Source organism: Phacochoerus africanus, chromosome 9 (genome assembly GCF_016906955.1).
Source record: "Phacochoerus africanus isolate WHEZ1 chromosome 9, ROS_Pafr_v1, whole genome shotgun sequence".
Lineage (NCBI taxonomy): Eukaryota > Metazoa > Chordata > Mammalia > Artiodactyla > Suidae > Phacochoerus > Phacochoerus africanus.
The window spans coordinates 127,337,062-127,405,081 of record NC_062552.1 but is presented as its reverse complement, the minus strand read 5'-3'; the positions used below and the strand labels follow the sequence as shown (position 1 = coordinate 127,405,081).

General features: G+C 61.4%; 2 protein-coding genes across 4 annotated transcripts; one reads left to right on the top strand and one right to left on the bottom strand.

Moving 5' to 3' along the window:
• The first annotated feature begins 7,819 nt into the window (after positions 1-7,819).
• On the top strand, positions 7,820-18,195 carry TMEM179 (transmembrane protein 179). The gene is made up of 4 exons (XM_047796988.1): positions 7,820-8,157; positions 14,654-14,791; positions 16,076-16,154; positions 17,279-18,195. Exons 1-4 carry the CDS (start codon positions 7,853-7,855, stop codon positions 17,456-17,458), a joined length of 702 nt encoding a protein of 233 aa, XP_047652944.1. The 5' UTR covers positions 7,820-7,852; the 3' UTR covers positions 17,459-18,195.
• Positions 18,196-19,499: 1,304 nt separating this feature from the next.
• Positions 19,500-28,858, bottom strand: C9H14orf180 (chromosome 9 C14orf180 homolog). 3 transcript variants are annotated; one of them, XM_047796990.1, is made up of 5 exons: positions 28,408-28,858; positions 25,214-25,340; positions 23,645-23,774; positions 22,035-22,070; positions 19,500-21,601 (listed from the first exon to the last, which is right to left on the bottom strand). In XM_047796990.1, the coding sequence occupies exons 2-5, from the start codon at positions 25,322-25,324 to the stop codon at positions 21,396-21,398; spliced, it is 483 nt and encodes a 160-aa protein (XP_047652946.1). In that variant the 5' UTR covers positions 25,325-25,340; positions 28,408-28,858; the 3' UTR covers positions 19,500-21,395. The 3 variants fall into 3 exon arrangements, with proteins under 3 accessions (XP_047652946.1, XP_047652945.1, XP_047652947.1); XM_047796989.1 differs by having other exon boundaries at positions 28,412-28,858; XM_047796991.1 differs by having other exon boundaries at positions 28,462-28,858.
• Positions 28,859-68,020: the final 39,162 nt, after the last annotated feature.

The following is a 68,020-nucleotide window of genomic DNA, read 5'->3' as shown; positions in this document are numbered from 1 at the left end:
CAGGTGGGGCGTGAAGTAAGGGCGACGCGTGTTTTCCTCCCTCTGTCCCGCCACCCGTGGCAGCACCACTGTGACGTGAGCCCTCCATCCCCGCTCCGTGGCCACACCGCATCTTCCTCTACCAGCTTCCCGTGTCCTTGGCTGGCTTCTGGTTCCTCTCATCCATCCACTGGTCATATCCTACGCCCACCTCAGGCCTGTCGGTTAGCGGGGCTTCGGGGTAAACCTGAACATTTTGCAGAAAGTTCCAGCAATCCCTGCACACCGATTCTTTATAACTAAACTTCAGAGTGGAAAAGTGGGACCTGGGTGGAGTGACCAGCCTGCAGACTACCCCGAGGAGGGCTGGCCTTGGGCGGCAGAGGGCCAGCTCGTCCAGAGACTCGGCGTCTCCCCATGAGCCTCCACCTCGGGTCCTGTCCTTTTGTTGGGGTCAGGTCCCCTCCTGCCGCGTCTTCTTTGGTTCAGGGATGTCACAGCCGGGACGAGCGGGCTCTGTTCACAGCTGGCCTGCTGGTCGCCTAGACAGTGAGCCACACGGAGGCCCCGCAGGACCGAGGTGCCTGCCCCCTCACCTGGTGGCCGCCAGCAGCCTCCCCTCGGCCAGTTCGAGGGCTGCCTCTTCTGAGGTTTTGATGCCTCCAGGGGAGGAGACCACGTCCAGCGACTAACCAACAGGGGGTCCCCAGGTCCGGCCCCTGGCTCCAATTTGGGGCACTTGTGGGGCCATCGCTGTACAACTGGCCGGAGCCCCCGTGTCCCCTGAACGCTTCTCCCCGCCCAGTCATCCTGGGTTTGGTCACGCATAGCGCTGTTCCCAAGAGAACCCTCTCCTGCCTCCTAAATCCTTCTGTCCCAAACCTCCAAGCCCAGTGTATTTCCCAGAACCTTGGCCCAGGCGTGGTCCCAGGAAACAGAGGCTAAGATGGGATTCAAGGCGGGACCGACCATTGAGGCTGGTGCAGGTGGAGAGGTGATGAGCCCTGGGACAGGGGCACTTCCACCCCCGACCCCGGGTGTGACATCAGCGGAAGGACATGCAGTGGTTGGTGCCCCGTCTCGGGAGCCCGATGGCCAGAGGGAATGACGTGGTTGGAGCCCGTGGGGTCCGGTGGCTGGTGGTACCTGAGGCTGAGTGGGGGCTGAGCTCCACTTAAAGGCCAGGTGCAAACGCCTGTGATGGGACCCTGGAAGCAGCTGGGACCAGGTCTGGGACTTGCTTCTGAGGGGACGAGCTTCTCGGCCTCTGCCAGTCTGTCCCTTCTGTGTCTGGTTCCCCAGTGGAGTGTTTTGGGAGCCAGGACTCGCTCACCAACTGCGCTGAGTGCGGCCCTATTCCTGCTCCTTGCGAGGGACTCGCACCCCGCCCAGGGCGGCCGCCTCCCTCAACCCCGCAGCACTGGTCATGGAGGCCCCAGGCCCTCGGTCCACAGGGTCCGCTGAGGTCGTGCAGAGGCTGCGCCCGGCCCCTCGGCCTCATCCCCTGCCGGCCGCTGTCCCAGAGCCCCGCCCGAGGGCTCCGTGTGTTGGTCTGCGCTCGGAGCTGGCTTCCCGACTGGGGGGCCAGCTGGGACACCAGGCAGAAGCCCAGCTGCCCAGGGTCACGCAGCTGGCCACTCCCCGCTAAGGGCAGGTGCCTCCCCTGTGGGTCAATGTCCCCAGGTGGAAACAAAGCCCACAGGCCTGGCGGCTTGAGCACCGGGCGTTTTCATCTCGTGGTTCTGGAGGCTGGGGTGCGTGGTCGAGGACCGAGGGGCTGGCCCCTGCCGGGCTGTGCCAGGGAACACACTCCCTGTACCCCCTGATTTCCGGGGTGCCGGCGTCATGGGCCTTCTTGGCTCCTAGAAGCATCGCTCTGACCTCTGCCCCATCTTCATGTGGTCCCCTTGTGCCTGTCTCTCCCCCAGTCCCCCCTGCTTCTAAGGTCACGGTCCCGTAGCTTAGGGGCCCCCCAGTGACCTCACTTTAACTCGATGACCTGTGTAAAGATCCCATCTCCAAGTAAGGTCACGTTCCGAGTTCCCGTGGGTTACGATCCCAACAAATCTTTTTGGGGCTCAACTCCCAACACCCCACTTGGTGATGCAGCGGTCTCTGCCTTGCAGGAGAATCACCGCCCTCTCGGGAGGGGTCTGCTTCACCCCATCCCCCACCCCCGCCCATGGGACCCATGACCTGTCCGGTCACAGCACTGGCTGCTGCCAAGGGGGAGCCAGCCCTCCGGATGCTCTCGCGACCATCGTAAGGGGGACGGGGTCCGTCCTGGGGGCTGCCCCCCCCGCCCCCATGAGACGTCACGATCCCTGTCCGGTTTCCAAGCCTGAGCTCGATTTCAGCCTCAGCAGCCCCAGCTGAGGGGCAGCCCAAGGCAGAGGCAGGACTGGCCACCCCATACATACATTTGTGGAGCTGCCCTGTCTTTGCAGGGGGGTCTCAGCCAGTTACTCAGGCAACTTCAGCGGGGGGGGGGGGGATGCTATCCCCACTTTTCCACGACTGTTTGGCACAGGCTCAGAGCTGAGATTTATAGGGGTGTGGGGGTGTGTACAGAGTCATCCCAGCCTCCTTGCTTGCGCAGAGCTGCAGGTCACAGGCAGAGTTCCAGGCTCACAACGGGCTCTCACAGGGGCAAAAGGATGGATGTGCATAAATGCAGTTGGAAGAATCCAATTTTTGATTCCTTAGGGGGAGAGAGTAAGTCAGCCTCGGCAGTGACTGCCACCCCCAAGAGCAAGCTCAGCTCCTGGGAGGAAAGGCAGAGAGGAGACCCCCCCCCCCCGAAGACCTAGAAGATTCCGGGGGCGTGGTCCCCACCACCCTCACGGAATTCAGCCCCTGGATAAACCGGTGGGGTCTGGGGGACGACAGGGCACTTCCGCAGGCACAGTCACGTAGGAACCTGTGCCGCAGCCCCACCCGGGAGTGGCGGCTCTGCCGGAGAATAACTCACCCCCGTTCAGCGCATCGGCCGCGTTCTGGCGGAGAGGTTGTCTCCCGTTCCCGCCAGCGACCGTCCTGTCCTCGCGGGAGGAGCCGCCGTGCTCACCTCCGGTCCCCCCGGGGCTGTGCAAACCCTCCTCTCCGGTCACCCCGCCGCCGAGGGGGCCGAACCGTCTTGGATGGACCTCACCCTCTCGCACGGTCCGCCGTGTCAGGGATCACGTTAGCCTGACCTGATGGAACAAGTGGCGGCACATGTGCTGGGGCCTCAGAGAGGACGCCCGAGCCCGGCCGGCCTCGGGGCCAGCACACCGGCACATCCTTCTCAGGGGCTGAGCGGTCCGCTCCATGCTGGGGCCTCGTGAAGCCAAGAGCAGACGCCTGCCACCTGCACCTGCCACCACGGAGAGGGAGGAAGGGCAGCACTCTGGGGCCTCCTTGGTCTGAAGGTCGCACCTTCCACACGTGGGGGTCCAGCTCTGACTCGCTTCCTGGGGGACATGGGAGGCCGCCAGCTTTGACGGGTCCCAGAGCACGAAAGACGCGGTAGAAATTCTCAGCTGGCGTGCAAGCCGCCCTTGTGCCTGGGGCAGGCAGATGGGCAGGTCTCACGCCTACGGTGTTGGAGGTAGGATATGGTGGGGGTTTATCAGTCCCAGTAGGGTCATCACGCTGTAGACCCCAAGGTCGTGAAGCCTGCCTTCAACAGGAGACTCGGAGACCATTGACGCAGCAGCTCCGGACTTGACCTTGGTCCTGGTGTGGACAGAGGGCCTTGCTGTGGGGCATCCGCGGACCACATGGCCAGGACCGACCAGCAGGAGCTGGATCCTCTCTGACCGGCTGAGTCCTAAAGGGGTGCCTGTAGATCAGGAGGGGTCCACGGTGAAGGTCCCAAGCGAGCTGCACAGGCGGGACTCTGTTTGGCCCCTCCTGGGAACTCACAGAGGAAGGGACAGACTGGAGCCCCACGCTGGGTCTGGCCCCGAAGGAGGACTGAGGGGCAACTGCCCAACGAGCAGAGCCTTCAAGGAGCTCTGGACCTGCGTGTGGCACCCGGTCTGTGCTGCTCAAGGCGTGCCCTGCGGTTGGGGCTCTGGCGAGAGGCTCACCCCATTCACAGACCACAGCCATGGCTCTCTCGAGACACCGCCCTCTGCCAAGGGAGGCCGCCGCACCCAAGGTGGTTCGTCCCCACCAGGGCCACAGCCCTTGACTGGGACGTGTGATAAAACAGACTTGGTTTGCATGCTTCATGCCTGGGATACGTCCACCAGGGGACACGTCCACCAGGGGACAGGCCGAGGCCTCCGTTACAGCTGCATCACCAGCTAGCTTCCCGCCTCGTCCTGCTGCCTGGCTTCTGTGTTGTTGCCGTGTGTGAATTTCAGGGTCCATTTTCCAGGGAACCTGACCTAAGGCTCTAGTTTAGAGAAAGACTGTTGAGTATGTTTGTCTGGTGTCCAATCATTGTTCTAATACTCTTGTAAACACTAGTACTTTAATTTTTTATTTTTTCACAGCCACCTCCATGGCACATGGGAGTTCCCAGGCTAGGGGTTGAATTGAAGCTGCTGGCCTATACCACAGCCACAGTAACACCGGCTCTAAGCCACATCTGCTAACTACACCGCAGGTTATGGTGATGCCAGATCCTTAACCCACTGAGGGAGGCCAGGGATCGAACCTGCATCTGCATGGAATACTAGTCAGACGCTTAACTTGCTGAGCCACAACAAGAACTCCAATTCTAGTATTTTTTAACAGAGTATCTTGAGAGTTCTGGTGTATACGCATATCCTCCAATAAATGTAATTTCGCCTCTTTGTTTTCATAGATATAGTGCTTATTTTATTTTCTTGACTTATTTCTTCAGATGGAATTGCCAAATAATTCATCAGTAATAGTTGTGAGAGCGACTTTACATCTGGTTTCTGATTTGAATAGGTGCAGATTTTTAATGTTGTTTTAGGCAGTTTTTTTTTTTTTTAAAAAAATCATGTTTAGATAGTTTCTACATAGACTTAAAAAGGAATGGAGGAGTTCCCGCCGTGGCACAATCCGGCATTGTCTCTGTAGTGGCTTGGGTCGCTGCTGAGGTGAGGGTTTGATCCCTGGATCAGGAACTTCCACATGTCTTGGGTGCAGGAAAAGAAAAGGAATGGATATCGAATTATATTAATGGCTTTTAGGTATCCCCTGACAAACATTTTTGGTTTTTTTCCTTCTTTATTTATTGATGTAACATGTTACGGATAGATTCCCTAAAGCTAAGCCAGTCTCACATTTTTAATAAATTTTAATTGTTCATATATTTTCTTATTGCATTGAGTTGTATTCAGCACGATAATACTTTCTTTGAACTTACGTTTTTACTTGTAAATGAAATTTCTTGTTACTTTCTTTCCATTACTATTCTAATAGGGTTTGAGCATTCATGTAATGCTGACTTTCAAAACACTAGTTTTGGAACGTTCCATATTTTCTATAGATCAAAATTATTTTATTTTATTTTCATGTTTTTTTTATCTTTTTCTCCCCCCTGGGGCCTCTCCCACGGCATATGGAGGTTCCCAGGCTAGGGGTCTAATCCGAGTTGCAGCTGCCAGCCTACGCCAGAGCCAGAGCAACACGGGCTCTGAGCCGTGTCTGCAAACTACACCACAGTTCATGGCAACGCCGGATCCCTAACCCACTGAGCGAGGTCAGGGATCGAACCTGCAACCTCATGGTCCCTAATTGGATTCGTTAACCACTGAGCCACGACGGGAACTCCCCCCAAACTTATTTTAATAATAAGAGAATTCTGTGACCTTTGAAGGCTAAATAGAACTCATCTCTAGAAATACTGGAGCCCTGTGACTTTTAAAATAGTTGATATTTAATAACTTTTCCAGTTTGTTCTGTAGTTACCATTGGGTCACTTGCCTCTCAATGGTCGTGGTCTCTTTTGTTTTGGTCAAACTCTTAAAGTGTAAAGACCCCCCCCAGATGTGTTCAAACTAGTCAATCCACTGGATCACGAGTGGATGGGATTTCAACTCTTGTCCATGTTGGGGGGAGGCTGAATTTCCTGAGCAGGCTTCCTTTGGTAGGATTGGGGAGCACAGCAGCAGCAGAAAGGAACCCTGTGTGTATTCTCCTAGAGAAGGGGTGTCATCCCAGACCTGCGACTGGTCTTCAGCCTATGCTTTTAAGTGACTGCAAGGAGACAAATTACGAACGGCCATCAGCATAGGAAAAGCGGCTCAACCTCATGGTGAAAAGGGAAATCCAAGTTTACGCATCCATGAGATTTTTTTTTTTTTTCATGTAGGACTGACAGAATTTTGAAAGAACTACTTTTCTCAGTTTCAGAGAGGGTGTCTGAAATGCGCATGTGAAGGTAGGTTTGTACATTCTAAGAGGGCAGCCTGGCAATGTCTGCCAGCCCCTACAACATGCCTACCTTATGAACCAGCAAGTCCTCTTCTAAGAATTGCTTTCGTAAGGAGAACCTGTACCAGGGCACAAGCCTACATGTACAAGGAAGCTCACTCGACAGTATGTGAAATAGCAAATACTGAAGCCCTTTACTCAGCCACCCAAAGTGGGATAGTTATGCAAATTGTGCCATCATCATTGTTGCGGAGTACACGCAGTTTTTGAGAAGAATGGAGGACGACTCTATGTGTGGACCTCGAATAATGCCATGACCTACTGCTGAATAAGAGAATGTTATGTATAGTACGAGGCATTGGTGTAAATTGTGGGTATATGTGCCCATGTGCTTAGCAAGATGTCTAGAAAAGTCGACACCAGACTGCAAAGGGTGGTCACCTTGGCGGTGTGGTGGGGTGGGGTGGGGTGGGGGAACGGGAAAGAGAAGTGGCCTTTTTATTTTATGTGGCTCTATATCACTGGACTTTTGAAAGTGGGCCTATATTACTTTGGCAATAAAACAAAAAGATTTTCTAGTGCTTGCAACAAAAATGGGGATGCAATTTTAAGCCACTTGGCACTTTCATTTAGCAGGAAGCTTCGTCTCTCTGGGAATTGGACTAAGCATGACTTAATCTTAAAGGGAACTAGAAAAAGCATTAATTCTATTAATTAATGCATGAGCAGGTTCCATCTCAGCGAAGCCTGCCTTAATGAGGTGCCCAGGCATCCATTATTTATCTTACAAATACCAACTCAGCGCTCTCCTTGTGTCAGGCAGTGTAACAGACGTGCCTTCTGTGGATGCAGCGGGAGGGAGAAGCACAGACAGCTCCCTCTGCCCGGCACCCATCTCTCCCAGGACGACCTCTGTGTCATTTCACTGGCTGCAACTTCACACACTCCAGGACCCCCGAAAAAGTCATTCCCGCCTGCCCTATAAACCTCGCTCCACCCCCCACGCCCCCACTATGGCACCTTGGGCCCGTCCCTCTGAGCACCTCTCTCCTAGCCTCCTCTCCTTAACGCTCCCGTGGGAACTGGGGCCGCGGGAGCCATCCTTTGTGAGGCCCACACAGGTAGCGCTTGGTACCGTTAATGGCACGGAGGCGGGTCTCCATAAGGCAACACGGCAATCTGCCTGTTTCCTCGCCTGGTTTCCGTTCCGCTTCTGCCTGGAGCCCATCGTCCCCAGCGCGGCGGATGCCCGCCGCCCCCGTCCCCCTTCCGGCGCCCCCGGCCCGCCGGGAGCTGTCCGTGGTGCTGAGGGCAGGCGCGGCCAGCGCTCGGCCGACGCGCACGCGTCCCGGGCGGGGCGCGTAGGACCCGCCGGCACCGCCACTGCGCAGCCTCCCGCGCGGCCCCGGCCGGGCCTGTGCGCGGCGCCGGGCGATTCCCGCGGGCCCGACTCCTGGGCCGCCTCCCTCGCCCGGCAACGCCAGCCGGCCCCGCGGCTCCCTCCGGCCGCTTCCTCGGGCCGGCGCGCGCGGCCATGGCGCTCGACAATTTCCTCTTCGCTCAGTGCGTCTGCTACTTCTTGGCCTTCCTGTTCAGCTTCGTGGTGGTGGTGCCGCTGTCCGAGCACGGCCACGACTTCCGCGGCCGCTGCCTGCTCTTCACCGAGGGCATGTGGCTGAGCGCCAACCTGACGGTGCAGGAGCGCGAGCGCTTCACGGTGCAGGAGTGGGGCCCGCCAGCCGCCTGCCGCTTCAGCCTGCTCGCCAGCCTCCTGTCGCTGCTGCTCGCCGCCGCGCACGCCTGGCGCACGCTCTTCTTCCTCTGCAAGGGACACGAGGGGTAAGTGGGGGCCTCGCGGCTGCCGGGCACCAACAGACGCAGCCCTCCCCCCCGGGCACGGCCCTCCTTCCGTGCCCACCGCGCCCTAGGCTCTCCTCCCACAGGGAGGGGCGTGAGTCTCTGTCTCCCCGGGGGCTCAAGGCCCCCAAATCTCCACCATCGGCCTTCAGCACGTCCACGGAAACGGGCCTTTGTCTAGCGCAGGACCCAGGGACCATGACGTTCCCCGTACAAGGCCAGTGCTCCCCTCCCTAAGCGCGGGTCACCACCCCCGCTCCGGCATCAAATGCGGCACCGTCCCCTGAGCAGACTTGGGTCTCCCTCGCGGGTTCAGGCGGCCGCACCCGTCAGCACCGCGGACAGCTCTCAGCCGCGGCCGGGGCTGGGGCGCTGGGGGAGGGTGGCGGGGGCCACCAGACTGGGGCCAACCCGGGGAACTGCGGGTCCAATCCTCACCCCCATTTCTCGGGGAGGGGAGTCCCTCGGGGCGCACACCTTGGCTGGGGGATGCGGGCAAAGGACCGCAGGCGTGTGAGGCTCCGCCTTGTCCTTACAAGCCCCCCTCGTTCTGGCCTCCATTTCCCTCGTCACCTTTTCCTGCCCTGGCTCTGTTTTGTGTGAGTGGGATGCGGTTCACCATGGAGGGGTTCTCAGCCAGAACGGCGGGCCTCCACCCCTGTGGGACCCTCGGTGGCCCCACCCATGCCCAGGCCACAGATCACTGCGCTGGAGCAGCCGGGGCTCCTGCAGAGGTCCAGGGAGGCCACTCCTGTCTGTTGCCTGGCCTCACATCTGCATGGGAAGCCCAGGCCTCCTCCCAGACTCTGCCCCCGCCCTCACCCCATCTGTCACCCGCCGGCAGCTTTTGGTGGCTTTTCACCTCTTTGGGGAGGTGGGGGTTAGCGAGGGGTCTGAGGCCGAGTGGGCAGGAGGAGGCAGGAGAGGGGCAGGGGAAAGGGAAGGGGCAGCGCGTGGAAGAGAAGGAGCCGAGGCTGAGCCTGGCGGGAGGGGACAGCTGGGGGGGGGGCTTCCCGGCTGGTGAACAGCGCACCCCAGACTGGGGGCCAAAACAACCCCTTCCCTTACAGTTCTGGAGGCGTCAGCAGGGTTGGCTCCCTGTGGAGGCAGAATCCTCTCCAGGCCTCTCCTAGCTTCGGGGGGAGGGGGGAGGCTGCCTGTGACCCCCATGTCCCTTGACTAGGGCCTTTATCTCTCCCGTCTCTGTCTCTGTCTTCATGTGGCCTCGTCTCTGTCTCTTCCGTTCTCATGAGGACACTAGTCATCAGATTTGGGGCCCACCCTAAATCCAGGATGACCTTGTCCTGGGGTCTTCAGCTTAATGACACCTGCAAAAACTCTGCTTCCAAATAAGCTCTCACTCACAGGGCCTGGGTTAACAATTGGGTGCACATGGGAGTTCCTGCGGTGGCCAGTGGGTTAAGTGGGTCAAGCAACTCGGGTCGCTGTGGCGGCTCAGGCTCGGTCTCCAGCCTGGCGCAGTGGGTGAAAGGATCTGGCGTTGTCACAGCTGTCCATTTCACGCCGATTGGGCAGCACGCCTGGGGACCGCTTCCGTCCTGGGTCATCTCGGAGAAGGTGACCTCCAGCTCTGAAACCATCACTATTCCTGCCATAAAGACAGAAAACCGAGGCTTGGGAGCATTCCTGCCTCCCTGCTCTTTCATTGTGCCCCCACCCCCTGAGGGCAGAGGGAGCGCCCATGGAGGTGGCCAGGTTGGCGGGACACTCGTGGCTTCTGTCTACCACCAGTGGCCTCTGTCCAGCTTCGATCATGGCAGCCGTGGCTCGGCCAGCCTTCCTCTCCAGGGACATCTCTTGCAGAATGTCCCTCTCAGCCAGCGGGAGTTACTGGCCAAGGCCGTGTGAGTGCGCCGCCCTCTGCCCCCACCTTGCCCACCGCACAATCAGGTTGGCAGCCAGTCAGCTGCGATGACATCTGTCGAAAGCGTCATCCTTTCATCTTAGTTCTGGCCGTAGGACCAGGTCAGAGCGCTCACGGATGTCCAGGCCATGGCCGTCCATCTGAGGGGGCCCTGGGCTGGCTGAGCCCGGATGGGCACGTCCCACTCAGACTGAGCGTGGGTGCCTGGGAGCCGGCAGGTGAGTGACTGTTGGATGAGTGACAGGAAGTTCTTGCATCCTGAGGTCTGCCCTTCATCTGGCCCTGAGGCCTTGCAGGGTCACAATCTGGCCAAGGGTTCAGCCATCCGGGCTCGCTGTGTGGCCAGTTCTGTGCCCACAGGAGGACTGGGTCTGCCTTGTCCAGCCAGGGGCAGCCAAATCCCGTGCAGCTGTCGGTCAAGCTGCCCAGGCCAGGAGAGCAGGTGCAGGGTGGGGAGGGGCCTTGGCACCACCAGGAGGACAGGGAGGGCAGGGAGAGGGAGCTCTCGGGATGGACAGGACTCTCAGGGCCGTTGATGGCCCCTGGATGTCCCCTCCCATGGAGGATGTCACTTCCCACGTTAGACTCTGGTGTCAGGGCACCCTGCCTGTGTGATGTGCATCCTAATTCTTTTAAGAGTCCAGGTTCAGAGACCACCTAGGACTCCACTGAGACCCAGGCTGGAACCCTCCCCTTTGGTCCGTGTGAGGGGCTCACGGCCGGGTCTCAAGCTTGTGGTCAGACACTGTGTCTGTGGCGTCCACTCGCTTCTCAAGCAGGGTGGGTCTCTGGGCACAGCGGGGCCCTATGGCTTCTGCCCAGTGGGGTGAAGGGTAAGGGGGGGCAGCTTTGTGCACCGGGGCCTGCCTCCTGGTCACTGACCCGAGAGACCAGTGGCCGGAGCAGCGACACCTGTGGCTTCCTGGGGCATTGCAGTTTCAGGCCAGGGCTGAAAGGGGTGAGTCTCAGGCCGGGGGTGGGGGTGGGGGTGGGGCGCTGGGGCAGCTTTGCCCGTCCAGGTGGCAGCGGTTTGTGATTGACAGCTGGGGAGCACTGGGTTAAAACAACCCATCTGCCTGCCCACACGTGTCCCTCAGCCTGCAGATTGCTCCCAGGGCTTCCCAGGATAGCTGTCACCATGGAGACAGCACATCCAGGCAGGGCACCCTGAGAGATGCTGGGAGAGAGACAGAGTTAACCCTGCGCGTGCCGGGCTCCTGCTCCTTCCTGTCCACTGCCGGCTTGTCCTTGGGGAGGGGTGGGTGGGGGCCAGGGTTCGCTGAGATCTGGGAGGCCGGGGCCAAGCCAAGTTCTGCACACGCTCAGTTCTTCAAAATCTGTAATGCTGGGCAGGTGCTGAAGAAACGGAGCCGAAACCAATGAGAAAAGTGGGAGGGGGCTGTTGGCTGGTGGTGACCCCAGCATGGTGGCGGGGTGTGGGCTCTGGTTAACCTCCGTGTTCCTCAGAGCACCAGCTTCCGGGAAGGGAGGCTCCAGCGGTCTGGGCTGTCCCTAACCCCCCAGCCCCGCTTGGCCCCATGCTGCCCCATCGGGGCTCACCCGGCCCTGAGCCTGTCTCTAAGTCTGGTCCCTGGAGTTCCTGCTGTGGCTCAGCAGAACTTGCCTAGTATCCATGAGGATGCGGCTTCCATCCCTGGCCTCGCTCATTGGGTTAAGGATCCGGTGTCCCTGTGAGCTATGACGTAGGTCCCGCAGATGTGGCTCGGATCCCGCGTTGCCGTGGCCGTGGTGGCCAGCATCTATGGCTCTGACTTGACCCCTGGCCTGGGAATGCGCAGGTGCAGCTCTAAAAAGAAAAAAGAAATCTGGTTCCTGAGGGTGACTCAGTGCTTCTCTGACCCTCTTCCCGCACCCCGTCTCCTGGCAACACAGGCCCAGCCCAGGCTCCAGGCGTACCCGGCCCGGGGCTCAGAGGGCAGTGAGCAATGTCCTGCCTGGACATGGGCCGAGGTCCGTCCCCGGGCGAGGCGAGTCCATGAGCGGCCGGCAGCTACTCCACCCTTTGCCCACGCTCGCTCCCTCAGTTCCCACCGTAACCTGATGGGGCTGTCACCCCCCAGTTTACAGGGGGGGCCCCAGAGTGACTTGCAGAATGAAGGTCACATGGCTGGCACAGGGCAGGCCGGGCTTGACACCAGCTCTGCCTGGTGACGGCTGCAGATAGGGGGTGGCTTGTGATGGGCCCCTCTTTCTAACCACAACCCCCAACCCCCAGTTCCAGCTCCCAGGGCAGATGAATTTTGCAGCTCAGAACTGTGTCCATCAGAATCCCAGCCGGTGACAGCTGGCTGTCCAAGTGAGGACAGCCTGAGCATTGAGGCGTGGCCAGTGTGGGCCTTGAAGGCACCCTGGCAGAGGGACTGGCGGGGGTTTCAGGAGGAGGCCACTGGAGGGGCACGGCCCAGCCCTGGGGCAGCGCCCCAGAGGGCCTGGGGGTGAACACCCACCCCTATCCTCCCACCATCCTGTCCTCGGGGGGACCCCACAGGCTGACTCAACCAGGAGTCAGGGAGAGGGTGGCCCCTGCAGGCGGGCCCGGGGCGGAGGGTGGAGGGGACGTGGCTGAAGAGCTCCGGGAGCCAGCCACCCTTGAAGAAACGCTTCGGGCAGGGCCGGCTGCCAGCCCTGCACCAGGAAACACTGCAGGGCGTGGGCAGCTCAAGGCTCAAGCCCCTCGACCTAGCTGGGCAGGGACATGGCTGTCCCGTGAGAGCGGCGAAGTTGTGCAGCCTGGGCTGGTCTTCAGGGGGCGGTGCAGTGGCGTGGGGCTTCCTGGCACACGGCTCCCACCTTTGCCCCCTCTGCCTGGATGCCTGGGCACGGAGGCCCCTAGTGTGTGTGTGCGGGCGTGCGTGTAACCTGGGGCCAGACCCCGTCTCCCCGGCCTTGTGGGTGTGACTGCTGGGGTTTCAGGAGTGGCCTCACCCTCCTGGGAGGTGCTTGTAGGGCAGGTCCGAGCCCTCCCCGCCCTCGCGGGTGGCGGGTCCTGCCCTCTGCTCAGCGGTGTGGCCGTGGTACGCGGCCTGGCGATGACGGCCCTGGAGACGCAGATGCTACCAGCTGTTGCCAGTGGCTCAGTCCCTCGTCCTGCGAGTGGGGCCCTGGTGATGTTGGTTTATCCTCTGCCTGTTGGCTGAAGCGCCTCCTGGGTCAGGACGGCGACATCCTTGTTTCCTTGTCCTGGGGGCCCGGGGCGGGGTGGGTGCTGCTCAGAAAGCGCTTTCCCAGCGAGTGGACAAAGGAAAGAGAGGGGTGCAGACGGGCGCCCTCTCCACATGGCCTCGGCCTGCAGGGACCGTGTCTGATGACAGCACCTCTGAAGTTTTCTCGGCTGGGATCCCAGCGGACCCCTGTTGAGTGCAGGCTCACTCCGAAGCCATGACGGTCCTCAGGCTGGGTGTGCCGACAGCACTGAGGCTCACGCCTGCCCAGGTTGGGCACGAGCCTGGGCTGCCCTGGCTTCTGGGGGCGTTCCCCTCTGGGGTCCCCCACGGGTCAGTCCTGTGCCCCCCGCAGCCTCAGCACATACCCGGGCTCGGCTACCCAGTCTCTCGGACAGGACTCAGGATCTCGCGGGGTCATTCAGAGGTGGGGCCGGTGGGTTCTTGTGGGTGGGCCGGAGTCTGGTGGGGGTGTTTGTGTGTTCCCACCACGTGTCCCTCCCACCGGTGCCAATGGAGGGCAAATATTAGTGCCCCCTGAAAGCGTCCCAGTGGGGCCATGCCTGTATGGACCCAGAGGGGCCCTGGCCCCATGGGGCAGTGCAGCTTGGTGCCACCTCCCGGGCCCCCGAGGCCCCTATCCTGGTCACCCCTTGGCCTTTCAGCTTTCAGCGGAGAAATCAGAGCAGAATCACACAGCCCCTAAGGCAGGTCCAAGCCAGCTGCCTTGGTGACCGTGTGGGTAAACGGCCTTGGTGGGTGACCGTGAGGGCGGCCCACCTTGAAAGGCTGTCTAGGAAAAAAAAAAAAGGAGTTCCCATCGTGGCACAGTGGAAACGAATCCGACTAGGAACCATGCGGTTGCAGGTTCAATCCCTGGCCTTGCTCAGTGGGTTAAGCATCCGGTGTTGCTGTGAGCTCTGGTGTAGGTCACAGACATGGCTCAGATCCTGCATGGCTGTGGCTGTGGTGTAGACCGGCAGCTGTAGCTCCGATTAGACCCCTAGCCTGGGAGCCTCCACATGCCTCACTCAGGTGGGGCCCTAAACAAAACAAAACAAAACAAAAACAAACAAAAAAGAGAGAAAGGCTGTCTGGCCTTTTCCGCACGTGTGCTGGTCCCGATGCTTTGGACCCAAGTGGCCTTGGGTCCGAATGGCGACCCTGTCTGTGCCGTCCCCACCCCTGGACTCCAGGAGGATGGACGGGAAGCCCTGGTCGGCCCGCGGCACTGAGGGCTGCAGAACGAGGAGCGGCTCCGGGCGGCCCCGCTCGGCCCCACGCCCTCATCCGGGACCCAGACCCCGGCTGGGGACCCGAGGGTGGGGGCAGGCCTCCCACTGCCCGCTGGCCCTCAGGGGCGCTGTGGGGGCCGGGCTGGCGCAGTGACCGGCTCCCGTCCTCGCCGCAGCTCCTTCCTCCACGCCTTCCTGAGCCTGCTGGTCAGCGCCTTCGTGCTCTTCCTGGTCTTCATTGCCAGCACCATCGTGAGCGTGGGCTTCACCATGTGGTGCGACGCCATCACGGAGAAGGGCACCGTGCCCCACAGGTGGGCCCCCCCCCCCCCCCGCCCCACCCCGCCCCCACCCCGCCCCGCCCCGCCCCGCCTCGCCTTGCCTGTGCACCCTGGCCCCCCCTTCCTGGGACCGCCCCCTGATGACGCCAGTAGCCCCTCCCCCGTTCAGAGACCCTGCGCGCAGCTTGGCCCAAGAGCAGGGCCCCCGCACATCCTGGGGGGGATCCGGGGTGGGGGGCGCCGGCCCAGGAGGTCAGGGATTCCAGCTGCCCCGATATTGCCGGCTCAGGTGGGATGACAGGACCCTGGTCCCGGGAGGCCCCGGAGAGCCCGCCCTGCCTGCCATCGGAGGAGAGGCCTGGGCCTGGGGGTGCTACCCGCGGGCTTTGGTCAGAGGCCTATAGGGCCAGGACTGCTGCTCTGGGCCCCACCTCTGGTTTGGGGATGGCCCAGGCTGGAGCACGGCGACTGCCTGACCGCTGGCGGAGGGCTGTCCACTTCCCAGCCGCAAAGCCACGTCCAGTGTCCCTGCCAGGCCCCCCCGGAGAGGCAGGGGCCGTGGAGGTGTCCGCACCTGCCTTTTTGCAGCTTCTCTGTGGCAGGGGGAGATGTTGCTCATGCTGAGCTGCGCTCCCCCGGCTGGGCCCCCGGACCACCTGTTTCCTCCTCCCCCAAGAGGCCTCGGAGTGTGGGCAGGCTCTGGGCTTCCTGCCCAGGCTCCAAAAAGCTGCCCAGGGTTTCGTTATCCTCACGAATACCCTTGCCAGCCCTCCAGCCCCATCCTTCAGCCCCTCCCAGGGCGGGCCTGGGCCTCCCTCTGCCCAGGCCTCCTGCTTCCCATTACTGTGTCCTGACATCTCGCGATGCTACGGGCCCAAGACCAGGCTCCTTCACTCCAGGCTTCTGAGGCCCAGACAGCCCGCCCCCAGATGGGAGTCTGTGGGGTCACTAGGGCTTTGCAGTTTGTCCTGCTGGTCCCGCTGGTTATGTTGGCCTGTGCTGCCAGCCCCAGGCAGTGCACGGTCGGCAGGGAAGCCTCCGTGATGCCCCTGGTGCTGGAGCTGGGCTCTGTGCCGCTCACCCCTGACCCGAAGCCCCTGACGCTGCAGTGCTGGGGGGCAGTGGGGGCGGGGGGCTCGGGTCTCCAGGGCCAGGTGGGAGCTGGGTCCGCAGGTTCGCTGCTCCGCGGATGGGGCATTGAGGCCCCTGTCTGCCCCACCAGGGGCCAGCCCCCGCCCCATTTGGGAGTGATGCTTCCCTGCTCGCAGGCTCGGTGGCCTGGCAGTCACGTTTCACCAGTGCGTCTTGCTGTTTTAGCTGCGAAGAGCTTCAGGACATCGACTTGGAGCTGAACGTGGACAACTCTGCCTTTTATGATCAGTTTGCCATTGCCCAGGTAGGCAGGGCAGCAGGTGGGCGGGGCTGCGGGTAGGCGGGGCTGCCAGGTGGAAAGGGAGGCAGGCATTGCTGGGGCGGGGGGCCCTAAGCTGCTGAACTTTCACTGGGCGCCTGGTCACCCCCACACCCCTATGGGGCACCAGGTAGAGGAGATACCGCTGAGTGAGTGCTTTACTGGGGGAGCAGGCAGGAAGCTTGGGGATTTTTGCAGGGGGGTGGGGAGGGGAGGAGCACCCTGGGAGGAGGGAGCAGCTCCCTAACTGCAGAGCAGAGGAGGCTGGGGCAGGAGGGAGGGGCTCTGGGCCGGGTGGTGCAGTGCCCAGGCTGGGAGGCTGGATTCTGGTCCAGGCACTGCGTGGGCTCTCAGATAGATGCTCAAGGGCTCACAGTGACCCCCAGCCGGGGAAGCCTGTGCGGTGTCTGAGGAAGGGTGTCCCGGGTGGTGGTGGAGTCTGCCTGTGCGTTTGGAGGAGCCTCCACAGCCACGGTCAGGGGAGACCCTCCTGCTGCCCTGACCTTGTGTCAGCTTGGCTCCCTGCCCTCCGGGAGGCCCCTGTGCACCTCTGGGGACCCATCTACTAGAACACAGGCCTGTCCCCCCACATCTGTCCTGATGATGCCCTGGTGGCTTGGAGGAAGGCATCCCGGCAGGGTGGGTCTTCCCAGCACCCAGCAGGACCCGCCAGCACCCAGGTCTGCCGCTGGACCTGCATTGGGCCATGGCTGGTGCCGAACGCCCTCGAGTGGGTCAGTTTAATTGGGGCTCGAACTTAGTTCTGATTAAACTGCTTCCCTTCAGCTGTTTGGAAACAGCAGGTAGAGGTCAGTTTGCTGCGGCAGCTGGAGGAGGCTCATGTTGGACGAAACGAATTGCCGTGAAGCCGAGGGGCCCCAGCTCCTCCCGGGCCCTGCCTGGGGGCGAGGGTGGGCAGAGTTCCCACAGTGTTTGCACAGCCTGGGGTCCTGAAAGGCGGCCAGACACTGGGGGTCACCCTCCCGAGCTGTCCCGCAGCACCCGTTCCTCTTCCAGTGGGTCCCATACTTTCCCTGGGGGCGGGCGGGGGGTGCCCCCAGTGGGGACGTGGCCCCCTGACCCTGCCCTCTGCCCTCTGCCCTCCGCAGTTCGGCCTCTGGGCCTCGTGGCTGGCCTGGCTGGCCATCACCATCCTGGCCTTCCTCAAAGTCTATCACGACTATCGCCAGGAGGACCTCCTGGACAGCCTGACCCACGAGAAGGAGCTGCTGCTGGCCAGGCCGACCTCCCGCGGCTCCTTCCAGGACGAGAAGAGCGCCGTCATCTAGGGGCGCGTGGCCTGTCCCGGGGCAGCGGCAGCGGGGGCTCCGCCCAGCCCCCACGCCTTGCATGTCTCCCCTCGCCCTGTGCGTATCGAGTGACCCGCTTACCCAGGCGCCCGTATTCCCGCTGTGAGCGTAGCTGACGGGGGTGGGGGCCACCCTCAGACCCCGCTGGGAGGACCTCCTCCAGGCTCTGGGCAGGTGTGACACACCTGTCCTGGGCGACTGGCCGGGGGAGCCTGGTGGGAGGCCCCGAGCCCACTGGCCTTCTGGGGTCACGCTCTGGCCCTGGGTCTCCGGCTGGCTTGTCCAGGTGGGATTTCCTGCAAGATTCTGTGGCAGCAGCCTGTGTCTCGGGCGAGGCGCCACCATCAGGCTATGGCCACTCTCACTCTTGACACTTGCTCTGAGGACAAGGATCCTGAAACTACATGCGAGTGAGCAGACAGCCAAGAGTGGGAAAGAGCTGCCTTCCCGCCCCGGTGGCCCCAGGGCTGAGGCCCCTCCCCGCATCCAGCTCTCGCCCCAGGGAAGGGGGGGGCAGCCTGGCCGCACGGAGAGGGCAGAGGCGGAGGGGCGGTGCGCAGTCAGGTGGTGGCTGCGTGGTGCCCTGGGGGCGGCCGCAGGGGCCGCGTGGGGAGCAGTGCGGGGGTCCCCTCTCCTCTCTGCCCAGGACTTGCCTGTGGAGGCCCTCATGCCTGGCTTGGTGAGGCCCCTGGGCCCCAGGGTGGGCAGGCCTATGTCTGGGGGGCGGGGACAAGGGCTCTGGGTGGGGGCTCATCGCGCAGGGGAGCGGGGCCAGGTGCCACTGTGAGAGAGAGAGTGTGTGTGTGTGTGGGCACAGGCGGGTGTGGATGCACGTGTGACCTGAGCGCACAGGGGGTCAGACGGTGTGTGTGCCTGAGCCTGTGAGTGTGCCTGAGAGTGTGCGGGAGTGGAGCCCAGAGCCGGCTGCTCCCCGCACCGCCGTCCACGGGTGCCCCCAGCGCCCCGACCCCCGGCGGAGGAGCTGCCTTCCCACGACCCCACCCCCACAGCGGAGGGTGGAGAAGCTGGGGGGGGAGGGGACCGGAGCTTCGGGCCACCCCGGGCTGCTGGGCTGGGTCGCTCCTCTCGAGGGTCCCCGCCTCCTCACACGCACGCCGCCCTCTGCGCGCCGTCCTCCGGGCCCTGTCTGGCCCCCGAGGCCCCCTCCCGTTCCCCGGGGGCTCAGTAGACAGTTTCCCGGTCTGGCCCTCGTGCTAGTTTGCTCCCCATCCTCTCGGGAAAGAAGAGCCCCTGCCCCATGTCGCAGTGACGGGCGCTCTCCCCAAAGGGCCGCTTGGAGCCTCCAGGGGCCATGGATCTGGGCCTGGGAGAGGAGTCCGGGGTGGTAGGCAGCTTGGGCCCAGGAAGCGAGGCTGCCGGTCACTTGTCCTGGTGCTGCTTGGCTGGCACCTTTGGGGGTGGGGGTCTAGGCCGAGGTGGCTGAGGCTCCTGGCACCTCAGGCGCCCTTTCCCCAGGGCCTGGCCGAGGGTTCCAGGCAGAGCGGCAGGGTCCTTGGGGAGGGGTTTTGACGGGACCTCAGGCCCCCGAGGGGATCTGCGCGTCCTAATCCACTGCCCTGGAGGCACTGAGCTGCTGACCTGTGCCCAGCAGACGGCAGGTGGAGGGCTCTGCCCTGTCACCCATCAGGCAGCAGCCGGCTGGGCCCCGGAGGGAGCGGCAAGGCCAGGGCATGGGCTTCTGGAGCCCGAGGGTCGGCCGTGGGCCTGGGTCTGCCCTGGGCACACGTGGGTGGCCTGGAGCTGGTCAGGCGAGCAGAGAGCTGCATCCACGTCTGTACAGGGCCACCTGCAGAGCGGGGACGTCACTGACACACAGGTGGTCTCAGGCTGGTGGCACATGGTGCCCCAGACATCCCCGTCCGTCCACGAAAGGACAGCTGGCCCTGGAGGGCGCGCTGGGACAGGAGGTGCCCCACCCCTGCCCCGGCTCCCAGGCCACCGTGCTTCGCCCGCTGCTCCCTTTTCACTCTACTTCCAGCTAAACGGAACGCAAAGATTCTTCAAGGGTAAATGTATCTATTCCTCAAAGTCCAAATAAAAACAAAACACCCGAGCCTCTGCTGTGGCCGAGGAGGCACCTCTCTGCCCGTCTTCTCTCCATCAGTTGTCTGTTCTCCTTGTTCTGCACCCGCTTTCGCGATAAGACTGAAACCCTGCGTTCGCGTTTGCTGCTGGAGTTTCAGGAGCTGGCGAGGAGCCGGGCATCGGCTCCGCCCTCCCAGCCCTGACTTTCCTGGGCGTTCCTTCTCTGCGTCCCGTCGTGACTCCACGGGCGTGAGGATGGATTTTGAATGTGTGCATCCGTAGGGTTGCGGTGTGCGACTTGAGCAATGCTTTTCCAAACGCAGCGGGGGTCCTGGCCTCACGGCCCCTCCAGAGCTGAGCATGTCTTTGCGGTGGATGCGCAGCCCTGAGCAGAACGCGGTGGCCGTGCGGAGGGGGCTGCGCATCCCACTGCAGGGCGCGGGAGGGGGCCCCCCTTCCAGGCGGCTCCCCGGTCAGGCCCAGGCGAGAGGGCACTGAGCGGAGGCCGGGGCCTGCCCACAGGCCTGGGCACATGACCTAAGCTGCCCATCGTCTTCAGGGGGTGGGGTGAGAGGGGGCAGTGTTGGGGCAGGTGGGCCCGTGTGTGTGGGGGGTGGTAACTGAGATGCTGAAGAGTCCCCAGGGGTCAGGATCCGGGGCCCTCACCGTGGTCCCCCCGAGGCCACGGCTCCTGGAAGCAGCCCCTCGCCACTGGGCTCTCGGCTCTGGGCGCCCTGAGTTCTGAAGCCGAAAGGGAGCGTGGAGACGGTTGCCCTGGCCCCCCAGGCAGAGGGGCCGGCTCGCCTGGTGCCCCCACCTCTGCCTCAGCCTCTGAAATCACTCTCACCGCAGAATGGTCCCGGTTTCCCCGCTTTGGGGAAAAATCCGCAGACGGAAAGAGGTGGCAGCATGTTTTGATATCCCGTCAGTGTCTCCCCACTGATGTCGAGGGGACGGCCACTTAAAGAACTGCCCACGGGAGGGACGGCGCTGGCCGACGCGTGGCCCCTCGTCTGAAGGTTGTCGGGTCACGGCTGCCTCCCAGCGGTCCCTCCTGGTGTCTGACCCTGAGCCTCCCTGCGTCACTCAGGCCCCCATCCTTGCAGCGTCTGGAGGGGACCCTGGAGTCTCACCCTGTGGCCCCCTTGGCCTGGCAACATGGGTGACAGTATGGCATCTACATGGTCATGGGACGCACAGGCCCGGCAGCTGGTATGTGGCTCCAGTTGGGATCTGGCACAGATGCTGTGTCCTGAGGGTGGCAGAGTCCGGGCAGAGCGACTCTGCCTCTTGGCCCCTCCTTGTGCCCTCTCTGCACCACAAGCCCAGGCCGATAGCTGGGGGGCAGCTGGGCAGGACACTCCCCCGGGGTGTGAGGGGTCCCCAGTCCTTGGGTCCAGTGCAGGTGTCAGACAGGTGACATACGACTGAGGGGCAGTGCCCCAGCCCCGGCAAGCAGGCCCGCCTCTCCCAGTAGGGTTTTGGGTCTGGGTCCGCAGGCCCTAAGCTGTCAATGCCAGGTTTTACTTGTGCTTCTGGGTCTCATGGATACTGGGAGGGTGTTCCCCTCCCCCGGGGCTACACACGGCCACCCTAGGCCAAGCCCAAGGTCACCAAGAGTTCCCGCTGGGACAGGGGAGGGGTCCAAAGGGGAGCATGTGGGTCCCCCAGTTTTCAAAGTGGAATTCTTTTCCCAATAACACCTCGCAGAGGGCCCTGACGTGTGAAGCAGGGCAGGCTGCCGGACCGGTGAGGCTCTGGTCTCATCTCAGGCCTTCCCCCCCCTTTCCCAGCAGCCCCGCTGGCAGCAGCCCCTCTCTATCCCCGGGGGGTCGGGGCTCAGGGCTGCCCGGGGGTGCGTGTCCGGCCGTCAGAGCTGTAGGAGGCAGCGCCAGCAGGAGACAGCCGCGAGCCGCAGGCGCAGGAGGAGGACGAGGAGCCGGGCCCGCAGGTCCTCCAGGGCCAGCACGACGGGCTTGGCCCGGCCGCAGTACAGGCCCAGCACCAGCACCAGCAGGAGGCACGCCGTCAGCCGCAGGAGCAGGGAGCTGCCGCGGGGCCTGGGCCGGCTGGGAGCTGGGGGCCCAGGGGGGCTTGCGTGAGCCTAGCCCCAGGGAGGGTCCCATGGACGCCCTCCCCCCATGAGGCTGCAGGGGGGGCAAGGCTCACCCCAAGGCTGGCACCTCAGTGCTGCCCGTCGGGCGGGGCCCTAGGTGACTCCCGAGGTCCCCGTGGGTGTGGCCTCCCTGCAGCAGGAGCCTCCTGTTGTCCCTGCCCCTGTCCCCTCCCTCGGGAGGTGCAAGGGGGAGATGGTGCCGTAGAGGGGGTGCTGCCTCCCACCATTCGCTCAGGGACCCCTGCTGAGGGGCAGGCCCTGCCAGGGTGGGGGGCACTGTCGGAGCAGAGGGGGATGGTCTAAGGGCGGCCTGGCACAGGGGCTGCCGTGGGCAAGGGTTTGGGCAGGGTGTGAGGGCCCCTGGGGATGTGGGGGCGAGGGCTTAGAACTTACCCTTGGCGGTGGCGGTGGGCTCCCTGCGGGCGATGTCTGGCGGGAGAGTGAGGTGGGCATGGGCAGGGCAGGCTCCCCGCTGGGAAGCCCGGGGCCTCAGCCGGCCCAGCGCCCCCAGGGCCCCTCCCCGCCCCCCACCCACCCTGGGGAGCCTGCGACAGGCCTGCTTTCCGGATGGAGGTCCAGGCTCCTGAGGGGCTCAACCCGGCAGGCTGTCCACAGCCCCTGGCCACACAGGGTTCTGCCCTAGCCTCTCACTGTTTCAGATTCGAGCTTCTGGAATCCAGGCCCAAGGCGCTGGGCGCTGCTCTCAGAGCCTCCTGGGGGCTGTGGGGTGGGGGGCAGCCGGGGAAGGGGAGACTGCAGGGCCCTGGGGTGGGGGCAGTGGGGGCTGGTGCTTTGGGAGGGGAAGGCAGGACCCCACCTCCCCTCCATTCCACAGAGCTCACTGGGGGACCCCGGAGCAGCCCTGGACGGTCTGGTCCCCGCCTTCCTGTCTGAGAGTTTCTGCTCCTGGGGCTGATGAGGGGGCGCGGAAGTGTGCTGGGGGGGCGGTCGCTGGACCCGGGGGAGGGGCAGGCGAGGGACAGGGGGCGAGGACCCCGTGGGGGGCCTGGACCTCACAGTTACAAGGGGGCTTCAGGGAGACACTGACATGCGTCAGGGGAGTGAGTTTTACCCACAGCTCAGCAGGGCTCAGGAAGCACCTTCCTCGGGGGCTGTGGGAGCAGAACCTACGCTGTTCCGCAGTCCCCCTGGGTCCACCTTTGTGGGGTCCCCTCTCTTGGTGTGGGGGGCCTGGACTTGCTTCTCCCCAACAGAGCATGGCGAAGGGGAGGGGTCTGCAGCTGGGACAGAAATCCCCGCAGTGGGCAGAGTCAAAGGGCGAGGCTCTGGGTGGGCCTGGCCTAATCAGAGGGGCCTTAATAAACGAGGATCTGGAGGCCAGAGAGAGACTCGGTTCCTGGCCTTGAACCTGTAGCTGCAAGTTCTACAAATATCCCGTGAGCTCGGACTGGAGCTGCGCCTCAGGTGAGGCCAAGCCCTGGCTGAGCCCATGACAGCAGCCTTGGGAGACCCTGAGCAGAGGGCTCCGTCTGCTGGGCCGGGACCGCTGACCCAAAGGACCGCTGAGAAGACCAGCGTGGGTTCATCGAAGCCCGCGGTAGCTTGCTTCGGGCGGAGGTAGCTGATACAGGGGCCGTGTCCCCTGGGAGGGCCCGGCAGGGGTGGGGAGGGGGATCTGGGGGCGCGGCGGGGGGAATCGGGGAGGTGGGCCGTTAGCACCGAGGGTGTGGGAGGAGCTGGGAGAAATGAGGTGTTTCAGGAGTGTTGGAAAGAGGAGCGGGTGGGCCTTGGGGACGCCTGATCCCCTGGCCTTTCCTTGAGAAGACGGCAGTGACCAGGCCGCTCTGGCTCTGTTTTCCCTGCAGTTGCTGCTTTCTTGATCACCTGCTGTGGCCGGCCTGACACTAGGGCCTGAGTCTATTGCGATTCAGCTGTGAGGACGGGGCAGGTGGCTGGGTCCCTGCCAATGGCCCTCCGCTGGGCCCTGGGACACAGTGTCCCCCCACCCTGCCTGGCCCTGGGCCCGCTCGCGCCCCTCTTACAGTGGACGGCCACCTCCAGGGGCTCTCGGAACCGCACGTGCCGCGTGGTCCCCCGTGGCTCAGCCGCACGGCTGTGGCGCTCCTGTGGGCTTCGTCGCAGGATTGAGGGGGGGCACCTCCTGTCGCCCTCCTGGGGGGTGGGAAGCAGAGGGAGGCGGGCAGAAGTGAGCTCCTCCCCGGCCCTCTGGAAGCTGGGGATGGGCAGCCTGGCCAGGGCCCCTGCCACCTTCTGCGGGTTTAGGCAGAGGGACCCCATTTGGGGGCTGGGGCCAGACAGGGGTGTGGACACCACTTGCCGACCTGCCCTGGCCCCAGCCCCAGCCCCAGCCCCAGCCCCAGCCCCAGCCTGGCCAGCCGACCGCCCCCGGGGGCTGCGCCCGCATGGGGAGGACGGGGACAAAGCCGCTGGGACAGGTCACTATCAGATGGTGACGGAAGTGGTCAGTCCCCACCCAGGTGCTGCCCCTCCCTCCATCCCAAAGGGGTCTGGTTTTATTGTCCCATGTGGGGGAGGGATGACGCTGCTTGTCGCTAACACCCCCGGGGCGGCTTTCTGTCTGAGCTGCACACACAACCCCCCGGACCCGGCCGCTCTGCCTCGTGGCTGTCCTCTGCCCGGGGGAGGCCCTGCCGGGGCTCAGCCCTCTGGGACTGCCCAGCAGTACCCCCGGAGCCCGCTGTGTGCCCGGCTGGTGCCGCACACTGGCCCCATCTCTCAGCAGTGGACGAGGGGAGAGATCTGATCAGAAGGCCACTGGCCCGGGGAGGGGCAGAGCCTGGGCACGGCCGCACAGGGAAGTGCCCCTCCTGCCCACTCTGGACGGCGGCGCTGGCAGATGGATGAGCCCCAGTGTTCTTGTCTATGAAATGGTGACAATGGGTGTTCTGAGCAGACACCTGGTGACCTGGGGCCCCCTGTGAGCTGGCTCTTGGGGCGGGAGCGCACTGGCTGCACAGAGCCACTGCTGGCCTTCTGCGGTGAGGTTGTCCTGGGGCCTGGCTCAGTCCCCTTGGCTGGGACCTCCTTGTCTGCAGCCTGCCATGGCCACAGGGAGCTCACAGGCTAGGTCAGGACTCGAGGGCTGAAGTCGGGGCCGCGCCTGCTCCTCGGGAAGCCCTCGCCCCCGCACATACCATCTGCTGCCAGGCCTCCCTCGCCCTGGACCCGGCTGCCGCCTGACACCTCGCTCTCCCCCTCACTGTACCTGCCCCTGCAGCACCTTCCTCCCTGTGCCTAGGGCCCTGCCAGACGTGCTGCGGCCCTGCTCCCCAGCCCTCTGTAGCTCCCACTTCCCCCGCCTCTGTCCGCCTTTCCCAGCCCCTGGAACATCCTGGTCTGGCCCATCCTCCCTACCCCTTGCATGCGGTGCCCCCACCCTCGCCCAGGCAGGTGCCGGGCACCCGTGGTCAGTCTGTGCCCCACCCTGGCGGCCTCCGACCCTCTCGGCCAGACCCCCAACCCCCAAACCAGACATTTCCCTCCCAGGGCGCCGGCACCGAGGAGGGGCGGGGAAAGCCGGGACCCCCTTCTGCTCCCTCTGCTTAGCGCCCCCCAGGGCCCTGCCGCACCCTCCCCGCCCCAGGCGTCTGCGAGCCTGGAGCCGCCTCCTCATTCCTTCTGGTCTGAAGTCGCGTCTTTGGCCGCGAGTCGGGGCTCAAGGCGTGCGCTGCTGTCTTCATTTACTGGAACATGGTCCTAAGATAAAGCAAAGGCATCTTTACTGCCGGAGCAACGCTTGCAGGAATAAAATCAGAGGAGGGACTGGTCCCAGGAAGCCGGGCAGACTTGGCTTTCCTTTGACGTGCTCCCCGCACAGAGGGGCCCTGCCCGCTGCAAACTGCGAGTGTCAGCAGCTTCCCTGCTGCCGGTCCCCTAATTATCAGCTTTAATGTGCGCCTAATATTCCGTAGGAGATTCCGTAATTTACAACCACCCTCCACTGTGGCGTGTGTTCAGGAGGTTTGCATTTTATTAGTGTCACTTGCAATTTTTTTAGGTCACTTGCCATTTTTTGAGGCCCTAGATAAGGCTGCAGTAAACATCACTGCTCTCCCCTCTCCTGGGGGCGTGGAGATGCTCCAGGGTGAGGATGCTGAGGCCCGGGGCTTGGTGGGGGCTCCAGATTTGTGGGGGCTGCCGCTGGTGGGGCCCGCCCCGCGGTCCCGCCTCTCTCTCCCTGCCCTGCCCTCCCATTTGAGACTGCCCACCTGCTAGGTAGGGGGTGCCCCTCGGGGAGCCTTTGGCCGCAGCCCACTGATCGCAGCCCTCCCAGGGCCCCGGCCCACCCTCCTTGTGCCTGAGGCCAGAGACGTCTGGGCTTCCCTGGCCACTGAGCAAGGTAGATGGTGGATGCCAGGGCTGTTGCCAGGTCCTCTCTGCCCCCCTTCCCCCATAACGGGGGGGCGGTGGTTGGCATGGGAGCCAGCTGCTCCTCTGAGCCCCAGCCCCAGGCTCTGCCAGGGGTCCCTGTTCTGAGGTCCTTGGGGGATATTCCTGTCCCCTTTCTAGGGGGGCAAATGTGCCTTTAGGGTTCCCCAGAGGGGAGCTGCCTGGTGTGGGGGGGGGGGCGTTGAGGGCCCAGGTCTGGGGGAGGGCTCTCTCTGCCTGGGAGATAACCAGCTGGCCATTCAATGGTTTCAAAACGGAGCAATTTCCTCCTATCTCGGCATCTGGCTTTTTATTGCAAATGGGGTCATGTGTGGAGCGGGCAGCCAGGGGAGGAGGGCGGGCAAGGACTGGCGCAGGGGGCGGCCTGCGGGTCCGGTAGGCTGGGGACAAGGTTGTCCCAGCAGGGCCCCCGCCGGAGCCTCAGCGCCAGGGGTGAGCACTTGTGTGTCTGTGAGTACGTACGTGTGAGCACCCACAGAGGCCAGTGCCCATGCGTGAGTGTGTGCATGAGCGTGGGCACGTGTGCGTGTCATCGCTGGCAGCACCTGAGCAGCCCTGCTTGGAGGTTCTTGGGCGGGCAGCCCCATGGGTTCGCTCAGCTCCATCCTGTGCCTCCTGTGACCTTGTGTGACCTTGGCCAGTCTCTTAACCTCCCTGAGCCTGAAAATGGGAGTCACAGCAGCCCCTTCCTCCGTGGGCCTGGTGGGGGGGTGAGGTGGCTGGGGCCCTCGGAAGTGACCTGGGCAGGGCCTGTGCCCCCTGCCCCCCACCCCCCACTGCCCTCAGGCTCTGTTATCCTCAGGGAGGGGCCTCCTCCCCGTCTCCCTGGCCCTTCCCCTGAGCCCTTTCCTGCTCCCAGGCTCCTCCCTGCCTGCCCCCCCCCCACCCCCCGCTCAGCCTTGCTCAGGCCCCAGCTTCCGGCAGCCGTGGTCAAGTGGAGCCACCGCCTCGGACCCCACTTTCCCCTCTGGCAACTGTGCACATTACCCCTGCCTGCCCCCCAGGCCTCCTCCCGCACCCAGCAGGGCCCCTGCCTCCCCCGGCTGGCTGGTCCAGGACAGGCCCTGCGTGGGAGCGGGGAGGCCTGGGGCCTCTGGTAGGGACGGCATGTAACAGGAGCGTCCTTGCTTTGGGGCCGGCTCGTGACAGATGGGCGATAAGGGGCGGAAAATAGCTCTGGGCCTGGGCCTGCTCAGTGTCACCTCCACCCTGTCCCCCCTCCTGCCTGTGGGGGGCACAGCCCCTGAGGGCTGGGCTGCTCAGAGCAGCTCCGAGGGAGGGGGCACTGTGCTCCCCCTGGGACTGGAGGAGCCAGGCCGCCAGGTCTCAGACCCCAGCTTGGGACCCCATCTGCCCCTGACTGGAGGGGACCCTGGAGCCCAAGGCAGACCAGCATTGTCTCGGGGTGTCACCTGCCTGGCTGGCCCTGCTGGTCAGAGGTGGACCGAGAGGGCCAGGCCCTGTGCCAGGCCTGCGGGCCCCGGGCTGAGCTGGGAACCTCGAGCCTCTGCCCGCTTTGCTGTCCTGGAGGAGGCGCCTGGCCAGGGCTACACACCCCACGACCCCCAGTCTGGGATTAGGCTGAGCGCCCTCCCTCCCTCCCCACCTTGGTACGAAGCCTTTGGGGACAGTGTGGACACATCTGCCCAGCTGTGCAGAGGCAGGCTGGGCCGTCTCTCTGGTTCAATGCCTCGGATGAGGCCAAGCCCTGGGCCGGGCCGCCTGTCCCACGTCCACCCTTGCCCCGCAGAGAGACGCCACCCGCTGGGCTTCCACCTCCTGTGGGCCAGGCCACCCACGCCACGGGGTGCTCCCCTGGCCCGCGCCTGCCCCCATCCCCTGCCCGCCTCCCGCCCACATCACCTCTCTGTCCTCACCGAGGGCCCCCGAGACCAGCACAGGGCCAGCTGCATGGGGGGCCCGGCCTCGGCTCTGACCCCACACCCGCTCCATCGCCCCTCGAGCCCTCCCTGAGCCTGTCCTCCCACGGGGACCCAGGGGACAGGCTCCCAGGGCTCAGGGACGGGTCTGCTCGCCCCCAGGACGCCCTGAGCCTGAGCCGGCAGTGCGGGGCCCGGTCCTCCCGCCGTCCTGACACCCCCTCTCGGCAGCCACTGCCGAGTGTGCGTGGACCTCACTGGGGCCTCACCCGGACCGGAGAATGAGCTCAGGGGTTCCTCCTGCCCCGGTTGCCCCGTAAACACGTGCACACACCTCGCACACCCACTGACACACCTCAGCCCTTACAACCAAACTCATATACACACACTCACCCCCCACACACCATAAACGCACATACACACGGCACACACACTCACACATCATCCCGCACGCGCACACCCCAGCCCCCCCACACCAAATCCGTTACACCCACTCACGCGCAGGCAGGCTCACTGCCAGCCCGCCTGGGCTCCTGCAGGTGCTGCACCTCCGGGGGAGCTCGCCCAGCTGCCGGCTGCAATCCCCTGGTGATCAGAGCCTCCGGCACGGAGGGAACCGGAGCCGTGGCTGCTCACAAGCCAGCCCAGAAGTTTCCATTACGGCCAAGGGACAGTGGCCTTGGGCGGCCCTCCAGACGGTCCTGCCCCAGGAGGCGGTCACAGGGCCTGGGGCCCTGGAGGCGTTTGACCCCCCCCCCCACCCCCGCAACTTGGCTGAATTAAGGGGCCCGAGGCCACAGGCCGTGCCTTTTCTCTGCTGGACGAAGAGACGAGAAGGGGGTGGACCCCCCACTCCCCACGGCCGGCCTCCCCAGGGGGGTGGGGGGTGAGGAGGGAGGCTGGTCCCAGCCCGGCGCTCACAGCCGAGCAGACTGGCAGCTCCCAGACAACACCGTTTCGGAGTTAAGCCAGAGGAGGACCCCGGGGGGGCCCTGCCAGGCTGGCCTCTCGCCCTCTGGGCTTGCCCGGCGCCTGCTGCCCCTGCTCAGAGCAATTTGGCCTGGTGGCTGTGAGGCCCCTTCCATGCTGAGATGCAAGGCCCACACGTCTCTAGGCCGTGCTTCGGATGTGGGCTGCAGCAGGACCAGGGATGGCCGTGTGCCTGCTGGGTGCCGGGGGGCAGCCGACCTCCGCCTCGAGAGGCCCAGGTTGGTGGGGGCAGGTGGGCCCTGCCCAAACCCTGGCTGCACACCCGGAGTTCTAGCCCCAGGTAGGGTGGGGTCCTTTGCCCCGCCATCCGGGGCTATCAGGATGGCAAGCTAACCTCTGGGGTGCTGGCACATCCAGGCTCCCGATAGGGGGTACGTCCTGAGCCGATGGGTGCCCCCACGTGCACAGCAGGCCAGGGTAGGGTTCCCTCTGACTGAGGCCGCTCAGAAAAGAGCAGCATCTCCGGAGTTCCCGTTGTGGCTCAGTGGTTAATGAACCTGATTAGCATCTGTGCAGATACGGGTTCGATCCCTGGTACTGCTCAGTGGGTTAAGGATCTGGCGTTGCTGTGGCTGTGGTGTCGGCCGGCAACTATAGCTCCAGTTTGACCCCTCGCCTGGGAGCTTCTTTATGCCATGGGTGCAGCCCTAAAAAAAGAGAGAGAGAGAATTAGGAGTTAATAAGTGAAATTTTGGAGCTCCTGTCATGGCTTAGCAGAAACGAATCTGAAGAGTGTCCATGAGGATGCAGGTTCGATCCCTGGCCTCCCTCAGGGGGTTGAGTATCCGGCATTGCTGTGAGCTGTGGTGAAGGCCAGCAGCTGTAGCTCCAATTCGCTCCTGGCCTGGGAACCTCCATAGGCTGCAGGTGGGGCCCTAAAAAGACAAAAGAAAAAAATAAAGTAAAAAGAAAAGGAGAGAGCCTTACCTTGGGATTCCCAAAAGCTGTGGCCTGGGCTCAAGGGACGCCAGGAACAGAGCCCTTCCCTCTTCGCTCTTGGCTTGACCCTCAGCAGGGTCCCCCAGGGCCTCTGGGGACGGCGGGGATGGCTTGCAGGTGTCAGTGCCCAAACCCACTGCCCTGGCTGTGGCCCCTGCCTGGCACCCGGACCCCTGGCTCCCGCACATGCCAGGCCATTGCTGGGTGGGGCGAAGGGAAACCTGCATGCCGGCTTCTCAGCTGAGGCGCCGCCTTGCCCGCAGATGGCTGGGCCTCAGGCAGGAGCGTGGATGAAGGGCCCGGGGCCCTCAGGTCAGGCCTGGCTGCCGGGGGGACGCTCAGAGCCCCAGGGGCCTGGGACACGGCTGAGTGCACCTGCCATGTGCCCTGTGCAGACGGAACCCCAGTGGCTGCTGGTCTTCCCATGTCACCGAGCGCCTGGCCTGCCTGAGACAGGACCCAAAGTAGCACTGACAGCCCAGAGCCCAGGTGAATGGGAAGCACAGCCCCCAGGCCCTGTGCGGGGCCACTGGCCTCGGACCACCGCCTGCATGGGGCAGGGTCTCCGCTGCGCTGCGGTCGGGACTCTGGCAGCATTGTCCCACGTGGGGACTCAGTGTCCACCTGGTGCCCTGGGCCAGCGCTCACCTGACGCTCCCTCCCTGGGTCTGTGAGGGACAGTGTAAGCCAGGCTCTGTGGCGCCCCCCAGTGGGCACTGTCCGTCAGGCCTGCTCCTGGCCCTAACCCTCCTGCCCCCTGGAGAGATGGGCAGGCGCAGAGGTGAAGGGCCAGCAGCAGGTGTGTCTGTCTGCGGGGGCCAGTCTGTGGCTCCTCTGCGTCCCTGCCCGGGGCCCCTCTGCCGGGTTGCAGGCCTTGGCCAGCTGGCAAAGGCTGAGCTGTAAGTATTTCTCCCCTTCGGCAGAAGGAGCACTGACCGTGAGGACAGGCCGCAGGCCCCAGAGCGGGAGAGGAGACGGCTGTTGCCCAGGCCCTGAGAACACAGGCCAGGCCCGCGAACCAGACGAGGGGTCCGTGCCCCCTCCCCGCCCTCCAGGCCCAGGCGTCCCCCAGGCCGGTTCCCGGACGCGCAGCTCTTGGGCCCCCAGGACTGGCATCGAGGGCAGAGTGTGGGGTCGGTGGGTGGTGGAGGGGGTGCCACATGCGGCTGGGCCTGATGGGGGCTGTAGGAAGGTGGGGTGACCACAGAGTCCAGCCCTCAGTCGACCCTGCCCCAGAGTGGACCTCAAAACCAAGAGGGGCCCTCCCTGACCCGGCTTCTGCATCCCCGAACCTCCTGCCTTGGGGTCCCAGGAGGAAAAGGCAAAGCCAAGACCCCACGTGCTGATGACGGGCACAGGCAGGGCACTGGGGCAGCGGGCGTATGGGGCCTGCACCTCCCAGGGTCTGTCCTGGGTTGGGGACTGGGGGCACTCAGGCCCCATTGTGTCCTGTTGCCTGGCAGGTGCTGAGTGGCCCCAATGAGGAAAGTGTGGCTCAGACGGGGAGGCAGCCTGCCCAGTGTCACACAGCCAGCAGGCGAGGGCCCGGCCCAGTCTCGGTGCCCCTTTCCTCGGGCAGCTCCTGATCAGCTGGCACATAGGGCAGCCCTGATGGAACCTGAGGCTGTGGGCCTGGGGGTTTGGGTGGACCCTGGCGGGTTTGTATGGTTTCAGCCCCTCGAGGGGGCTTCCAAGGGTATGGGGAGACCCCTGACCGCCTGTGTCTCTGCTGGGTGTGAAGGCGGTGACGCCGTGGACCCTTGGAGTGGTTTGTTCGGGGTAATTTATTAGCTCTAGGGCCCAGCCACACTGACCAGGGCAGCCGCCGTGGTTCCAGTCCACGTCCAAAGGCAGGAGACCGCCGTCCGAGTCGAGGCCCCGGGGTGGGGAGAGCGGACTCGCCTTTGCGCTCTTTGGGCCTCCAGGATGGACAAGGCCCACGGCGCCCGAGGGCACCTGCCTTGCTCAGCTCACCAGTCCATTCAGATGCCAGGCTCACCCAGAGACGCTCAGAGGAATGTTCCACCGAGTCCCCGGGCCCCCGTGGACCAGCCGCCCGGACGCAGGAAATGAGGGCTGCTTTCCCTGCGGAGTTCGGGGCGGGTGGTGGTGATGTGGCGGTTCCAGGAACACAGCAGCCACGGGAGGGTCACTGTACCCCCACCCTCCACCCCCACGCTGTCTTCACCCGCACGGCCCCAGCCCCGGCCCCTCCTGGGATGGAGGTCCATGTGCAGAAGGCCCCGGGGGTCAGGCAAGACCAGGACGGAGGGCCCTCGCACACCTGTGACCTTGGGGATGGTTGGAGCTGCTGGGACCGGGGCTCGCATGGGAACACCGCACGCACGGGGTCAGACTGCATCCTGCCCGCCCCTGGGCCAAGCCAGGGCCTCGGGCCCTCTGGCTGCAGCGGGGCCGCCTCTGCAGGGGGCCAGCTGCTTCGTGCCCTCTGGAAGACACTGGGCGGCTGGGCTGAGGGCCCCCAAAGGTGAGGAGCAGCAGGGAGGGAGGCGGGGAGGCTCTAGCGGGGCCCCGTAGGCCACGTGGACCTCGGCATCCAGGGGACGGGGGCAGAGGGAGGACTGACCTGCGGGGTTAGGCCGGCCCCCGGCTGCCTCCCCTGCGGGGAAGGACTGGGCGGGTGGGAGCTGTTGGGACAGAGAGATGAGTTAAGGGGCTTTTGCCACCAGTCAGGGGAGGCGGCAGGGGAGGGGGTCACGGGGGTTGAAGGCCGCTGGCCTGGGGAGGACGGTGTGGCGTCCCCTGTGGCGCCGTCACCAAGGGCTGCGAGCTCAGTGACTGCCACACCCAAATGCACTCCTGGCGGCGGCCCTGGAGGCTGGAGTGCAGAACGGGCAGCCCGGGCGGGCAGGGCTGCCCTCGGGAGGCTCCTGGGACGATATTCCCATGGCTTTTCCGGCCCCTCGAGCCCCACACTCCCGTGGCCCTGGCTCCGGCGGCCGGCGCGGGCCGGTCTGGTGGCCTGGAGTCGCATCGTTCCAGCGCCCCCCTCCCCTCGTTCACCAATAAGGGCCCCGTGAGGGCACTGCCCTCCCTCCCCCACCCCCACCCCAGGAGCCTCTGCCCATTTTAAAGTCGGGCAACGTAAAGTCCATCTGCACCCAAATCCCGCTTGGCCGTGTGAACCAACACAGCCACAGAGTCAGGGCGCTGGTATGTGGACATCTTTGGGGGGCATGATTCTGACCCTAGAGGCGGGGGTACAGGTTTTGGGGTGCCCTGGGGATTAACTGAGATGCATGGGGGCTCCTGAGGGGTGGGGGGGGTTCGAAGTACATGCCTGGTTCAAGGTGGTTCCAGGGGGGAGACGTGAATTTGGGGCCACTCTCTCTGTGGGTTGAAAAATGGCTCCCCGAGACATATCCACATCAAATTTCTGGAACCCGCCAGCTTATCTGGGGAGATGACGAGAAGGCTCTTGGTGGGGACCTGACCCTGGGCTGTCTGGGTGGGCCCTAGGCATAGCGAGGAGACGGATTCAGCCAGGCAGTGGTGTCGTGGCCACAGATGCAGAGATGGGGGTGCAGCCACGCGCCACGCAACCCTGGCAGCCCCTGGAAGCTGAGAGATGAGGGCCCCCTCGAGCCCCCGAGGCAGCGCGATCTTGCCAGCGCCTTGATGACGACCCCTCAGAGCCGCCACAGGATGTTTCTACGTCACTCGTGGCACTTTGTTGTGGCAGCTCCAGCAAACGGACCAGCCACCTTAGAGATGGCGTAGCCACAGGCTGGGGAGCGACCTGGGGACAGAGGGGGCGGGGCCCAGCCTGAGCCCTGGACCTGCAGTGTGAGGGGGTCAGGCTGCACGGCGGGGAGAAGCCAGGTGGGGGGAGCAGGGGCCCTGCAGGGTCCTGGGGGCCTCGGGCCGGGATGGGGGTGGGGAGGCGGGGGCCTCTTAGGGTGCCTGCCAGGCCGGGAGGGGTGAGGAGGGGAAGTCACTCCTGGGCTTGGCTCGGGGGGTGGGTCACAAGTGGGCTGGCGGGAGTGAAGCCTGAGTAGGGGGTCTGGGGGAAGGAGGGCAGGAAGGGGAGAAGCGGCGTGCAGGGCTCCGGTTGCAGGGGCCGGCGCATGGACGGTGAGATCCAGAGCGGGAGCCTGGGCCGGGTTCCCTGGGGCTGGCTGCTCTTTCGTGGGGACGGGAGGGGGAGAATTTCTACCAGGAAGGAACGGCCGACAGTGAGGGAGTGAGGCCTCCATCCGTGGAAGGAAGCAAAGGATGATTCCTGCCTTCGGGGCCACTCGAGGACTCCACGCGACTCCAGGATAACGCGTGGGGTGGGGGCGCAGAGGGAGAGCTGGAAGCTTGGGGCTGGGGGCTGGCCCCTGTGTGCGTGGGGAGAGACGCTGCTCTTCTGGTCTGGATGCAGGTTGAGGGTCCCGCCGGGGTCCCAGACCTGGACACGCAGCGTCTGTGCCCTTGACCGTGGAGCCCACAGCTTGTCGCCCCAGACTGGAGCTCCCACCCTCTGGCAGTCAGGGCCAGGTCTGCTCACTCCACCTTCCGCCCGGGGCCCGGCTCAGAAGACGGGGTGACCGGGCGGTGGCCTCCCGCACCCGGCAGGCCCTGGTCACGGCCGCTGCAGTTGAACCGCTTGCCGTCCGCCGTGTCTCTGGCAGCGGCGGTAATGGGGACCTCTGGGCCCCACTGTGCACTAACAAAAGCGGCCCCTTTCCCTCCTCCTAAATTATTCATGACCTCCAGGAGGCCGTAAAAGTCCTCGGCTCTCTACAGGAGCCGTAATTACAATGATAAATTTTATTTATAAAGCCGGTCCCTCCCGAGAGCCAGCTGCCTGGGGGGGCCGTACATAAGCCAGACCTGAGACAGGGGCTGCAGAAAGCTGCCTGTCACAGCTGGTTTTCTGGCAGGGTCTTGGCGGCTGGAGCACTGGTGGGGGAGTGGGAGCGGGGGGTGCTGAGCCTGTCTGCCCGACCCGCTGAGGGGGTCTGCTTGGGCCTTAGTGGGGCGACCACGTGGCCCCGGCCCAGGCTTCCCGGTCAGAGTCCCCACGGGGGACGGGCTGTCTGGTGGGTGTCCCTCCTGTTCCTGGTCTCAGGGTCCAAGGACCCACGGCAGGGACCTGGCTCTGGGTGGCCCCAGGGCTGCGTTCACACCCATCACACATGCCTGTGTACACACACACACACACACACACATGCACACACACCACACGTGCGCACATGCACGCACACACTCTCAGCACACCACACACGCGAGGCTCACGTGTACGTGCACACACACGCGCACAACGCTCCCACGCACACATACATGTGCACACAGGCACACACGCTCACACACATGCATGTGTGCTTGCACGTGCTCTGTCCACGTGTGTCCGCTGAGTGCTGGCTGGGCCAGGGTTGTGTGCAAACCCCTCTCGTGGTTCAGACCCAGTGCTGGTCCCACCAGGACAGGGGCCTCTGGGGCAGGTGCCTATTCAAGGGCCTGAGGTGGCAGCTCTCGGCATCAGGGCCTGAACCAGGGCCCTGGGGCTGCCTTGCACCCTAGGCCATGTGGCTGTCTGGACCTATGGCTCAGAATGTTCGGAAGAGCCTGGCACTGGAGCCAGAGGGCAGGGGGGCCCCCAGCCCCCCGTTCCTGACTGCATGACCTTGGGCTGGTCCTCCCCATCCAAGAGCTGCTGACCCCTCACCTGCACGAGTCCTCACTGGTAGGGCTGTCGCAGGCTCTAAGGATACAGGTGGGGCGGTCAGGCAGGCAGGTGGGCTGGTCTACGATGGCGTGTGCCTGGCAGCGGCTGTGCAGCTCGTCTCCATGGCCTAGATGCGCCTGTCACTGGGGGCTGCCCTCTCTGGGTGCTGCCTGAAGCCACTGGGCCCAGGAGGGGAAGGCTGGCCCTCCTGACTGCTGCCTCGTGTGGGGAGGAGCCTCCCGGGCTGGCCCGGAAAGGCGGGAAGAGCCAGAGGAACCACAACCGGGCAGGAGGCATTGCCAGGTCGTTTGAGAGCTGTTGGATAAAGGGCCTGAGCTGGCACTGACCTCAGGGGACCCCGACGCCATCAGGGTTCAAGGAGGGCTCACGGAGGCCAGGCACAGATGGAGTCCAGGCCAAGCCCCCTCACAGGCGGCCCAGGGATCCGCAGACCAGTCCCGATCGACGCCTTTGCCCCCCACCACCCCTGGCCCTGCGCACTCAGGCTCTTGGCCCTTTGCAGCTGGCTGAGCCAGCTCATTGATTCTCTGACCTGTGGGGTCACAGCCATTGTGACAACGAAAACCCCATCCAGCCTGCCTATCAAAGGACCAAGGAGAAGCTTCTGAAACCACCCACCCTGCCCAAGAGGTAATTCCATGCAGCCAGAGTGGCTGACAGATGTCAGAGCATCCCAAGGGCTAGGCAGGTACAGTGTTGTCCCCCCAGCACGTCCTCCCCAGTCCAACCGCGTGGTGCCTGCAGAAACCACACAGGCAATGCAGGAAGTGGCGGCTTAGCCCCAGTGCCAGCCACGTGTCGGCCCACGCGCAAAGGCGGCCCCTCTCCCGCCCTCTGCAGCAGGGGAGCTGCAGGTTTAGTGGCTCGACCTGCAGGGGCCGGCTGGGCGGGGTCCCTGAGGTGGCCCCCTCCCTCGGCATCCAGACTGGCTCCTGGGGACCACATCTTGTCCCAGGCTTGGACATGAGGGCCCCCCATCACCAGCCCCTGCTGGGACCCGGGAGCCGGAAGGGAGATGCTGGGCAGGCTGGACCCCTGCTTTTCCTGCTTCTCCTACTTCCGTTTTTATTAATCAGCAAAGCTGATGGGATGTGACAGAGGCCACCGCTGGCATTTTGGTGACAGTCGCTGGGGCTTCTTGGGGTTTTCTGTGTTTACCTTGTGAAACCAGCTACAGCATTGCAGTGAAAAATCATGGTCAGGAGCTGTCCCCAGCAGGTCCCTGGGGACAGGGCCAGGCGCTCCCAGGAAGGGTGTGTGCGGTGGGGATAGCACGGGGTCAACGAGGGGTAGGACTGCCGTTCCCAGGTTTCTCCTTCCTGCCTGAGCAGCGGCTGCTGCAGCTTCTGCGGGGAGGCCCCCGGAGCCAGGGCCACAGAGCTCCCGGGGCTGCCAGAGCATCGTGGGGACGTAGGAGAGCAGCGGACCAGCCAGCGAGACGGAGCCACGCAGGGTCAGATCGAGGAGCAGCTGGTGGGATTTCATGCAAGGAGAGAGGCCACAGCTGAGGTTCGGACGAAAGCGTCAGGTCTTTGGAAGGCTGGAACCTGTGGCACAGGCTGGACCTCGTGACGGCCTTGATGCAGAGGCAATTACGAAGGTAATTCTTTCTTTTTTTTTTTTGGTCTTTTTGTGTCTTTAGGGCAGCACCAGGGGCATATGGAGGTTCCCAGGCTGGGGTCCATTCAGAACTGTAGCCTCCAGCCTACACCACAGCCACAGCAACGTGGGATCCGAGTCACGTCTGCGACCTACACCACAGCCCATGGCAACGCCGGATCCTTAACCCACTGAGCGATGCCAGGGATCGAACCCGCATCCTCATTGATGCCAGCTGCGTTCGCTAAATGCTAAGCCAGGCTCTGGTCTCCAATTTACAGAGAAGACGGCCCCCACATGCAGGGTCAAGGTGGTGCTTTTGGAAAGGAGGTGTGGGGGGGCCATGGGGGCCAGAGCCGGCCCTGCCCCCCCCACCCCCGGGAATGGAGGACACGGGAGATTCGGGCGGTCGCGGTCACACCCCAGGCCTCTCCTCGTCCCCTGGATGTCATCTTCTCTTCCTCTGATCCCCCGAATGAGCCCCGCTGGCCCCTGTCGTCTGGAATACGGTCGTGGGGAGTCCCTGGTGAGTGGGGCTGTCCCCTGTGCCCACTGGAGTCATTCCCCTGCTTGCTGGCTCACCTTGGGGATCGTGCTCACACACGCACACGCGCACACGCATGGACATACCCATGCACATGCGCACACAGGCACCCACACCCACTCACACCAACACACGTGCACACACGTGCAAGCCACTTGTGTGCACACATGCACACACATAAGGCACCTGTGCACACAGCCACACACACACTTGCACGTACCCATGCTCATACCCACACATGCAAGGCACTCGTGCACACACACACACACACACAGACACACATGCTCCTGCTCAGGCTCTGCTAGAGCAAAGACCTCTGGGAGGGAAGTGCCCCTGGTCCCCCGGGGGGAGGCTGGGGAGCCGACCTGGGGACACTGCCACAGCTGCTTGGCCAGCGGGAGGCTGGGAGCCCTCCTGAGGCCTGAGCTCTGCTTTCCGGGCTCTGGGGGTTTGTGCTCTGTATTTGGGGGACACAGGCAGCTCACCTGTGCACTTCTGAGATGCAGATGCAGGCCTAGGCTGCGGAGCCTGAGATGCTGATGGAGGCGAGTTAGGCGCTGGGCTGACATTACCGGGAACGGTGGAACATTCCATAAGACCACAGGAACAGACCCGCTCTGGCTGCACAGGGCTGATGTGAACGCTGGGAGCCCCACACCTGCAGCGGAGGAGGCAGGCTGGCAAGTGGGGGTTATTGCACACAGTCTGACGAATAAGGGAGTCGTTACAATATCGGAGCAGTAGAATTAAGGTGAGTTGATTCGGCGGTAAATCAGTCCCCTGTTCCTTTTGGGGCTTAATGAGGGCTCGTGTGCGTCCTTCTTGCATAAAACTGCGTAAGAAGCCGCACTGCTGCAGGGGCCGTGGTCTCCTCTGCTGGCTCCAGCCCCAGAGGCAGGGCTGGCTGGTGTGGGGGCCTCCCACTCAGAACTGCAGGCACCTTCCTGCTGGAGGCGTTGGGGGTCCCTCGGACGCCCCTTCGCACCGGCCTGTCTTCTCCTCCTCTCAGCACGTTCGTGTCCCGGGCTGACCGTGCCAGGCCCGTTCAAATGGCCAGCGGAGGCCAGGCAGCAGGGTCCCTGGAGCTGAGCTGAGGAGGGAGACGACAGGGGGTGCGGGGGTGCGGGGGGCGGGCGGGGGGCTACGGCCAGGTCGGAGGTCCTGGGAGGGGACAACGGGAGTTTCTGAAGTTGTCAGAGGCCACAAATGAGGGTGGCTGGTGCTGGAGCGGAAGGTGGGACAGGCCTAAGGGCTGGGGGTAGCCTTGGGGGGCCTGTAGGAGCAGCTGGGCTGGAGGAGCTGGAGAGGAGAACGGGGGGGGGGGGAGGTTACACCTGGGCAAAGGCCCTCAGGGCTCCCGCTGTGGGACACTGGCCCACAAGCTCCTAAGGGGACAACGGCAGCAGTGCCCACATCTGCTGCAGAGGCCACCTCCATGTCCCCACCATCAGCGGTCCCCTCCTCAGCTTCCAGGAACAGCCACCCCGTTTCATAAGCGGGGAGTCCAGCCTGAAGGCAGAGGTTTTCCTGTGGCCCCAGGCGGCCCCGGCAAGATGGGCCTGGAAACCTCAGGAAAACTGGATCTGATTCCGGAGCCTGCTTTCCAAGGACCTCTGTGGCCCAGAAAGTGGACTGGAACGCTGGCCACGACAGCAGGCCGAGGCCCTGACCCCTAGGGCTGTGGCTGGGGCCCGAGTGGCTGGGGCGCCTCCTCCTCCAGAGCCACTGGCCATGGGCAGCCCCTGTCGCGGCCCGGCGTGCAGGTCAATAGGCCCTGTCCATGCCCGGACGTGGTGAAGCCCTGACTCGGGTCCACCCTGGTCCTGCAGGCAGGAAATCAGGCCCAGTGTGGTAAAGGCCCCTGGACATGGGGAGGCGGGCCCTTCCACCCCCCCGGACCCTGTTAGTGCCCCAAGTGGGGCTGTGGGGGCTCCGGAGCCCTCCTCTCAGCTGCTCCAGGGCGTCACTCGGGCTCCTCGATGCTTAGCTGGGGGGCGGTCTGACGTTGCGGCTGAGTTAGGGGTCGATTTCTGCAGAGGAGCTGGACTTGTGGGCCAGACCCCAAATCAGAGGACCATGTGTTTTCATCTCAGCAGCGCGCGGGGGTGCAGGGACTTGAGCAGGTGGGACGGTGGCCCTGGTCGTATCCGCGGGACCGCTGGCCTCGTCCAAGGGGGTGTTTCTGAGCTTCCTGTCCCGCACCCCGCATCCCGCACCCCGCCCTCCTGGGGGCTTTTACAAGTGGGGTCGTTTGGACTCCAGGCCACTTGGGGGGAAGCAGAGCCCTGGGAAGAGCAGTGGGCTCTGGGCTGCCCGTCCCTGCCGTGGGGGCGGGCCTCCCGTTCCCTCCTCGGGCCCCAGTACCCCCGCCCTAGTACCCTAGTGCACTGGCTGCTCCTCCGGATCCAGCCCGGGGTGATCTGCGCCCCCCCCACGGCCCCCACACCCCTGCAGGCAGGCCCCTCTCAGGAGCTTGCTTCTTGACGAGTCTTGCCTGGCAGGGGTTCTGGGGGGTGGGGGCAGGGCCCCTCTGCCTGTCGCTGTACCCCCCGCCCTGCAGCCCTGGCTCCGAGGGCGGGCTGGGCGTTTACGGCTGCGGGAGGCTGTGTGAACGATGCCTTTGTGTGGGAGCCCGTCTGCCTGCAGTCGGAGCTGAAGAAAAGGCTTCGGAGGCGGGCAGGCCCTCCGCGCAGTTCGTCCAGTTTCTCCCTCCGAACCGTCACGGTCCCCACGCATCCCGGCCGCACACTTTCCAAGGGGCTCAGGACAAGACAAGAACAAGCCCCCCGAATGAAGAAGGCGGCCTGGGGGCCACCCCAGGTGGTCCTCTGTCCCCCTGCCTTTGAGCCCGGCCCCTCCCCGAAGCCCACCTCCAGCCCTGCGCCCCGCCCCTCCCAAGGAGCAGGCCGGCCTCTGGGACCCCAGGTGGACAGCAGGGTGGCAGGTGTCCTGGGTGGATGGTGGCCACGTGGGCTGACAGCTCTGCCTGGCTTTGTCTGCCTGGCTCTGCCGCTGCACCTTCGAGTTATCGGAGTGATGCTGAAGGGGGGGGGCGAGGAGGCTGCTCAGGCCTGGGCGGGGGGCACGGCACCCCGACCTCCCCAACGCCCGCCCTCGCAGCCCTAGGGCTTTGCGTGCACACTACTGGGAGTTAATAAATATCTTCCAATTCACAAAACACCGTCTTTATCACTTTGATGGCAGCAAACTCCGAGAGGCTGAGAGGACGGCCACCGGGCATGAAACGGCTCGTAAACAGCCCCCCTGACCGCGCAGCGTTGGGCGTGAGGCGAGGCGGTTTAAGACCATGCTGATTAGAATTTTTTATAAGTTTCTTTTACGCAAGTGATAACAGCTCTTGGGAGGCGGTAACCCAGCACAGGAAGGATTTTAAGGATCTCCAGGAGTGGGAATTTGATTAGCAATCAGGACGGGCCCTCCGCCTGGGGCAGCTCTAATTTCTTGCATTTATGTTCTTCTTATTATCTCCCCTCCGGGCACGGGGCTCGGGATGAGCAAAACTCCTCAAGACCAAGGGTGTCCCGCCCCCCACCCCCATCCAGGACCAGGGCTCTGCTGGGGAGTCCGGTCAGGGAAGGCCCAGGACAGGTGGCAGGGGAGGTGCAGGCTGGGGTTGGCTGTGGGCGCCGGGCTGACCAGCCACCAGGTGGCGTCGGAGGACCAGCCAGGAGGCCAGGGCGGGCATGAGCTGATGCCAGGCTTAGCAGGGCTGGGACCCAGGGCAGGGCCGGCCCACGCCATCCTGAAGCCTAGCCAGTGTCCACAGGAGCCAGTGAGGGCCATGCAGCTCCTGAAGGCAGGACCTGCCAGGGGAGTGGTGTCAGGCAGTTGTGGACAGCCCATGCTCAAGGGCCCCAAGAGCGTGCCCGGGGTCTGGAGTCACCCTGGGGGGGGGGGGTCACAGCCTGGTTGGGGGGGCACGCCTTCTCAGGACCACCCCGTTTCTTGGCTGGTCTGGCTCTGTGGACCAGGAACCCCCTGCTTTCTGCTAGCTGCACGACCTGGCTGTGACCGCGGGCAGGGCCTGGACCAGGGCTCTCGGGGGTCACGCCCATGCCTGGCTTTCTTTGCCCATGGGAGACAGACCACATCCTGGGAGAGGACCCAGGCCCATCCTCATCCCCTGGGCACCACGGTGGGTGCTGCGACCCATGCCCAGCCCTCCCGAGAGCGCTGGGCTCTCCTGACAGCCCTGTTCCCCTGCTGGGGTGCGGGTCGTCCCGCACAGGCTCTGGGCTGGCCGCAGGAGGCCCCATCCCTCTCAGGGCAGGCTCCGGGGGTCTGTGCCCAGTGGGAGCACCTGGGCGCTGCATCCTCCTGCTGTGGGGAGGGGACATCTCGGAAAGTGTTGCCAGGGGGCATTTACTTCTCTCGCTCCTCCAGCCATGCTCGTGGGACCCACGGCCTGGGACTCGTGTGGGACAAGGAGGTACCCCTTCTGAGGCTCAGGACACAGCTTCTGTGTGGCCCTCTCCTTCCTCAGGGCCCAGTCCGCCGTCTCACTTCCCTTGAGAGCCTCCCTGCGGTTAAAGCAGACCCACTAGTGGCGCAGGCCCGTATGTGGGGCTCTTGGCTGGGGGGCTGCAAGCCGGTGCTCTGGTCCACGCGGGGTGCTTTCATGGGGTGGGGACTCCGTCGGGGGGAGGAGCCCAGGAGAGGAGGCCTCTGCGCCGCTCCGGAGCCACAGTCCTGAGCCGCAGCCCCCGGCCGATGGCCGGCCACGCTCAGGCACCCGCCTCCCACCACGGACTCTCAGGGTGAAGGGCTGCTGCACCCCAGGCCTGTCTCAGTTCATTCTCTCTCCACTCCACCCACGATGCTGCATAACCACGCTCACTGCGCGCGAGTGTGGGGGAGTTCTGAAAAACGACCTGCCACCAGCGCTTATTTAAATCCCGGGTGATTTATGAACGTGGACAGTTTTAAGGCCACCGCTGAGCAGGTAGTTACCAGACTGCTGAACTGACAGTTTGCAAAGTGAGCGCAAAGGCACGCGGGCGCCCAGCGGCAGAGGGGCGTGCGTGAGCTCCGGGCCGGCCCGTGCCTCCCCCAGGAGGCAGTTATGGGGTCTTCTGCAGGCCCCACGGGGAAAGTCTGGGGTGTCCTGTATGATCGCAGGCTGCTCCTGCAGGGGCTCGGGGGCTGGTGGGCTGGGGCCGCGTGGCCTGTGAAGGGGGTGCCGTGGGGGCCTCAGGAGGGGCGGCAGAGGGTGTGCCGAGGAGGGGTGACCCCCCCCATGTCCCCCCCAGGTGGGCGGGGGGGAGCGGGCGGGAGAGGAAAGGGGGTGGGTGAGGAGGGGCTCAGGGAAGCTGCCTCTGGGTGCGGCCCAGGACGGATGGCTTGGCGGGGGGAGGGCTGGAAGTCCCCTGGCACCCACGATTGTCCCTGGCTAGCACCCCTTGGGCCCCAGGAAGGAGGTGAGGGAGGTGGGCTGGAGACCACACCCCACCAGACGGTGCAGCGCCAGCACTCTAAAGGTGCAAGGAGGGGCAGGGATTCCCCACCCCCTGACATTCCTGCTTCTGGAGAGGCTGGGCACTGGGGCATGAATGTGAAATGTCCTGTGTTTTACCACCCTGGTGCCCAGTTAACACATGGCAGGGTGAGGGGCCCCGGGGGAGGCGGGGACACAGACTGGTGGGGACAGGTGGGGTGGGGACGAGGGCGGGCAGGGCAGGAGCACCCTGCACCCCTGCACCTGCGTGAACCAGCCTTGCTTGCTCCGCCCGGCTCGTCCCTGTCGCAGTGCCGACGGGAGCCCTGGTCCAGCCTGGCCACCAGCTCATGGGGACACCCTGAATGAGTCACCTTTGCTCTCGGGGCCTCAGCTCCTCCATGAGAAGAAGATCCTGTGGGTGAGTCAGGTCCCCGCCCGGGCCCCATGGAGGAGCCACAAAGTGGCGTCCCTGCCAGCAGCTTCCGGGGCTTCTGTATGGCTGTGTGCACAGGTGGGCACATGTGAGTATGTGTGCACGCCTGTGCGTACGGTGTGCATGCACACATACACACACGCACCCACCTGTGCACTGGGGAGCAGGGCCTGCTGGCGCCCGAGGCCAAGAGTGAGGCTCGTGCGTCTCCCCAGGTCCAGCGGCTGCAGCAGCTACCCTGTCCCTTTGGGTCCCCTAGTGTGGAGTTAGTTGGAGGGAACATTCGTGAAAGCCGTTTGGATTGGACCTGTCTAAATCCCAGGAGCCCACACAGGCGCTTAGGGACGGGGCTGGGAGCCCTGTTGCCCAGCGGCTCCCTCTCACCCAGGTCTGCGCTTCCACGTCCATTGAGGGCGGGCTGGTCTGTGGCAGCTGAAGGGGTCTCCAGCTCTGAGGTTCAGTGATTCTGAGACTCTCGAGTCGGGGTGCTGGCCTTGGGGTCCCACCGGAGCAGAGGAGGCCTCCTTCTGAGACCTGGCCGGTGGCCTGAGCCCCAGCCCGGTCGCCCCTCCCCCACACCTGGTCCCCTGGTGTCGTCTGCGTTGTAGGCAGCGCCTGTCCAGGGGTGCCGAACAGGCCGTGAGCGTCCCTGCGAGGCTGCTGCCTGGGCAGTATGAGGGGAGGAGGCGTCTGTGAGCGCTGGGTGGTCAGGAGGGAGGGGGCGGCAGGGGTGGTTGAGGGCGGGCCCCGGGGGTGGCGGGCACTCGCTGTCTCTGGCGACGCGGAACCCCCAGGCTGCCGAGTCTGGGACAGGAGGAGGGCGACGCATGTCATCCTGCTCTACCCCCTGTGTCCCTCTGGTGGTGCCCGCGGTGGCCCAGGGCCGTGGAGGGACCTGGGAGAGGCTGGAGGTAACGGGCTGCGGTCAGGTAGGTGTGGCACCTGCCAGGTGGCCAGGGGGGACCTTGCACGGTGGTCTCAAGGCCAGCGGTGCCAGGGTGCCTGGACAGCACGGGGCACCCCTGCCGGGCCCTGCCCAGGGCGAGGCTGTGGGTCACGAGTGCAGACCCACAGCTAGTGAATATTTAACAAGGCCTAACAAAAGCGCATGCATAATTAACCAGGCAGGCGCGGAGGAGCTGGAATAATTTGTCTTCTTAAAGGGGGTTTGGTAATTTGTTAAGCTGTTTTGAAATCTGCAGTCTAGCTGCGGGAGTCGTTCTGATTTCTAAATTAATTTGTGTGATTTAGAAAGTGGGAGCTCCACGCCTGCCTCCCGGTTCGGGAGGGGCCCAGGCGCAGGGGTGGCCTCTGCCAGCGCTGGCTCTGAGGTTTGTTCTGTTTTGGTTGATTGATCAATCGATCAATTGACCGACTTGTTCATTTGCCGAGCCCTCACATCGTGGGGTCGGTGGGCAGGGCCCAGAGGCCCCCCACTCCCAGGTGAGTGAGCTGATGAGAAGCAGCCGGCTTTGGGGACTCAGCTTCTGCTGTGTCCTCGGAGGCTCTGCTCCTAATACTGTCTCTGCACCGTCTCAGGCGGGTGGCGGGCGAGCTCCTGGGGAGGCCTGGAGATGCCGGGCCGCCACTGGCCGTGACCCTGGCCTTGCGAGGTCAGCTGGCCAGCGGTGGTTTAAGGACCAGACTCCTCAGGGCGAGAGGGACCACGGGAGCAGTCCTGTCGTATCCAGCCCGGGTACCTGGAGCACCGGCCTGGCCCCATGCGGTGTGGACACCCTGCTGGCACGGAGCCTGTCTTTGGAGGCCGTGTCACTGTCCCAGTGGAGGTGGCTGCAGCTTGGGGAGGATTGGGCTGGGCCAGGGCATGCCCTGGGCAGTACCATCCCTGCCCCTCCTTGGCGCGAAGGGAGGCCCTCGGTCAGGGGCAGAGCTGTGCACTCAGCCCATGGTGGGTGGAGATGGTGGTTTGGGCAGAAGCCCTGGCACCAGGGGAGCCCACTCCTGTCTGCAGGTTGGACCTCAGGTGCTCTGGTGCCGGAGCCCAGAGGGCTGAGCGCCCCCTTGGTCCTCCCCCACGAAGGCCCCAGGCCAACTCCCTACCTCCCGTGAGGCCTGGGGGCTCCGGCTGCCGCAGCCTTTGTCCCCCTTTCCAGCTACGGCGTGTTTTCCCAGCTCTGAGCTGATTCCAAGCAGCCTGGCTGGTCCTGGCGGGGCTCTGGGCCTGGCGAGGAAGCGCCTCCCAGGCCGGCGGGGGGGCCCGACGGGCCCAGGACCGCGCTGCCAGCCAGGCTTGCGTTGAATGCAAGGCACAGCTGTGACTTCAGGGAAGCCAGTAGGTGCTCAGGAAACGCTGCTGGCCTCTGCAGGCCACCCTGGGCGACGCCCCACCTCTGGGCTCCCAGGGGCGCCCCCTGTCCCTAAGAGCTCCTCTCACCCTCCATCCGGGCCCTGGCTCCAGCAGCACCCTCCACCCCGCTGATCTGGGCGGAGGTCCCACCGGGCGGCCTCCTCCCTGGGCCTGGCAGGGGGGTGCTCCTCCACCCCGAGGGGCCCCTTCCATGAGGCCGCGGCCCTGCCTGGTCTTTGTTCCACAGCGAGGCCCCAGCAGCTCTCTCCACGGCTGGGTGAGTCCTGAAATTCTCTTTCCATTAAAAATAAATGCCCCATTTTATCTGCCTGAAATGGCTCTGCTCTCTGATTGTCTTTTCCGAGCCGCCGTATATGGAGAACTATAAAATCATGATACAACTATTAATCCCCTGTATCTGCTTGTACCTAATTTTTATTAAAAATACCCTGTGCTCCAGCTGCCGTGTAAATTCCAGTGAGGCCGAGAGGCCCGCCGTCGGATGAGCTGGAGGGAGAGCATCTTAGAGGGAGACAGGCCGTCACAGGCCTGCGGACGGGCCCAGGGGCAGCGGGTGACACGGGCTGCCCCCTGCCCGCGGGGAGGGGAAGCTGGCCCTCCCGCACGGACGTCCCCTGCTGGCACCGGCTCCTGCTCCGGGATGGACTCCGTGGGCCTCCTGTGAGCCAGGATCCCTGGGGTCTCAGCCCCTGCTCCCCTGCCCGGGGGGCCCGCCGCTCCCTTGCCGTGTCCACCCCTGCAGAGACAGGTCCCCTTTGAGGAAGGCGGGGGAAGCCGGCCTCACGGCTTGAGGAGGGCAGTCGGGGGCCTGAGTTCCGAGGATGCGGGGCCCTGCCCCTTGGCCTCTCAGGCTGCAGCCTCCCCGGGGCCACGGCGCAGGTGGGCACCAAAAGTGCTTCTCTGATGCCACAGGACAGAGCCAGGCTGTGAGCTGAAGCAGGGGGCACGGCCCCCGAGGGGCACTGCCTGCCCCAGGGCGCTGGCGGTCTGGGCAGAGACGCTTTCGGAAGAGCCCTGCCCGGACTGTTGTATAAGACAGGAGACACCCTGGTGGCTGGGGTGACAGGTGGGGGACCTGGCCCGGTGAGACTTCCCAGGCTCGGCTGTAAAGGGCGCAGCCTCACCCGGCCCTCTGGGAACCCAGCCACCACGCTGTGAGCGAGCCCAGGCCACACAGGAGACCACGCGTCGTGTCCCGGCAACGTGAGGCAGGAGCTTGTGGTCTCCAGCCTCAGACACCACCACCTACGCAGCCACACGAGTGACCCTTTGGCTCCGGGCAGGGCACCTTTTGCCCAAGGCTGGGGCTCCTCTCCACACCTGGCACCATCAGGCCCCCACAGCATCTAGACTCCCCGGGAAATGAGCCTCCAAACGCAGGGACTGGCCACAGACCCGGCCTCTGCTGCAGACCCGGCCTCTGCCCACTTGGCCACCTGCTCACTCTGTCCTGGGGGCTGGTGACCTAACGGCAGCGGTGCCAGCCTTCCCCTCACCGTGCGGCCTGCGGCAAAGGAGCCCGGTCCTGGCCCAGGTGAGCGAAGAAGCGTTTGGGGAGGCTCCCCGCGTTTTGGGGGCCCCTCCAGCCCCTCTTCCCTCTCGCCTTCCCCTCCAGCCTGCCCTTTGGGTCCCGTGCCAGGGGAGGACATTCATGCTGGTGACACAGCCGGTCCCCAGGGCTCCCATTTGGGGCCAAGGGCAGGGGGAGCAGAGGCCTTTGGGGTCCCTCTAAACTGCAGCCTCTTGGGCCCCCAGGTCCTGCGAAGCCCCCGCCGAGGCCGGACCGTGAGCGGAGAGGCGCCAGGCTCTCCAAGACACGCAGGGACATAAAAGCCAAATCCCCGCGGAAACAGAGCCTCTAAACGACATTTTCACTTTCATGAACAGTTTTATTACAAAGTAGATTTCGTCTCGCCAGCTCCCTCGAAGGCTCCACTCTGCTCCTGGGTGGCCCTGCTTGTCAGCTAACCAGGGGAAGCACGAAGCGAGTCGTGGTGGGCTGGGGCCCGGGGAGGCCAGCCCTTCCCCACTGCCCTGCCTAGCGTGTCAGGGGCCCCGGCCCTGGCTCTCACCTGCTGGGCAGCGACAGGCTTGGTAGCACCTGCCAGGACAGGCCGAGGGCACTGACCTCACAGGGAGGCTTCCGGGGGGACCCCTCCTCCGGCCCTGGCCGGCCTGGACAACCTTGGAAGCGCTGCCGGCCCCAGCATCCTTGAGGGCTGTTCAGGCCCATCCCAGCACAGCGTTTCCCCACGTGGCTTCAAAGACCCTGTTTGGGGCGGAGTTCCCTGGTGGTGCAGAAGGTTAAGGATCAGGTGTTGGCACTGCTGTGGCTCTGGTTACCGCTGTGGTGCAAGTTTGATTGATCACTGCCCCAGAACTCCAGCATGCTGTGGGTATGGTCAAAAAAAAAGAAACCCATTTTGGGGCCGGCCCCCGATGTGAGCGGGGAAGGGGCGGAGTCCCTGTGCAGCAGGAGGGAGCAGCGCCGTCTGCCCGCCCTCCTGGCTCAGAATTGCGCTTCTATCCCTTGTCTGGGAGGCTCTGCCTGGCACTGGGGGAAGCGTCTCCCACCGGGCACCAGGACCTTCCTGACGCCCAGAAGGGCCCCTGCGGGTCGGGGAGGGCAGGGCTCTGGTGATTTCTCCTGGGGACTGGAGGGGCTGTGGTAGGCTTTCTTTCTTACCATGAAAAGATGGCTGTGATTTTTCTTTTTTCTTTCTTTTTTTTTTTTGCTTTTTAGGGCCGCACCCACGGCATATGGAGGTTCCCAGGCTAGGGGTTTAATTGGAGCTACAGCTGCCAGCCACGGCCACAGCCACAGCAACGTGGGATCTGAGCTGCATCTGTGACCTACACCACAGCTCATGGCAACACCGGATCCTTAACCCACTGAGCGAGGCCAGGGATCAAACCTGCAACCTCATGGTTCCTAGTTGGATTCATTTCCGCTGTGTCACGACGGGAACTCCAGGATGGCTGTGATTTTGACTCTGACCCGACCAAGGGAAACTAGCTGTAGCCTGGAGTACCCGCTACTCTCCTGACCACTGCCCCCTACCCCCAGCCTTGGGAGGCTGCCTCCAGCGGCCACAGTTTGAGGACCCTGGGGCCTGGACATCTGCAAGAGGGGCTGGGTGGCTGAGCCTTGACCGGGGCTGGGCTGTGCGTCCCGCTGACCAGGAGGGAGGGCCTAGGGAGAGGTGGGTTTCAGTGTCCGGGAGGAGGGGTGGAAGGTGGGAGCTGAGGACCCAGGGAGGGCTCCCGGTGCCTCTTTGGAATCCTGGGCCCCTCCACGGAGGACAAGGCCCAGGGCCTACAGTGGGGGGCCTTGCCCCTCGGAGCGTCCAGAGGAAGGAGCCAGGCCCCGCCCCACACGGTCCCCCTCCCGCCCCAACGGTCTGCCTTCCCCTGGCAGCCCTGGTTCGATTCCTGGCCACGCTGGCCAGTCTCCCTACAGCAGCTGGAGCTGGGGACTCCAGTTAAGACAGTGTGACCCTGACCGCAGGGGGAGGCAGCGTTTGGCGGAGTTGACGAGAATGAGCGTGGGGGTCCCCGTGCGGGAAGGCAGGATACCAACACCTGGAAGGGTCACTCGGTTCAAAATCCAGGAAGGAGGACAAAAGAGGGCGGGGAAAGGACAGACACTTCCAGGGACAGCCCCGAACACCAGCGCCTCCAGAGGCCTCCGGGACCCGGTCCAGCGTGTGGCGGGGCGGGCCGTGCCACCCCGGAATGTCACTGGGAGCGTGAATAACACCAAGCAAAAGGTGCATTTTCTAGTCGTTTTGAAAGTTCGTGCAAAGCTGCAATGCAAACTTAAAATCTCTATTTTTTACAGCAGAAACCTTTTCATTTCTTCCTGCTTTATCCTTCAAGATAAAGACCCACAGCTATGCTGCGCTGCAGTAACAAACAGCCCCCAAGCTGCTGCAACTTGGGAGGCTGACTTCTCACCCCCATGCAGCCTGTGAAGGGTCCCCAGAGCAGCAGCCCTCCAGCCAGGGCTATGGGTACATGTCCCATGCTCCCGTGTTTGTTAAAGCAGGAATAGAGAACTGGGGACAGAGGGGTGGCCCTTGAACATGTGTCCTGGAGGTGATGTGTCACCCCTGGTGGCATCCCACCGGCTGAACCGCGTCTGATGGCTGTGCTCGACTTCCCGGAGGCAGGCAGGTGCAGGCCCCTGGCTCGGAGGACGGGGGATCCAGGGATCGGGGAGCCACGCAGTCTCAAGTCAACCCACTCGTATTTGCTCCAAGTGGCCTTATTTGGTTTTGTTTTTATTATTAATGATGCTTGGGTGCATTCGTTAGGAATTCCTTCCAGTTTGTGTGACCTAAACCCAACTCGTGACTTCACCAAACAGGTTTTCTTTGCTTTCTTTATTTTCCTATTATTTTTTATTTTCAGGGCCGAACCTGTGGCACGTGGAGGTTCCCAGCCTAGGGGCCGAATCGGAGCTGCCACTGCCGGCCTACACCACAGGCATCCCAGATCCGAACCACATCTGCGATCTACACCACACCTCAGGGCGATGCTGGATCTTTTAACTCACTGAGTGAGGCCAGGGATCTGACCGCATGGACACTTAGTCAGATTCTTAACTCGCTGAGCTGCAATGGGAACTCCCTTATCTTTCTTATGTAACAAGAAGCCTGGGGGTCGAGTAGGCAGCCCCCAAAGTAGACAGACTCCAGACTCTGATGTGGGGTCTCCATGGTGTTTGCAGGAACTCGGTTCTTTCTGTTCAGCCGCTCTTTATGCAGCTTTTGTCCTGCTGCTTATCGCCTCATGGTCACGAGATGGCTGCTCCACCTCCAGCATCACATCTGTGTCCCAAGCAGGAAGAAGGGGCAGGAGAGAAGACAAAAGAGAGTGAAAGGGCGAGAGAACCTGGCGATTGCGTCTTATCCCTTGGGTATTCCTTCCTGGGACATCCAGCCAGGACTTCTCTTTACATCACATGGATCCTAGCTGTGCGGTGGCCCTCACCAGCTGCAGGGGGCCGAGAAGCACTGGTATAGAGAGAGCACCCCGCCGCCTTCCACGTCATGACTTCAGAAGGCCCAGGGGATCCTGGCAGCATCTGCTAGCATCTGCTCCTCGGTCGGGGCACGTTCTGTCTCTCACCCTTATTTTTTTATTTTTTATTTTTTTGTCTTTTTGCTATTTCTTTGGGCCGCTCCCGCGGCATATAGAGGTTCCCAGGCTAGGGGGCGAATCGGAGCTGTAGCCACCGGCCTACACCAGAGCCACAGCAACGCGGGATCCGAGCCGCGTCTGCAACCCACACCACAGCTCACGGCAACGCCGGATCGTTAACCCACTGAGCAAGGGCAGGGACCGAACCCGCAACCTCATGGTTCCTAGTCGGATTCGTTAACCACTGCGCCACGACGGGAACTCCTCTTACCCTTATTTTTAAGGAGCAGAAACTCCCACTTTCTTTTAATTCACTCCTTTAACATAAAGACCCCCCCCACCCCCGAACCCTGCCTGCAGTCAGGGCACTGCTGCCACCCACCAGCCTCTCTGTAATTAACACCGAGCCTGAAATGCTGGGGAGTCTGGCTGATTAGTTTTTTTATTAAAATAATGACGCCTTCCAGGCAATCAGGGAGAATTGCATGAAACTCAGCAGTTTTCACTGCTTATTTATGGTAACATCGAGCAGTGGGCAGTCTCATTACCGTCTGTAAATACCCAGGGTCGTGTCCTTGATGGTGACATATTGCCGTCCTGGATGGGGGGGCGTGGCCAGCCGACTCCTCGGGGACCATGAACCCTCTGGAAGTAATTAGCTTGTGCTTTCAAAGGGCTACGGACCCTCTCGATTTGGTGCCTCGGATCCCCTCAGGGGCCTGCGGGCTTGGAGGACCTCAGGGCTGGGGCCAGGCGGGTGGGAGACGGGGCAGGGCGGTGGGTTCGAGATGGGTGGCGGACCCCCTCCGGGCCCTGGGCGGCAAGCAAGAGGTGTGCCCCCCTGCGACATCCGCAGAGGCCCGTCGGGATCAGGGCGCGGGACTCCAGGGAGCCAGCCCTCCTGCTGAGCACGCAGGGGCTGGGGGTGGGCTGGGGGCCCTCGGGGTCTCATGATTCTCACCTCCCGCTGGGGCCCGTGGCCAGTTGGGGCTCAGACACGGCTTCCCTTCCAGAGATGGTTCGAGCTCAGAGGGTGTGTGGGCGGGAGACGGATTGCAGGGAGTCTCTGTGTCTCACAGACACCAGCCGTGGGGTGTGTCTTCCTAGAATGCAGTTTATTACGAGGAATGGGCTCAGGTGGCCTAGGAGGCCGAGGCGCCCCCGTCTGCAGCCTGGGGACAGGAGCCAGTGATGCGGCTTGAAGGCCGAGAGCTGGGAGCTGCAGAACCAGGTTTCGATTCCAGCCTGGGTCCGAGGGCCTGAGAACGGGGGGGGGGGGGGGGGGGCGGAGGGCAGGAAGCGACCATGGTCAGCCGGGGGGTGGGGGGCTCTCCTGCCTTGTGCCCCCTCAGGGCTCCAGGACTGGACGAGGCCACCTGCCCTGGGAGGCCCTCCGCATCCTCAGGCCACCGTCAGGTCCAAATGCTGTTCTCACCCAGAATAGGGTCAGAGCAGACACCCCGCCTCCCTGGCGGTCAAGTACATGTGATTTTCGCCACGACAGAGACCCCGCTGGATGAGAAGACTTTGGAAGTCCGTGAGGGGGAGGGGCCATCCATCCATCCTGTGACGGGAAAGATACAGGTAACCACGCTGCCACCAGGCAGCCCGCACTGTCCCTTGGGTGGTCGGGGCTCCGGCAGGGGTCTGAGGCCATGCAGAGCCGTCTGTAAACCGGGCCCTCTGGTGGCCCCGCCCCAGCCTGCCTGGGACCCGGGGACGGAGTCACAGGTGCAGCGCGTTCGCCTGATGGAGGAGCTCGGGCTCAGCCCAGCCTGTGACGCGGTGGTTCAGGCAAGATCTGTTCACGTCAGGCAGCCTGGCCTCCCGGGCATTCAGTGTCTCGCCTCCAAGTGAGGGTGGTTCCCCGGGCACAGTGTCCTCTGTTGGGGCCTCCCGCTGGGGCTCCTGCAGGGAACCAGCAGGAAACTCCTACCTGCCCCCTTCGGGCACTGGGATGCCCTCTCCCCCCCCCCCCCCCCGTCATCAGGGACCGGCTGTGGCTTTGCTCTTGCCTTGTCCCCACTTGGAGCTGGGGACCCTCCCCTGGGGAGCCCTTCCCTCCACACCCACAAAGGTGCCCGAGCCGGGTGCCCCTTTCTGAGAGGTTGGGAGTAAGTCCCAGGTCTCGGAACGCCCGGCACGAAGCTCCGCGGGGAGGCCCCCCCACTCCTGGGGGCTCACGTCCCACCTTCCTGCAGGCAAGGCGCCCACGTCCTGCCCTCCTTGTCTGGGTTCGGGAGATCCTCACGACTCCCACGGGCCAGACCGTGCTGCAGAGGGGCGGGTGTGTGCCTGAGGCCAGCGGGTGGGGACCTGCCGATGTTCCTGGTTCGCTGGAAAAGGGGAAACGCTTCCCCCCAGGTCTGACTGCACACCGGGCAGCCGTTAGGACCCAGGTCTGGAGCCGCAGCTGCCGCTGGCCCCACGTGTGTGACGCCCTTGCCAATCTCGGGCTGCGCCAGCCCTGCTTGGCCGTCAAGCGCATCTAAAATCTTGGGGGTAGTGTCGTCTTTCCCGCTCCTCTGGGAACGTGGGGAACTCTGGGCTTTGGCAGCCGAAGAGAGCCCTGGGTTGGGGCCATGTGGAAATGCATTAGCTGCTTTTCCAGCTCTGCCCTCAGGAACCCGAGGAAGCCGTGGAGGGCTCTTCTCTTTCTTCAAAGCCCCAGTTCTGGCAGCAGCCGCTGGCAACCAGAGTCATCCCATCAGCCCAGCACCAACCTGGCTGTCATTGCCAGCTCCCCTCCAGTCATCCCGGGGTGGCTCGGGTGATGCAACGCCGAAGCCACCTGCGCTGGGGGCGAGCGTTTCCCAGCTGAGTGGCTGGGCCGTTTTCGTCACTCTCAGCCCCGATGGGCCGGGGGACCCGACCCCTCTAGCCCACACTGTGTCGCCAGTGGCGTGTAATCCTAGCCCCAGGCCCGGGACGGTGTCTGAGTCATCCACGTCTCTTGGTTGCCAGCCGCGGTATCCAGCCGGGGGTCCTTCAGGCAGGAGAGGAACCTGCTGGCCGGACATCAGGTCACCCAAAGAATCGCCAGGGAGTTTGCGGAGCCAGGCTTGGACATGAGCCGGAGCGGAGGGGTCTGGGCGTCCAGGGCAGGGTGGGGGCAGCAGCAGGGGTGCTGTGACGGGGTGTGGCCGCTGCTAGAGGAGGTCACTCTCACCCTGGGACCGTCGCAGGAAGTGTGAGCTCCGCATACAGCTACCGACAGCTCTGTGCGCCTTACACGCCCCTTAGATAAGGCCCCGGGGGGCGGGGGGGGGCTCACTGAACCCCCAGTCTTCTGGATTGAACGGACCAGTCCTGCCAGGGAGCCTGAGGCATGGCACCCAGGAGCCCCAGGGAAGGCATGTGCCCGGGTCAGCTTGTCTCTGCCCCCTGCCTCCCCGTCCCGCGTGGCTCTCGAGGTGGGCCCTGTACCCCTGCCGGGACCTGCGCGCGTCAGAACTTTCTGTCCTGTGGGCCCATGTGGAACCACGCTCTCCTGCCAGCCCCCGGGCTCCAGTTCATGGAGCCATAGCAGGGACTCCTGCCAGAGAGGCAGGGTGGCAGGAGGGGACCCCACAGCTGCCTGGTGATGCTGCAAGACCCTTTCATGTTGTTGAGTCTCCAGTGGCTCCCTGTTTCCTGCTGGGACAAATCCACACCCACTCCTTGGCAGGCCGGGGCCCCTGGGGTCCAAGCCTCTGCTCTTCCAAACTCCTGCTGCAGGGGCCCTGCTGTGCGCCCACGCCTGCCAGGCTGGTCTCTCCAGCGGTCCCTGCTCTATCTTCACGTGGGCCTTCTCCCCATTACAAGCACAACTGGACCCTGGAAAGGGGTCTCCCCGCCCCCATCCCTGTCATGCAGCCAGGACCCTGGGGAGGCAGTGAGACCCGGCTCTCCTGATGGGCACAGTGGGTGTCCTGGGCAGTCCTGGGTCACCCTCCCTTTCACCCACCATGGGGCAGGTGGCATCAGCTTGCTGCCCATTCCTGGGGGGATGGATGGCGCTCTCTCTGGGCGCTGTGGACCCACTCATGGCCGGAATGGTCGGGCGGTCCCCTGGGAGAGGACCATGGCAGGTGACCGACTGGATGTTGGTGCCCCTCCCCCCCAGTGTGGCCCAAGTGCTGCGTGTTTGCTGGAATCAGGGAGCCCAGCCAGGAGCGGACCCGGGTTCCAGGGTGAGCCAGGCCCCTAGGACCCCAGCGGGCTCTGACCTCTCCCTGGACCCCTGTGGCATCCAGGTCCCAGGCCTCTCCTCAGATCCCCTTCTCCCTTCGTTGTGTCCCCAGGGCCATGGGGGGGCTCAGCGCCACTTCCTGCTGACGTAGCGGGTCCCCATGCCAGCGCCTGGCAGACTGTCCTCTCTTGCCCACAGGTTCTCCTCCAGCTCCGGGGCTTTCAACCCCACCCTCGGCAACTTTGCTACGTTGTTATTCCGTCTCCACAGGGAGGCGCGCCCTGCAGGCGGATAACCTGGGTCCTGATGGGGTCACATCCGCATCACCCACCTGGGGCACTGGCCCCAAGGAGGAGAAGAGAAGGGGCAGCGAGGTGCAGTGGCCGGGGCGGGGCAGTGACTGGCCGCGGGGCGGGGGGCGTGGGGCTCTTGGAACTGGGAACCCGGCCCAGATCAAACAGCTGCTTCCCAGGCTCACAAGCGGGCAAGGGGGCCTTTTGCATAGGAGATGCTGGGAGTTGCTGGGAGAGGCTGGGAGAGGCACTGCCCCTCCCCTTGCAGCTGGGGGGCCCAGAAGCGGGCCCTGGACAGCTGGGGAACAAGCCGTCCATCTAGGGGAGCCCAGTCAAGTCCCTGGCTGCTGGCCACTGGGCTCCCGCCACGGGGGCTGGCGGCTAGAGGGCTGGGTGTTGGCCCCTGACTCTCCGGCATCTCAGCCCCTGAGAGGAGACTCTGGGGGGTCAGCCAGAGAGCATAATGGGGTCGCACGGAGCCCCGGTGGACCAGTGCCCAGGACCAGGGGACAAAGGTTACAGCCGGAGCCACAGCGAGGCCAGGGCCCGGAGGTCCCGACTTGGGCCACGACGTGGCGCGTTCAGGTGCCCCATTCGGGGCGCTGCTTCAGATGCCTGCTTTGGTTGGGATGCCATCGGCCGCTCTGTCAGGAACTTTCAGGATCCAGCGTTGGCAGAGCCCATGTCTCTGGCCCTGCTCTGCGGATTCTGATACACTGAGAACTTGCTGTGGATGTCAGGGCTGCCAGAGGGGACATTACAGCTGCTCCGGCTGACGCTGAAGCCACATCCCCAACTGTTCCCCTCATCCCCCCTCAGTGACAGCCTGGGGAGGGGTCCCGCTCCAGCTGGGAGTCATGGGCCTCGGGGGGCTGCTCTGGCATGGAGGTGTGCGCCAGCCCTGCCGCGCAGCAGCCGCGGGATGAGTCAGAATAAATTAGCATGCTAACGAGGGGGAGACGCACGGGAACCATCTGGAACCAGGCAAGTTGTCATCGGAGGAGCCAAGTTGCTTCCAAAGCCACACTTAATGTTTCAGATCATCCCCCGCCCCCGAGCCGGGAGCTGGGCGCTGTCCTCCGGACGTTCCTGGGGTCCAAGGAAGCGCTCTGCGCAGAGGTCGCCCTGAGGTCAGTCCCGCTGTCAAGAGGAGGGTGGGTCTGGGCGTGAGGGACTGAGGGACCAGACCAGAGGGGGCAGAGCAGTGGGAGCCCCTGCCCCCACCCTGGGCTCCCTCCAAGGGGACAGTGGAGGCCACAAAGCAGGACAGGAGCTCATCCACAGACTCAGGCGTGCACAGATAGACACTCACGTGCATGCACTCCCTGTGCGACACACCCACGGACTCGAACCGGGCATGAGGTGACGCCTGGGGTGGCTCTCGGCCAGATGGAGCAGTGGCCATGGGACCTGGGGCCACCACAGAAACACTCAGGAATCTGCATTTTTAAATGTCTGGCTCTCACCTGGTGTCAGCCTGCAAGAGAAACCTGGTCTGGATCCTGGGCCCACGCTCCCTTTGTGGAGTCGGTGGAGTCCTTAGCCTCCTCCAGCCCCTGTTGGATGAGGGTGACATATGTGGCTCTAGAGCTGGGTTCGGGCCCACGACCATGCTGCAGGACCCAGAGAAGGCCAAACACTGGCCCTAACGTTTGCAGATGTGCGTGTTTATTCTTATCAGCTTTAACACAGGCATTTATTGTGGTGAAAAAAATGTGTGTGTTGCAGAATCCCCTCGCTGTTCATATGTGTACACCTGCCTCGGACAAAATGAAACAAAGTAGATTTACATAACATTTATGTAACGTTTTCAAGACTTTGCACTCAGTTGTTCATTTACTGTGATGTTATGGTTTTGCTTTATAGATTTTGATGGTAAGTTATTTATGGCTTAAAGGTTAACCTATGTTATGCTGTTCCTGGGTCTTGAATGGTTCCTCAGACCTAATTTCTCCTTGTACGTTTTAGGGCTTTTTAACTTGACGTGATATTATTTTTAGCAACCTTTTTCTTAGTGTTTATGTTCGCCTGGCATACCTTTGCTTTCCTTTCCCTTTTCAGAGTCACGCATTTTCTTTGAGGGCTGCTTTGTATGAAGAGTGCATATTTGTATTGTTTTCTTCACATAGAGTGTTTATTGTCAAAACAGACATGTTTGTTGACACATATTTGTTGTTATTTATGCTGTGTTTTCCTTGTTCTTCTCTTGTCTTTGGCTCTGGGTGCCGTTTAAGGCTTTATTTTTCTCTAGCGATCTGGAGGGCCGAGTTCTTCTTTGTGTTCTCTTGGTAGTAAATTCAAAGTTTAAGATGTGTTTTTTTAAACAGCTTTATGGAGATAATTGACATGCAATAACCTGCACGTAAAGTGCCCAGTTTGAAAGGTTTTGCCCTGCCTACCTTTGTGACTGCCCACAATCTAGAAAATGAACAAACCCATCCCCAAAGAGGCTCATGTCCTTTCTCCCTCCTGCCTCTCTCCCTGCTCCCACCTCCCGAGGAAATCATGGATGTGCTTTTTGTCACTACAGATTCGTTGGCATGTTCAGAATTTTATACAAATGGAATGGTAAATATGCAGTCTTTTTTTTTGGGGGGGGGGGTCTGGCCTATTTCACTCAGAACAATTATTTTGAGACTCTTCTCCGTCTTGCAGTGCCTCTTGACCACTCATTCCTCTTCGTTGCTGAGTAGTGCTCCACCGTGTAGACAAACAGCCGATTCATCTCCTCGCCTGCTGGTGGATGTTTCCATTGCTTCCAGGCCTGGACGCTTACACGTAAGGCTGGTGCGAGCCTAACTGTATGGGCATCGGTGTGGACCTGTGTCTCTTGTCTCGCGTACTTGGAAGTGGCGTGGCTGGGTCGTATGGTAGGTATACGTCTAACCATTTTAAAACCTGCCAAATTATTCTCTAAAGTGCTTCAACGATTTCACTTCCTCACCGAGAGGGTAGGAGAGTCCACGTCCACCCACGTGCTCGTTGTCACCTGCTGAGGGCAGTCGTCTTAGCCACTCTAAGAGGCGAAGGTGTGTCCCACTGAGGTTCGAATGTGCATTTTCATCATGAAGAAGCATGCTGAGAACCTTTCCGAGTGCTTGCTTGCCACTCAAACATCATCTTTGGTTAAGTACCCCTTCAAATCTCTTGCCCTTCTTCCCTTTTCTGTGGGTTTGGGACAGATGAAAACTGATAGACGACAGGCTAAAACCTAATCATATCAACATCCACACTAAGTGAAAATGGTCTACACACCAAACTAAGAGGCAGAGATGTTTGGAGTGCGCACAAAGGCAAGTGGCGGGCATTTGCGCCCTGTGACTAAACACTAAATACAGAGGCACACGTAAGTCTAAAGTAGAGAGATGGCAGAGCCACGCCCCATCCCAACACCAGCTGACAGCACAACCCTGTGGCTGTGTTAATATCGGAGCAGGTTTCTGAACAAAGACTACTGCTCAGAATAAAGAAGACCACTGCACAATGACAAAGGCGTAAGTTAGTCTCGAAGACAAAACAATCCCAAAAATATTTTTTTGGTCTTTTTTTGCCTTTTCCAGGGCCGCTCCTGCAGCATATGGAGGTTCCCAGGCTAGGGGTCTAGTCGGAGCTGTAGCCGCCAGCCTACACCACAGCCACAGCCATGCGGGATCCGAGCCTCATCTGCGACCTACACCACAGCTCACGGCAACACCAGATCCTCAACCCACTGAGCAAGGCCAGGGATCGAACCTGAAACCCCATGGTTCCTAGTTGGATTGGTTAACCACTGAGCCACAATGGGAACGCAGCAATCCTAAATATTTACGAACGTACGAATAAAGTTAAAAATACACGAAACGAGTATTGATTGAGAGGCAATGACAGACAGACAAATCCACAGTGATGTTCCTATTTTCATCCTTGATAGGACAAGTGGGAAAAATACCATCGAAGACGACTCGTACCTTTCAAGCAACTTGACCTAGTTCACACTTATAGTCCGTGCAATATTTTTCTCAAGTGCTCACAGAACATTTACCAAGCCGGACCATATTCCGGGCCGTAAGTCAAGTCTCAAGAAATTCAGAAGAATTCAAATTATACAAAGTGTTTTCTCAGACTGCAATGGATTTAAAGTAGAAATCAATGACAAAAAGAAACCTGGAAAATCTACAAAAATTTAACAAAATCACACACTTATAAATAACCCATGAGTCAAAGGAGAAATTCAAAGAGAAACTGTGTTTCAAATTTAATTAAAATGAAAACACGACATATTGGAATTTGTGGCATGCTATGAAAGCATGAGTGGAGGGAATTTCATAGCTCCCTTGTTGGAAATGAGATAGGTGACATCACTACAGGCTTGACAAACAGTGGAAGGATAATAATGACATATTATGCACATTTTTTTTTACTAATATACTTGACAACTTATGTGGGACAAACAACTTCCTTGAAAGACACAGAACTGACTCAAAAAGAAATGGATAACTGTAATGGTCCTGTAGCTACTTAAATAAACTGAATTTATTTTTTATTTATTAAAAAAATATTTTTTTTGGTCTTTTGTCCTTTTAGGGCCACACCCGCGGTATGTGGAGGTTCCCAGGCTAGGGGTCTAATCGGAGCCGTAGCCGCCGGCCTACGCCAGAGCCACAGCAACGCCGGATCCAAGCCGCGTCTGCAACCTACACCACAGCTCACGGCGACGCCGGATCCCTAACGCACTGAGTGAGGCCAGGGATCGAAGCTGCAACCTCATGCTTCCTAGTCGGATTCGTCTTTGCTGGGCCACAACGGGAACTCCCTAAATGAACTGAATTTGTTGTCAAGAATCTTCCTACAAAGAAAACCTCAGATCTCTGCAGCAATGACATCTGCCAAATACTTAAGGGAGGAACTAATTCCACAGGAATGTTTTCAGAAAACCGAGAAGGAGAAATACTTTCTAACTCCTCCTATGAGGCCAGTGTTACTGTGATATCCAAACCAAAACTATTCAAAGAAAACTGTAAACAAATCTCCCTCAATTTCACAGGTGCACATATTCTAAACAAATCTTAACAAAATGAATGTAACAATATTTTAAAAAGACAGTACAACATGACCTCATGGGATTTAAGTCAGGAATGAGATGGTTAACCATCCAAAAAAAAAAAATCAGTGCAATGTGTCACATTAATAAAGAACAGCAAAAAATATGGTGAACTCAATAGATGCAGAAAAATCATGCGACACAATCCAACATTACGTACGAACAAGAGCTCTCAGGAAATCAGGTCGAGAAGGGATTTTTTTTTCAATCTGACAAAGGACGTTTACAAAAGCCACGCAGCTACCGTGACAGTTCACGTGACGGGCGGAACCTTCTTTCCTTAAGAGAAGCAAGACCGAGAAGCTCACTCCCGTTATTTCCACTCAACTTGGACGGGGAGTTCCAGTCACAGCATTAAGAAAAGAGAAGAAAGGCATTTGGACTGGAAAGGAAGAAAGGATACTTAAAATACACATATATATGTAAGAATATATATATATTTTCCTTTTTTTCTTTTTAGGGCCGCACCTGCAGCATATGGAAGTTCCCAGGCTAGGGGTTGAATCGGAGATGCAGCTGCTGACTTATGCCACAGCCGCAGCAACACCGGGTCTGAGCTGCATCCAAGACCCATGCAGCTTGTGGCAATGCTGGATCCTTAAGCCACTGAGCGAAGTCTGGGATCAAACCTGCATCCTCATGGATACTAGTCAGGTTCTTCACCTGAGCCACACACAATGGAATACTACTCGATCATAAAAAAGATGGAAATTCTGCCATTTGTGACCACATGGATGGACCTAAAGTGTATTGTGGGAAGGGAAATATGTCAGACAGAGAAAGACACGTGGTGTATATTTCACTAATATATGAATCTAGAAAACAAAACACATAAGCAAACGTAAGGAAACAGAAACTGTCCTGGATTCAGAGAAAAAGCGTGGCTGCAGAGGGGAGGGGTCGCGGGAAGGAGGGAAGAAGGCGAGGAAGATTCAGAGGGACAAATAGCAGTTACAAAGTAATTGAGTCACAGGTGTCGCAGTGGGGGATACAGTCAGTAATTATGTAATCTCTTCGTACGGTGACAGATGACACCGAGACGTAGCATGCTGATTATCTTGAAATGCACAGAAATATCGAATCTCTGTGTTGTTCACCAGGAACTAACATAAAGTTCGATTATACTTCAGAAGCAAACAGACTCACTCATAGAAAAAACATCAGATGTGTGGCGACCAGAGGCTAGAGGCTGGGGGAGGGGGAACTGGATGAAGATGGTCAAAATGACAAAGTTCCAGCTCTAAGATAAATAAATACCAGGGACGCGATAGACAAAGTCACAAATATCACTAACATTGAACATTTTATATGAAAGTCGATACGAGAAAATTCTGAGTTCTCATCACAAGAAAATATATATATATTTTGTCTTTTTAGGGCCACACCCATGGCATATGGAGGTTCCCAGGCTAGGGGTCGAATTGGAACCACAGCTGCATGGGATCCAATCCGTGTCAGCGACCTACACCAGAGCTCACGGCAATGGCGGATCCTTAACCCACTGAGCGAGGCCAGGGATTGAACCTGTGTCCTTATGGATACGAGTCAGATTCATTTCCGCTGAGCCAGGATGGGAACTCCGGAAAAAAAAAAAAACCTTAAAAATTTCTTTAATATTGTATCTATAAGGGATGATGGATGTTCACTAAAATTAGAGCAGTAATCGTTTCATGGTGCATCTATGTCAAATCGGTATGATGTTCACTTTAAACTTACCCGGTGCTGTATGTCTGTTATATCGCCATCAAGTTGGAAGGAAAAAAGAGAAATATGAGTCAAGCATTCTACTTAGGATGTAACAAAGGAAAACAGCACAAGAAAGGAGAAGGAAAAAAGAAAGTTGAAGGAAGGAGATAAAGACAACAATGTGACTAAGAACGGATTAGAAAACAAAGAAATAATAGAAAATTTCAAATGAGCCAAATATTCCATCCAGTAGAAATAAACGGACAAATCCCTGGCCTGGTTTATCATGAAAAAAGAGATGAAACATAAGTTTAAAATGTTAAGAAGAGGGAGTTCCCATGGTGGCTCGGTGGGTTAACAACCCGACTAGTGTCCATGAGGACGCAGGTTCGATCCCAGGCCTCGCTCGGTGGGTTAAGGATCTGGCTGTGCCGTGAGCTGTGGTGTAGGTGGCAGACGTGGCTGGGATCCCACGTGGCTGTGGCTGTGGTGTGGCCGGCAGTTTGTGTAAGTTTGACCCTTAGCCTGGGAAACTCCACATGCCGCGGGTGTGGCCCAAAATAAGTAAATAAATAAAATGAACAGGTGGAAACAGCAAGTTTCTGGAGACCATGCGGGGCCTGATACAATCTGTATAAGGCTCAAAACCAGGCGAGATAGAGCCGTGTGCATTTGGGGTACATGCGTGAGAAAACTACAGCAAAGGGAGCGAGGTCAATGCGCTATGCTGCCACCGTGTCATACGATAGAATAATATAATATAATAATATAATCGTTTCTTCTCTGGGCGTGTGAGCTGGGGAGGCAGGGCGATGGAATGAGGGTGCCCAGTGCAGGCCGACCTGACGCTATCGGTCCTTTTCTTTCTTTATTCCAGGTGTGTTGAGGTGTCGTGGGTAGAATTACATGCATTTCAAGTGTGCAGTGGGATGATTTGATATCCACATACATGCTGAAATGTTTACCCCAACAGAGGCAACTGGGGCGTGTATCACCTCGCACAGCTACCAGTGTGCTTGTGCGTGTGTGTGTGTGTGTGTGTGTGTGCGCGGTGAGAACGCTCGACACTCTCTCAGCAGCTCTCAAGAGTACGATCCCGTGCCGTCAACGGCCACCCTCATGCTGGACGGTGTCCCCAGCACTCAGTCGTCTCGTGACCGGAACTCGTGGCCCCGTGACCCACGTCTCTCCATTTCTCCCGCCACCGTCCCCGCCCCCAGCCCCGCTAACCCCGGGCAACCACCGTTCTGCTCTCTGTGTCTATGAGGGCAACTTCTTTTTTAGATTCCTCACATGAGCGAGGTCGTAGAGTCCTTGTCGTGTCGGGCTTGTTCCACTAGCATAACATCCTCTGCGTTCGTCTTGTTGTCCCACGCGGCAGGATTTTTCTTTTTATGGCTGAATAATAGTCCATCATGTATATGCGTACAGTACCTTCCTTCCCTCCCTCCTTTTCTTTCTTTCTTTCTTTCTTTCTTTCTTTCTTTCTTTCTTTCTTTCTTTCTTTCTTTCTTTCTTTCTTTCTTTCTTTCATTTCTTCTTTCTTCGTTACTTAGGAGTAAGTCCTACTTCCGTAGGCCTTCCTACTCCTTCCTTCCTTCTTCCCTCTCTCTCTCTCTCTCTCTCTCTCTCTCTCTCTCTCTCTCTCTCTTTCTTTCTTTCTTTCTTTCTTTCTTTCTTTCTTCCTGCTGTTTGGGGGCTGCACCTGTGGCACACGGACGTTCCCAGGCTAGGGGCTGAACGGGAGCAGTGGCGGCTGACCGACACCACGGCCGGAGCAACACGGGAATCCGAGCCGGGTCTGTGACCTGCAGCGCAGCTCACAGCAATGCCAGAAGGTTAACCTGCTGAGCAAGGCTGGGAGTGGAACCCGCGTCCTCACGGATACCCGTCGGGTTCGTTCCTGCTGAGCCGCAGCGGGGGCTCCCACACCGAACTGTCTTTATCCATCGTCTGCCCGTCTGCTCGTCGCAGACACTGACGTTGCTTCCGTGTCTTGCTGTTCGTGGCGGGGCCGTAAACATGGGTACAGACATCTCCGTGCGATGCCAACTCACTGCCTTCACGTGCATGTATGTCTGCCCTGCTCATGATTCTCCGACCGTTTTGAGTGTCCTCCTTCCGCTCTCACGCTTTCCTGTCTGCCCTGCTCATGATTCTCCGACCGTTTTGAGTGTCCTCCTTCCGCTCTCACGCTTTCCTGTCTGCCCTGCTCATGATTCTCCGACCGTTTTGAGTGTCCTCCTTCCGCTCTCACGCTTTCCTTCCCGGTTTGATCATTTTCCGCAGCAGGGAATGCTGACTCCTTTCCTTCCTTTTGTGTGTCCACTCTAGACGCTCGCCTGGCGGTTATACCATGAACTTTACATAAATTATCTTGTAGGGACGACAGCGCGTTTTAAGCTGGTAACGGAACTTCGACCAACACGAAAAGTCTACGTTTTCACTCCCCGGCACACTGTACGTCGACGTCACAAACCGCATTCCTCCGTAAGGTGCATCCACCAACACGGCACGACTGCGGCAGCTCTGGCTTTGCGGGGGTAGCCTTCCCACTGGAGCTAAGTGACTCGTCCCCGCCTTCGCGGTCTTAGAGCCTCTGAGTTGGCTACATGCTCATCTGCGCCGGGAAGTCTTTACTTTCAGGTGTCTTCATGTTCCCTGGACAACGTCTTATGCCCCCGGGGAAACTGGGCCCTCGTCGCAAGGTCTCAGTTCCCCCTGAGGGAGAACTCACTGGCTGAAGGGGTCTCTCTTGGCCCCGAGCTGTGCTGGCTTGTGGGGTGTGGGGTAATGCAGGTATAGACACACTCCTGCTTCAAGGTGTCTAGTGTATGATTTTTTTCCTCCAATGCTGGAACTTTTCCGCTTGACTTCCAGACTCCCACAGAGGTACCGTCAGCTGCAGCGACTGTCAAAAGTGACGTTCGGTGGGGAATGATGGCACAAAGCTCCATGGTACACCTTGCTGACAGCATGTACTGTGATGACCTTGTTTCCCAAGTAATGTCACTAGGAGACACGTGTCAGCGTTGGCTCTTCAGGACGGCTCAGGAGTTCCCGTCATGGCTCAGTGGGTTAAGGCACTGAAGTTGTCTCTGGGAAGATGAGGGTTCAGTCCCCGGCCTCGCTCAGTGGATTGAGGATCCGGGATGGGTGCAAGCTGCGGCGCAGGTCACAGATGAGGCTTGGATCCAGTGCTGCTGTGGATGCGGCTGGCAGCCGGAACTCTGCTTTGACCTCTAGTCCGGGAACTGCTTTTAAATAAATAAATAAATAAATAAAAAGGATGGCGGTGTCAGGGGCACATCCTAACCCCCTAACCCCCTAACCCCAACACCCTAACCCCTAACGCCCTAAAACCCTAGCACCCTAATCCCCAACACCTGAACTATCTGTCTGAAAAGGAAAAACTTACATGCTTATCGCTTATTTTTTCTTCTTTTCTTTTTTAGGGCTGCACCTGCAGCACATGGAAGTTTCCAGGCTGGGGTTGAATTGACGGGCCTCCACCACAGCCACAGCCACAGCCACTTGAGATCCGAGCCGCATCTGCAACCTACACCACAGCTCATGGCAATCCTGGATCCTTAACCCACTAAGTAAGGCCAGGGATCAAACCTTCATCCTCGTGGGTACTAGTCAGACGTCTTTCTGCTGAGCCAGGACAGAAATTCCCCACGCTTACCTCTTAAGTTGGTTGTCCAGGTGGTTTATAGTTACGGTCTGTAACTTCTGTGTATTACAAATATTTTTTGTATATATTTGTACTACATGATGAAACAATAAAACTTTTTTTGGCCTCACCCATGGTATATGGACGTTCCCAGCCAGGGAGTGAATTTGAGCCGTAGCTGTGACCTATGCTGAAGCTGTGGCAATGCTGGATCCTTTTTTTTTAGGGCTGCACCCATGGCATATGGAGGTTCCAAGGCTAGGGGTCTAATCAGAGCTGCAGCTGCCAGCCTACACCACAGCCACAGCAATGCCTGATCCGAGCCGTGTCTGCGACCTACACCACAGCTCATGGCAACGCCAGATCCTTAACCCACTGAGTGAGGTCAGGGATCGAACCTGCAATCTCATGGTTCCTAGTTGGATTCGTTTCTACTGCGCCATGACGGGAACTCCAATACTGGATCCTTAACCCTCTTTGTCACAGTGGGAACTCCAGGAGGGTTTTATTTTATTTTTTCTTTTTGGTGGTGCCCAAAGCATGTGGAAATTCCCAGGCCAGGGATCAGACCTTTGCTACGGCAGTGACAGTACCAGATCCTTAACCTGCTGAGCCACAAGGGAGCTCCAAGACAATAACATTTTTAAGGGGTTTCATGAAGCCAGTGGTCATATGCTGTTGTTAGGACTCACTAGATTTGAAAATAAAATTGTTTCTTATTTCCAGCCTCCCCAGACAGCAAAATACTGTCAAAACAATGAGCTGTTTTAGGGTAAAGATCAAATCTGGAACAGCAAGAATATTGTCTCAGAGTAAAAGGTGAAGATGCGTATGTGATGGGAAGACACTTAGTTGAGATTTTGGGGTTTTTTTAAGGCCACGTCCAAGGCACATGGACGTTCCCAGGCTAGGGGCCAAATTGGTGCCGGCCTGCACCACAGCTCATGGCCACGTTGGATCCTTAACCCACTGAGCAAGGCCAGGGAGGGAACCCACATCCTGCTGGGTGCTAGCTGGGTTCGTAGCCACTGAGCCACAACTCCCGGAGCTTTAAACAGTCCTGAGGATGATGTTTCATCGCAACCTGCTTCTCAGCCCACGAGGTTATAAGTTGATACCCAGGAAACTCACCGACTTTGCAAAGCAGTTATATTAGCTTGGGCTGAACGGGAAAGAGTTTAAAACCACGAGAGGCTTTTGAGGCCCCAACTTCCTAGGGCAGAAAGCAGGCTGACGAAGCCGCTCAGCTGAACATATGGGCCGTTCATTATGGAACATGAAGAATGAGTCCAAGAATGGAGCTTAGCGGAGCTCAAAGATCCAAACCAGAACCTCAGAGAATCACTTCCAGGGAAGAGACCGGGTCCAGGGAAGCGCCTCCACAGACCCGGCTGGGCTTTAGGCTTGTGATGGTCTGTTTTCGGCCCTTACCCACGCCCCCATTTCAAGGTGGTGCGAGATGGCAGGCCGCCTGCCTCACACAGATCTTCGTAAGAGGAGCCGGATTGGAGGGGCTGTTCCCGAGGCGCCTCGTCCTCGCCTGGGCCTAACCTAATGACAAGATCCTGCATCTTGAACTGATGCTGTAACGTGCTGAGGCTTTGGGGTCCTGGGTGGGGAGCGAGCCTATTTTGCATGTAGGAGGGCAGACGGTGCCAGGCTGTCGCTCCCACAGGCAGCCGCGACAGGGTCTCCTCTCCTGCAAGCCTCTTCTGCAGCATGAGCTTGCCCCCTCCTCGTGCAAGTGAAACAGACTTTGAAACTGGTGGCCCAGAGTCGAAAGGACCCCAGGCTAGTGGCTGTGGGCCGAGCCTGTCACTGGCCTCCTGGAACTGGCCTGGGAGCTCCCTCTTCCTGCTTCTTGGAAGCCAGCGTCACGCAGAGGACGGGTGACACAGGGACCACCTTGCTGTCAGGAGCCCAAACCACAGGGTCGTGTGCGGGCACGTGGGTGAGCACCCCCAGCTGAACCCCCAGCTTCCTGTTGGTCAGATCCCACCAGAATGCAAAGGGCAAAGTGTCCGTTGCCAGGCTCCCCGGGCACAGACAACAGTGGGAAGTGCAGCAAA

Coding starts and splice junctions, on each gene's coding strand:
- C9H14orf180 (XM_047796990.1), bottom strand. CDS start 25,324: ATGAAGACAGCAGCGCACGCCTTGAGCCCCGACTCGCGGCCAAAGACG. Junction 23,775..25,213: donor AGACGCCTGGGGCGGGGAGG/GTGCGGCAGGGC, acceptor CCCACCCCCCAG/GAGGGCGACAGGAGGTGCCC. Junction 22,071..23,644: donor CCTGGAGGTGGCCGTCCACT/GTAAGAGGGGCG, acceptor CTCTCCCGCCAG/ACATCGCCCGCAGGGAGCCC.
- TMEM179 (XM_047796988.1), top strand. CDS start 7,853: ATGGCGCTCGACAATTTCCTCTTCGCTCAGTGCGTCTGCTACTTCTTG. Junction 14,792..16,075: donor AAGGGCACCGTGCCCCACAG/GTGGGCCCCCCC, acceptor TTGCTGTTTTAG/CTGCGAAGAGCTTCAGGACA. Junction 16,155..17,278: donor ATCAGTTTGCCATTGCCCAG/GTAGGCAGGGCA, acceptor TGCCCTCCGCAG/TTCGGCCTCTGGGCCTCGTG.